We start from the raw sequence: 72,089 nt of genomic DNA, 5'->3' as shown, positions 1-72,089 counted from the left end.
CCAGGAATCTGGATGGAAAAGTGGCTATAAAAGTCCATGGTAAAAAAGAACTTTCATGCTAGTTAACAGAATGGCTGAGAATTGGGACTGTGTTAGTTTCTGGTGATCAGACCATTCCAGATCTTCCTTCATTAGAAACAAACTATTTTCCCATAGTCTTTGTCAGGTAAGGCTAAAAGTCCTCAGTATTACTGGCTTGCTGTTGTCCCTTAATCTTTTAAAAATTGGCTAATATTCCCCAGCACTTAGTATGGAGAGTTTTATACTGCTCCCAATCTCTAACCCTATTTTAGCACTTAAACCCCAGAGAGCAACAATATAAAAGGACACAGAGAAATACTTCTAAGGTATCTATCTGTGAGGCAAAAATTAAACCTCTATTCAGAAAGTAAAGTTTACTAGGAAAAGAGTTACCTCCAAACACTAGGAAACCTGGCCTTCAGTCTCAACATTCCTGGAGTAAGTCCTTTGTCCTCTCTGGCCTGTTATTTCACCCACCAGACAGAGAGACACATACTCATCTGGAGGTAGAGAAGGTCATGTTTTACAGTCCTTTCCACATCTCCTTAGCAAGGCCCATATAGTAGGCTACATGCTTCACCTTCCTAATCACTCTTTTTTTTTTTTTTTTCCCTTTTTTGAGGGCCGCACCCATGGCATATGGAAGTTCCCAGGCTAGGGGTCAAATCAGAGTTGCAGCTGCCAGTCTGTGCCACTGCCACAGCAACATGGGGTCAGAGCTGCATCTGCAACCTACCCTGCAGCTTGTGGCAATGCCAGATCCTTAACCCACTGAGCAAGGCCTGGGATCACATCCACATCTTCATGGATACTAGTCAGGTTCTTAACCCACTGAGCCATGATAGGAACTCCCACATTCATGCTTTAAGATGGTTTATCTATTGTGTTTCCATCATATCACTTACCATCCTCTGAAATGGTTCTATTTATTTGTTCATTTATTTATTGTCTATGTGGTCTTGTAGGAAGGAAAAAGGAGACTCTTCCTCTACCCTTATAGGTTCTGTACCCATGGTCCTGGAAATTAAACTGTCAAAAGATAGATTAACAGAACAAAAAGGTTTACTTCATACACATATGAGAAGGCCTCAGGAAATAAAGTGAAAATCCCAAAAAAGCAGTTAGATCCAGGGGCATATATGCCGTTTTAACAAAAGCAATAACTGTGTGAAACAGTGACAAAACAAAGGAAAGGGAGTTTAGGGGTTTAGGAGCAGTAAATTATGAGAAAGCAGATATATGGGGGAAACTAATGGACGATTAGAATTATTTCAGTAAAGTTTGTGCAGGTTCTTTTTTTTTTTCATATATCATTAGGGAGTTGCATTTTATTTTTTTTTTTTTTATTTTCCCACTGTACAGCAAGGGGGTCAGGTTATCCTTACATGTATACATTACAATTACATTTTTTCCCCAGCCTTTCTTCTGTTGCAACATGAGTATCTAGACAAAGTTCTCAATGCTATTCAGCAGGATGTGCAGGTTCATTTTGGTGCTATCTCCATCTCAGGTTATAAAGGCTGTTTTACTCCTCCTGGTACAGAAGAGGGGAGAGGGGACATCTTACAAAGGGAGTTTATACCCTGCCTTTAGACATATGGGGAAAGATAAAGAGCTTTTTACCTGTATCTGCTGTTTCTTAATTCAGTACAAAATGATCTTTATGCCAGACTGGCATATTTTGGGTAGCTTATTCTGAACCCCTTCACCTTTTAGAATACAAGTTCTGGAACATCTAGAATACACTCAGGAGCCCTCCTTTTTCACTGCTGTATTGGGAGGACCTAGAATAGAGGCTGGTGCATGGGAGGACTCAGTAAGTGGTGTAGAATACATGAATAAATGAATTTCCTCAATAAATAATGTTGAGTACATGAAGGAATGAATATATGATTTATGAACTTTTTCTCTTTTAAACAAGTTTATTCCAATGTCTCTTGTTAGCAGATAGGTTTACAAACGAGATCAAAACTGCTCAATGAGTTTGTGCTCTACAATATAGACATTAATTTTGTTCTGATTTCTAGTAACTTCCTTTCTTCTGCCTCATGTGAAACCAGTTCAGTGTAGTTTTCTGGATAGGTGACATCATTTCCTGAATTTAGTGTTTGCCCTGCTTTTTGACATTCTTGATGGCTCCATTCCATTGGCTTCAGAACTTGTTAATATATCGGAAAGAAAATTTAAAGAGGCTCTTGAGCTATATAAACTTTAGGGTGAATAAATTGATCAGGCACTTCCTGATAGTAGGTGGTAATTTAGAGCCAGAGCAACATGCAGTCCTTGAGTATCTAAGGTTGTGTCCCCAAAACATCTTTTTATGCTTTATAATTTAGAGGCAGACTAGCCCCACCAATACCTTTTCTACCTACAACCTATCTTGATTTCGTTTTTCATTTGACCCTTACCTCCCCAGTTTTGAGGGAGTTTTTTGTTTGTTGGTTTGTTTTTAAAAAGATTTGGTGTTTTGAAAGATCATTTGAACAATCTTAGAGCTGAAAGATCTCTTACTGATCATCTAGTACAGTGTTTCCCTAATTTTTCTAAATATAAGAATCACCTTAGGTGCTGGTTAAAAAGTTAATTCTCAGGCCTCGCCCTACTGTTTGGGGTTCAATAGGCTTGGGTGAGGTGAGGGAGTATCTGTAGTTTTAAGAAGTGCCCTAGGTGATCCTCACGTTCACGCATGTGTGGGAAACACCGATCTAACACACCCTTTCATTTATCAGATGAAGAAACTGAGGCTTAGAAAGGCCTGGATGTTCATCTGGGTCATATGGCCCAAGAATCTTCATGTTCCTTGACCTGGATTCTTTCTCTTAGGCCAACCTGCCTCCACTAAATTACATGCTCCTAGAAGACAAAAACCAAACCAACCAAACAAACAAACAAAAAAAACCCACCACCAAAACACTGCTATTAAAACACAAGCGACAAGAGAACTGAGAACCCAAAAATTCTTCCTCAGTATTTCCAATGAAAATTAGCTGATTTCTTTCAAATTCCTTCATCGTGAAACATCTTTTTTCACTGAATAGAAGTATGAGTAGGAAAGTTCTCTACTCAGTGTGTGTGGGTTCCAGATTAACATTCAGACTTTAAAAGCAAACCCTGCAAATGACATCTCAAGATGTCCCCTGGAACCAGTTTTATGGCTCTGTGGAGTCAGCTGTCTAGTCTCTTAAATTCTTATCTACATTCTCACCAAGTATCACTTCGTTTATCTGGTGAGTAAAGAATCCAGTGAGGTAAATGTTCAGAGCAGGTTTTTGTTTTGTTTTGTTTTTTATTGTCAGGAACTAAAACAATTACTAATCCGCTTTCATTAATGCAGTCCATCTGTACATGAGCAATATGTGTTTTTTTCCTAAGGACATCATATTTTCCATATATTTAAATGCTTACCATTTGCAATCAAAGAGACAGAAATACGCAACCAGCCCCAATTCTTATAAAACAGATTTGAAAGCAGGTAATTCGGCTGACTTTAGATGACTCAGCCTGCCTCAGTGGCCAGAATTGCTAAGTCATCTATCTACTGTCTGAGGGAATTCATTTCAGAAACTCAAATTCCAGGGAACTCCAAAAGCTAATTAAACTCGTTAGTAACTCATTGGTTCTCTTTGAATTCTCCTAGCCTTTTCCTTCACCCTCAGTGTTTAATCCCACCTCAAAGAGGTTTAAGATGAACTTAGCAATATCAAACAGTAGGTCCTACAAGGAACATCCCACATATTGGGTGAACTTGTACTTCCTTTTGGTTTGATTGCCCTGGTAATCCAGACTTTCAGGGGAAACCCAATGGAATGGTTTTGCTGGGGACAGATCTTTAGATTTGCTAAATCTCATGGAGAATGAAAAGTAGGTAGAAATAAATGCCCTTTTTGGAGGTACTGGAAGAGGTCTCAGTGTGAATTTAGAACTTACAATAAAATATTTTGGGAACAGATTTTTTTAATACTATTTGAGATAAATAAGTTGTGTTTCCTGTTTATATTCTCTTCAGTCTTACTGATATAGTTGAAAGCCTTTAGGCTCTGAACTGTATCTTGATTTGCTACTGCAAAATTGCTTACCTTCTTTCATTATAATAGTAATAGGTGCTATTGTTTTTTGAGCATTCAACAAATAATAGCAATACCCAACATCGCATGAAATTGAAAATATGGAAGTACCAATTTTACTCACAATGGTCTAAAAGGTTTTGTAAGGAATTTTACAATATAAATTATTTGTTTAAGTGAGGGATTTAGAAAGAAAATCCAGAAAATGTCAGTGGTCAATCTTTCTGTGCTAGATTTGTGAATACCAAGGTACCCATTCAGTGAAATACTTTCTAGATATCAGACTCCAAGATGGAAAAGACCAAAGTTATTCAAAGCATAGGAGCAGTATTGACGTTCTGTCATCACTAAGACTGTTCCTTGATAGGAAGATTCTGAGGGTTAAGTCAAGTAGAGCATTGGCTCAAATTCCTCTTGGAGCTGATGAACATACATCAGGGGCCAAATCACAAAGACAACATGGGGAACATGAAAAATGTCCTCCTAAAACATATTTGTCCCTCAGTATTAAGCAGTGCTAATCTGGGCAAAGGCCGAACTCCCCAACAGAGCCCATGTTCAAAAGGCCATGACTTCCAGGTTTGATCAGCATCTGCTCATGAACATAACTACTAGAAGCCTTGGTGGTAGCAAATCCCATATATAACCATTCTAAAAGATAAAGATTTTCCAACAGTTTGTTTTTACGGACAGAGGGCTAAGATCTCAACAGGTGATTTGTCTAAGCTCACAATGTATGTTTGTGACCAACTATATGATAGGACTCCGGATCTGTTCTTTATTCTACATCAAATCTCCTTTCTTCAGTATCATTTTTTAAATTTTTTTGAGTTGTTTTTTCTTTTTAGGACTACACCTGTGGCATGTGGAAATTCCCAGGCTAGGTGTTGAATCAGAGATGTAGCTGTCAGCCCACGCCATAACCACGGCAATGCCAGATCCAAGCCACATCTATGGCTTACATCTCAGCTTACAGCAACACTGGATCCTTAACCCACTGAGCAAGGTCAGGGATCAAACCCGCATCCTCATGGATAATAGTTGGGTTCTTAACCTGCTGAGCCACAACAGAAACTCCTTAAGTATCATTTTTGGATGTTGATATCATTATTGGAGTCTCTGTTTCCACTGAGTACTAGGAAGGAAGGAAGGAAGGAGAGAGAGAGAGAAAGAAAAGGAAAGAAGGAAGGAAGGGAGGAAGGAAGGAAGGAAGGAAGGAAGGAAGGAAAGGAAGAAGAAAGAAAGAAAGAAAGAAAGAAAGAAAGAAAGAAAGAAAGAAAGAAAGAAAGAAAGAAAGAAAGAAAGAAAGAAGAGAGAGAGAGAGAGAGAGAGAGAGAGAAAGAAAGAAAGACAGACAGACAGAAAGAAAGAAGGAAAGAAAGAAAGAAAGAGGAGTTCTCCTGGCTCAGTGGTTAATGAATCTGACTAGGAACCATGAGATTGCAGGTTCAGTCCCTGGCTTTGCTCAGTGGATTAAGGATCCGGCAATGCCGTGAGCTGCAGTGTAGGTCACAGTTGCGGCTTGGATCTCGCGTTGCTGTGGCTCTGGGGTAGGCCAGTAGCTATAGCTCCAATTAGACCCCTAACCTGGGAACCTCCATATGCTGAGGAAGCGGCCCTTTGTACAAAAGGCAAAAAAGACAAAAAAAAAAGAAAGAAAGAAAGAGGAAAACATTGAAAATCAACTATAATTTTAGAAAATAGATTTTAAAAGTTTTAAGAAGCAACCACAAAAAAAAAAAAAAAAAGAACAAATGAATTCATGTAAGCCTCCCCAGTTAAAATGGCAAAATGTAGAATGGAAGATTTATCAGATTTTTTTTATGAAACTCTCCTTAAAATGTTACCCATTCTTACTTCATTTTTAATCCAGAATCACATTCTCTGTTTTGTCTTGTCCTTATTTTTGAAAGATTACTTAATTGCACATACTCTTAGATCTAGAAATTCATCATAAACATACGCTCCCAAAGAATCCTTGGATGTACAGTTACGGCAATAATTGAACCCATAAAAAGCAGAATATATTCATCAATAGGAGACTGGTTTAAAAAAAGTCAACATGGTATATATAGACTATATTGCTATTAAAAGGAGAGAGAGAAGAAAAGAGATTTTAGGACATATTATAAAGAGAACTAAGAACAGTATGCATGTATGTAGACTGCTCTATGTGAGTTTGTTTTTTGAGAGTTCATATACACATATATATCCTTTTGCATAGAAGAAAATCCTGGAAGGATACTTAAGAGCAGGACTATTTTCACTATTAGCATTATTACTTTAAAATAATTTCATAAGTAATAAGAAAGAGCAAGTAGGGGGGTGGGAAGCCATTGTGTTTTTCAGGATCTGGGGTTGTTGGCCAAAATCAGTAGGTTTGTTGACCTATTGGTAAAAATTAATCCACCCAAGCAGGGCTGCTGGAACTGCAACCAGGGAATGTGATAGAGACAGATGGTGAAACACTTGACTTATACCAACTGCTTTGGTTTTCCCCTTTGGCCAAACACATTAAGAAACATTTAAAAGGGAAACACTATAATTATGCCCTACATGATAAATAAAAACAGCAGCAAAATTATAGGATTAGACTCTTAATCCTTATTACCACCTACTTAGAAGACGGGTGTGACAGCCATTCATTCAGGAATACACCTGAGGCCACACCTTATTTGTCATATTACATCTTGTTTGTCAGATACCTTATGCTTAGTATTAGAGCAGAAAGAAAAATAACCACAGAAATTCCACCCAACAAGCTATCCAAATTAGCTGAGTGTTTGCATAGCCCTAGAAACTTTGCCAACGTCTCTTTCTCCTTCCTATTTGGCAGCTTGCACTTTGGTAATGAGTGATGAGAGATTGTTTATAAAGTGTCATCAAGCTAGCATTTCCTGTTCTCTCGAGAGTTTTAGTTTTGTGGCTTGTAAAGCTTAAGGTAAAAACTTCATAGGGGTATATTCCACTCTATTTATATTATGTTATACTATATATCTTAAAATAAAGAGGGCCTTCACCATCTTTTTGTTTTTAGGGAAAAAAAAAGAAAATTTCATGGATATATATAGTTCTGTTAAAGCCTTTCTCAAAAGCAATTTGAGGTCTATAAAACAAGAGCCTTAAAAATGTCTTTACTTTTTGAACTGGAAATTTTACATTTATAATTCCATCTTAATCCAAGAAGTAAACAAGATTTAGATACAAGGTTGTTCAAATTATTACTGTCATAGTGGAATCATTCTTCTGTTGAATAATAGAGTTAAATCAGCTACAGTGATTCACATGATAGAATGGTACAGTGTCATTAAGAATATTAGTGACAAGGTTCATATAAACTATGCACATACAATATCAATTTTATTATTTATAATGTTAATTGTAGCTCTTTCTGAGATTTGGGATGATTTTATGATTCCCCGTACATTCTAAGTTTCCTACAATGAATCTTTTCTCTTATTACCAGAAAAACACAAATGTAAAAATGTACTGGTTTTCATGAAAGTTTGCTCAGTAACTACCACTTACCCATTGAGAACTGGTGATTGGTTCCAGTCAGCCCTCACCTAGGAGTTGGCCCTTACTCACAGTAACCTCAGCAGCATCACCATCATTCTATACATGCCAGCAGAATGGGGCTGGAACTAAGTAAGCCTCTATGGCAAGCAATTCTAGTGCAAAAACATCAGAACTTTAATTTTTCCCCAGTTCTAATTATGATTCCCAGTGGTAGGCATAACATCCAGCTTCACACTGTCTTAGTCTCTGATAGGCAAAAGAGAGACACCCCCCCAAACCATCAATACAAAGGAACCTCATTTCTCCCCCTGACATTATAAGCCAGTTATTGAAACTTGCTGAGAAGTTAGAAGAATGGCATGTTATAATGTCCCTAATAAATTGAACCGTGGATAGATATTCAGGGAGTTACCCCACCAACACATACCCACACACAAATGCACACATGCACATGCACACAGAGTTTAAGAGTAATAAACTGACTCCCAACTTGTTACTAACAGATAAATTTTTTCATCTTGTAGTTTATTTAAAAAGTCATAATCTGATTCTATTTGTTGTTTACAGTAATCCCCACTTAAGCATTTTGTGAAAGGATATCAGAAGGCTCAGCAATCTTAAGGAAGTTTATCTTAAACAACTTCTTTAAATGGCAGATATGCTTATGATAAATCAGTTTTTAACAAAAGCCACTTTGAGATTTTTAAGGCTAGGTGTGGGAGGATCAGTACTTAATACCATTCAGTATCTATTTAGTCAACACTAGCCATGTGTGAAACAGTATTTCTCAAATGGATCAGGGCTGAAATTAGGGCATAACCGGACATGCACAATAGGCAACAGTGATGACAAGCACTCCCACTTTTCAAGTGTATACCCACTGGTTTGCATGGAGGCTGGGGAGCTTCCTGAGAGAATTCAGTGTCCATGACTAGAATTGACGCACAGTTATTTCTGGTTGGAGACAGAATCAATTGCAGAAGGAGACAGAACGCAGAAGTGTGCTAAATCCAGTTCCTGTCAGTTAAAGAGAGCCCGAGGTGGGCCTCTCTTCCCAGCACCCTGTTTAGGGTCCACACATTCATAGCTTGAAATTGACCATCATGTGAGCATTTATATCTTAAAATGGCAAATGATATAAATCAGGGCCTTCTTCACCCTACCCTGCCCCAAGCCAGTTTGTTATAAAACATTTACTAACACACCACTGGGAAAGCTTCTGAAAGAGGACACATCTAGGGAATGAGGTGTCTGGAGTGACAAACCATATTCAGTGTTACTCAAATGAGTTTCACCCCACCAATCCTGGAGGCCTGTGTGCCCTGGGAATGCCCACACTATGGGGCCCTCTAATGTTGGGCTGGAAGGAAAGGCCATGAGATCTAGCATGTAACTTTGAGTACATGTCTACTTCCAATGAGTCTTTAAAAAAATCAAATATTTCCGATCTCGCAATAGGCACAGTGTTCTTGCTCAAGAGCTAGGGTAAGGAGTTCCCTGGTGGACTAGTGATTAAGGATTCAGCATTGTCACTTTCATGGCTTGGGTTTGATTCCAGGCCCAGAATGCTGCAAGTGCAACCAAAAAAAAAAAAAATAGAGCTGGGATAGAAGAGGCCACATGAGGTGAATATCATAACATCTACATCCTGACACGTTTCCTGCTAGGTCCTGTCTCCAGAAAGACCAAAAGAATTAATCTCATAGGATCAATCATAAAGCAAGCTAGGTGAAGGATGATGTAAAAACTGGTTTTCTGAAACTACAATTCAAAAATATTCATGCAAGAGTTCTCTCTGTGACACAGTGGGTTAAGAATCTGACTGCAGCAGCTCAGGTAGCTGCGGAGGAGCAGGTTTGACCGCTGGCCTGGCACAGTGGGTTAAAGGATCTGGTGTTGCCACAGCTGTGGCATTGGTTGCAGCTGTAGCTCAGAATCAGTCCCTGGCCTGGGAACTTCCATATGCCACAGTGCAGCCATAAAATTAAAAAGAAAAGATACATGCACCCCAGTGTTCATAGCAGCACTATTTACAATAGCCTATAGTACATGGAAGCAACCTAGATGTTCATGGAAAGATGAGTGGATAAAGAAGATGTGGTACATATACCCAGTGGAATACTACTCAGTCATTAAAAAGAATGAAATAATACCATTTACAGCAACATAGATGGACCTAGAGATTATCATCCTAAGTGAAGTAGGTCGGGCAGAGAAAGACAAATACCGTGTTATCACTTACATGTGGAATCTAAAATATGACTTATCTATGAAACAGAAACAGACTTACAGACATGGAAAACAAACTTATGGTTACCAAAAGAGAAGGGGAAGGAGGGGTAAATTAGGAGTTTGGGATTTGCAGATACAAACTACTATATATAAAAAAGATAACCAACAAGGACCTACTGTATAGCATAGCGAACATACTGTATAGCGTATTACGATATCTTGTAATAAACTATGATGGAAAACAATAGGAAAAGGAATATGTATGTACATGTATAACTAAATCGCTTTGCTGTACACAAGAAACTAACATTGTAAATCAACGATACATTTAAAAAAAAAGAAAAAATTGATTTTCTGCCTTAACCTGTGGTCGAAGCTGCAGAGTTCCTATACCACTCTTGTTTTTCCATCATACCGGCCTCTGTGATGTTCAGATTAAGTGAGTGTGGAAATTTCTCGTACGTTTTAAGTCTCCCATGGCTGATTTTTCAGCAACTCTGAAGATTGTTCAGCAACTCTGAAGAAGGAGGCTCTGATCTGTAGCACCCCAGCAACAGAACCAAGGAGCTGCCTTCAGCATCTATAGAGTGTTATTTAACAGAGAGGAACAGAGGCCATTTCTATCCTCATTTCAGAGGCTGAACATGAGCAAATGCAGCATGATTAGCAGGGGTCAGCACACGGGTAACACTGTGAAGTGAAATAACGCAAGTACACAGATTACCAAGGGAAGATGTAAATGGAAAATTATAAAGTGTTTTGGGAGCACAGGGGGAAATAGTGTTTCCTGCTGGGAGAAATCAGAAAACTTACCAGGGGAAACTAATATTTGAGTGTTTTTTAAAGGCTAAGAAGACTTTAAATAATAAATATGGAGGAAAGGGAATGTTTGGCAAAAGGTTTTGTAAGTTGTGAAAACAGCATCGGCAGAAGTATTATATTGTTTATTTTCTGTATGTTACAATGTTTTTACATTTTACAAACCTTTCTGGCTGGATAGAAACTGCCCCTCCTGGGGGTAACCAATTGTTAGAGAGCAAAGGACCCAGCTGGGAGCAGGCCTTTGACATGCAGATTTACCAATGCAGAGCCCACCTCCTCCTAAGGGTCCCTACACGCTAGGAGGCAACATTCCTCTGCCTTAATCATCCCAGGACCAGATGCCAGGCAACTAGGGACCACCATGAAGGCAGAGAACCCGCCAAAATAATTCTACCTAGCTAGTCCCAAACTCTTTCCCCTGCCCTGCCTGCCTTTCCCAGGGGAACCCCTTAAAGGCTCTAGTTTTGGCTTTCCCTTGGCTTGTGTCTTCAGCTTGCTGACCAAAACTTGGTGTTCCTCACATGACTCTGCCTGGTGTGACACGCCTTCTGTGTCTAGGATCAGTCATTATAATACACCTTATATTCCTAAGCTTTTCCTGTGCCCCTCTTGTAGCCCACACCTAACTGACCATCTCATGAAGGAACACAAAACAACTAACTACAAAGGAAGAAAGTTCTAGGTATGTTCAGAAGACTGGAACTTGGGTTGTGCAGAAGGGTAGACTCTAGGGCTGTTGACCAGCTCATGGAGGGTACGGATTGCTGTGGCAAGCAACAGACTGCATAGGCGTCCAAACAAGGGAGCGGGTCCACAGCTGTGTTTCTGACTAGTGCAGCACTGGACGAGGCTGGAGATGGGAAAGCAAAAGCGGTTGAAGTCATCTGGATGAGAGGTAATACTGAGAGTGGGGAGGAATCAAGAGCTAGACATCAGTGACATCATTAATAAAGAATGTGAACTACATAATTAGGATTAGAGACAAACATGAAGAGTTTAGTTCTTGAGTTATAAGAATAAAACCCCTGTATAGACTTTAGCGTCAAGGGAGGGATTCATACATTTTGACTGTTTGTTGACAAGTTGCCATTATAGAGTCAAAATGAAAACCTGATTGTTTTGACTTACATTTCTCTTATTACAGACTTGAGTGTATTTTTATTCATGCATTAATTCAACAAATAATTAATTCTCACTATGTGGTAGCTACCAGCCTAGAGTGAGGGGATATAACAGTAAAAACAAGGACAAAATTTCCTGAACTTATGGATTTTGCCTTCTAATAAGGAGAAATGAACAATAACCAAATAAATAGAAGAATATATAGTATATCCAATAGTGATAAGTTCCAGAGGAAAAGTAAGGTGAGGAAGGGGAATAGGAAATGCTGGCAGTGGGGGTGCAGTTTTACACAGGGGATACCTCATAATAAAGTGACATTTGAGCAAAAGCTTCACAGGGTGTGAGCATAAAGGATATCTAGGGAAAGAATGATTTAGGCAGATGGCACAGTAGGCATAAAGACCTTTGGCTGGACCATATTTAGCTCCCCCTTTCAAATATTCATTGGGAATTTGTAGTTAGGACTCTCTGAACTGCCTGTTCACATACACGTTTTCTTCTATTTGCCTTTTTTCTTATTAAATTATGAGTTTTTTGCATGTTAAAAAAAATAGCCATTGCCCAGCATGTGTATTACCAATATTTTCCTCATTTATGTTGTGAGTATGTAGCCATATATATACATATATGAGTATATGTTATATGGAGACACAATTTCTGCACAGAAGAATTAAATTTCATGTAATGAAATTTATCAACCCTCTCTTTATTGCTTTTAAGAAGGCCATCCTGACTAAAGAATTTAAAATTTTTTTTCCTTTTAATGTTATGGGTTAAAAAAAAATTAGAACTTTGATCCATTTGGAACTTAATTTGTAGTAAATAAGATAGGGTTTTGCCAATGATGGTTAAGAATTTCTTTACCTGAATAAACCATGTGGTCATATTGTATCTGAGGCAAAAGAAAAAAAAAAGGAAAGAAAAAATTAATAAGATAGAGTTTACTGTTTAAAAAATAAAGTACTCTTGAAATTGAGAAACTTCCCAAGGCCCCAAAGAATGAACATCTAAATGTAATAGCAATCAAGGTTGGGTTGAAATGAGTTGGAAAAGATTCTACTAAAGTTGACTTTCATAGGTGCCACCAGCTATTCTCTAGAGTCTCACCTCCCAAAGTGCTTCTGTGGCACCTTAGTTCCATTAAGATGACTACAGATATTCAAGTAAAAAAGTTTTCCATGCTAAAATAAGCTTGATAAACTTGGGATAATTATTTTTTAACTATAAACAGGAGCAGTTTGGGCCATGGAGCCCTTGTTTCATAAGGCATCTTAGTAACCAACACTTGTATCTACGGCAGTGGCTCCTGGACTTGGTTACATCAGAAATACCTAGAGAAATATTTATAAAACATACCTTTGAATCTCATTGTTGATCAACTGAACTAGATAGAATATGTAGGAATTTTTAAAGATTTCATTGACTGGTGTTTTGGAATCAGTAGTCTAGAGCAGCCCCTATCCAATACTGTTCCACTAGAGAATTAGCCCTAAGGAATATTATTGGACAATTTTCTCAATCCTCCCAAGGGTAGGACATAGTTAGCTGTGTTCTTCATGCTCTTGTTGCATAGGAGGGAGGTTAATTCATTGTGCACAATGGATTCCTCAGTGCAATATAGTTTAAATCTCTTAAAAAATGCAGATTGGGAAGAGCCGGTCTATAATCGTATGTATTAGCTGCAACAGAGCTAGATATGGTACTTGGAAATACAAAAACAAAAACAAAAACGAGCTACACCTGTATGCTTTACCACCTCTTCATCTCATATCCCTTACAAACAGAACATTAAATGCTGGATTTGGTAGTAAGGATGGGTAATCGGATAAAATTAAAATAAGTTTGATTGATAGGCACACTCACTCCTGGGCTTCTCAAATTAATAGAGTTCTCAGAAGTTTGGCCTGGTTAATCATTTTTTGTTCTTTCTACATATAACATGTTGATATGGTCTGTTAAGAGTTTTCTTGTAGTGCAGTGGGTTAAGCAATGTCACTGAAGTGGCTTGGGTGGGTTCGCTCTCTGGCCTGGGAATTTTTCTGTCCTGTGGGTGTGGCCAAAAAAAAAAAAAAGGAAAAGAAAAAGCTCATTAATAACAAAAAATCATTTATAATTAGATCTCATTTTTCTTTATCCTAACCTCAAGTCCTTATCTTGTTTACAATTCTTTTCTCCCACTAGTGTCTCAAAAGAAAGTAAAATATTCTGCCATGAACTTCAATGCATTGTGCAACATTAGGTACGTTCAGTTTTGAAATTAAGAATGATTTTTTTTCTTTTTTTTTTTAGGGCCGCATACGCAGCATATGGAGGTTCCCAGGCTAGGGGTCGAATGGGAGCTATAGCCACCAGCCTACACCACAGCCACAGCAACGCCAGATCTGAGCCACATCTGCGACCTACACCATGGCTTGCAGCAACGCCAGATCCTTAACCCACGAGCGAGGCCAGGAATCAAACCTGCTTCCTCATGGATGCTAGTCAGATTCATTTACGCTGAGCCATGATGGGAACTCCAAGAACGATTTTAATAATCTAAATAACCAAATGTGTAATCATAGTGCCAGATATCAGGCTTATTATAATATTTTTCTCTTTCTAAATCAATTGGTTTGTAAGCTCTATGAGTGCATTTCATTATATCATAATTGAATTCACAGAGCTGTGATCTTATAACCCTAATCCCTATTACACAATGGAAAAATCATTACTAAATTTGATTTACATGCTCCTTTTGGGTAGTGTCACCTACATTACCTTCATGCCAAGGATTTTCTATTAAAATTCCTTTCTTAACTAGGAGTTGTAATCCTTTAGAATAACCAAGATGAGCATATCTTACATTTCAGTCAATATAAAAATTTAACACATTCATTCCTGGCTATCAAAACAAATATTCTATCAAAGCCTAAATTATTGAAAAACCACAATCCCCAAGGCATATTTTGAAAAGCACTACTCCTTTGAAATTCTCTGCAAAGAAGGGGGTCTTAAGGTCATATAAGTTTAGGAAATGCTGAAATTCAGAATATATCTTGGTATCTTATCTCCTTTAGAATGCCTGCAGGTTTTTTTTTTTTTTTAAGTTTCTACTCAAAAATTTTCAAGCTTATTAGACTAGAATTTTTTTTTTTTTAAGTATCTTATTTAGTGATACCCTATAGGACAAAGTTTGGAAACTGCTGAGCTATACTAATGGTTTATGGAATATCAAATACATATGCTCACAGTGATTTCATTTAACATTGTAAGTCTTCCTAGATGGTGCTAACATATTGTGGGAAACCCTCTATGACCCAGGCCGAGATAAATAGTTGTAGGGAATGCCTTCCTCAGATAACCAGTCATAGGGAACTCTCTAAGAAGACCAGAAGTGTGAATTGAGAGAGAGATGGCAGCAACAGGATCAGGTGCCCTGGGGGCTTGAACCAGCTGTTCACTCAGCTCAGTTTAGTCTTGACCATATGCTGGACTTCAGCCTCATAGATAGTTCTTTCTCTTTGTTGTGATCTTAGAGTACGCTATCAACATCCAGTCTTACAGTGTGGTGGGTGAGCTAATACCCAAGTTATGATGGACTGCTTAGGTTGTATGTTCACATGGTGATCTATTTCAGCAGTCAGTCTCTTCAAGGTCCTAGCAGAAAGTTAAGAATCATTTCATAAGTGAAAAATGATTATATTCAGAAGTGGGTGTGGCTTAGCTCTCAAATCCTAAGGATCTGTACTCTGATTCTCCTAGCGCTTATGTCAGAGCTCCCTGCATCATCTCCAGCTGCCAGCTCTGCTGGGTCATAAGGTTCAAAGAGCAAAGCAGCTTGCACAGCACTCTGGACCACCTGCAAAGCTTCTTTTATTCTAGGCCCATTGAAAACTGGCGATCTTATAGGTCATCACCTGTAAGTGATGTGTCAGAACGGCACACTCAGTTGTGCTGTATGTTGCTTTTAAAATTCAAAGAAACTTACCAAGCCTTTCTAGTGATAAGGATGAAAGGTATAGAAATTTATCTTCTATTTTTTAAGAGTTAGCATATTTCCCAGACCACTCATGTCACAAAGAGGACATGCCTTCAGTTTCCCCTCCAGCATCAGGTATTTTACCAAGGCATCCAAAGTACCTGTTACTTCCTATTCACGTGGTCCAGTCAGCATGAGTCATCCATATAATGGACTAAATGCTCTCCTCTAGAGTTGTGAGACAACTTTGGTTTCTATGGACCAGTTTATTGCCAAAAACCAGAATGTTGACACAGCTCTGAATGAAGATGATGAATATACAGAGCTGTCTCTGATAGATAAAAGCCAACTGCTTCTGTATTTTTGCCATTTAGAATAGAGGGGACGAACATTATCCAAACCAATAGCTAATACCAACTATTATTCCAGCAAAGAGTTCACATGGATAACATCTCCAGTAGTAATGCAGTAATCCACTGTCTTTATTCCAGATTAATCTGTATTCTGCCTGGACACAGCAGATGAGTTAATGTTGATGTGAAATAATCAATGGCCCTGTAGCTTTTGAGCTTCAAGAGTGGCACTGATCTTTGCAATTATCTCAGGGATGTAGTATTAATTATTGTTTACTCTTTGGGGGAAGCAAATCTAAGGACTTCTACTGGGCCTTTCCTAGCATAAAAGCTTTACTCCAGAGGTAAGGATGCCAATGTGGGGATATTGCCAGTAGCTGATTGATTCTATTTCAATCAGGAGTTCCCTTGTGATGCAGTGCATTAAGGATCCACCATTGTCACTGCAGTAGCTGGGGTCACTGCTGTGGTGCAGGTTCAGCCCCTGACCCAAGAACTTCAACATGCTGTGGGCATGGCTGAAAGGAAAAAGAAAAAAAAAAAAAACTATTTCAATCTTACTTTTAAAGATTAGTACAGGAGTTCCTGTTGTGGCTCAGTGGTTAATGAATACGCCTAGGAACCATGAGGTTGCAGGTTCAATCCCTGGCCTTGCTCAGGGGGTTAAGGGTCTGGCGTTGCCATGACCTGTGGTGTAGGTTGCAGACACAGCTTGGATCCCGAGTTGCTGTGGCTGTGGCATAGGTGGGTGGCTACAGCTCCGATTAGACCCCTAGCCTGGGAACCTCCATGTGCCGAGGGAACAGCCCTAGAAAAGGCAAAAAGACAATATATATATATATATTAGTACAGTATGGTTTTGCAGACCTCCTAGGCCAACTGTGATATGGATTTAAGTTAAAATTCCACTTTTCACTTAAACTCCAAAGCTGCTACTCTAACTGATATACTTCAAGAGCTTTTTGAGTCCTTAGGGATGTGAATTGGCTCAGGGCCAGTGAGAAGTAAGTCCTGAATATTTGGGTATTTTACTTTACCTACTGTGTAGTAACTCTGATAAATAGTCACAGATTCCTGTGAGGAAGCCTAGTAGCAGATTTACAGGACTTAATTGTGCCAGCGTTGCAGGATCCTTCATCAAATTAACTAGATTTCCCTCCACTCTCAGGGCCCTGTGAGCTGGCTCAGGTTGGAAATTGGGAATGAGAACATGATTGTTGATAGCTTAGATCTCTGTTATCAAACAACATGGCTACCTGTCTGTTACAGTCCAGAGGTGCGTATCGGTAAGGTGCCACCAGAGATGTTTGGGTAAAACCATTCTGATTACTACGCTGGCCCTACCAGCCACTGCTGTAACAACACATACTTTGTCTCTGGGAGTTAAGTGCTGCCACTTGACTACTACCACTTCAGGATCCTGTTATCCTCACAACAATTAGAGGACCCTCTTCAGTGATAACATTTCCCAACATCATCTCAGAATTGAAGAGGACAGCTACTGGAGAACTTTCTGAGCATAGAAAGAAATATTTTTCTCATTGCCTGTTTGCCATGTCCAACAATTCTTCTGAGAGTATAGTGAAAGAGGCGCACATATAACCTCTCCGATATTCCTATCCTCTTAAGCCTATAGATTCCTTCCTCTATGTTATATCAAGACTATTCTAGAAACTTAACTTTATTAATGTAGACCACCATTGATTCCAGTTTCAACCAGCTAAATAAAGTCACTCCCATTTGCTTGAGTTAATGCAATGGATCCAGAATTTCTGTTAAGTACCTCATGAGAAAATGTTGGCCTATATCTAACCTTCTAATCCTTTCCCACACATTTTCTTCAATTCTCTGTCAGTATTAAATCATCTGCATCATGCAGTTCTCTTGCTATTTAAGCTACTCTCTATGGGTTGCACTTTGTAGTTGTTGCCCTATAGCGTGTTGAAGACCCCACACTGGTTACCTATCTAGAGACAATGTGGAGTGGGGGTGAGTCTTAAAAAAAAATCAGCATCACCTTTCAAAGTTTTCAAAGTGATTGCCTAAGGTAAAGTAATGAAGTCTTCAAACAAGGGGAAATCAGACTCTTCCAACAGGGAAGAAGGAAGGAAGCTTCAGTGGTATTTGAGGGCTTAAATTTATCCATGCTTACCCAGATTTCCCTATTCCAATTCTCAGAGTCTCAATCAAAGCTTTAATTTTCACAAAAGATATCTACAATCAACTGTGAGTCAGTAGCCGGCAGAATCAAACTTTGTAGTTTTAAGATATATTAACACCATAATTACAAGAGATAATGTATTTTCTAACACAGTCATAATTATGATTTTCAACCATGTCTAAACCCAGGACTTTAAAACCCCAGGCTAGTAAATTCAGTTAAAATTTGTCATAGTCCTTTTTGTTATATTTATATTAATTTATGTTTATTTTATAGTCCTACCATTAACAATCAATTGTAGAAGCCACTTGGTTTCCCAAAGACTTCCTCTCAATTAACATTCCATTCCAAGCAAAAATAAACGAAACTAGATAAATACTTATTTTGTCATTGTACTCCATGAATTACTACTAATAGTTGTCAATCCCTTTAAACCTAAGTAGGCCAGATTCCCATCTTTGAGACTTTATTTACCAGAACTGCTTCTGGTACAAAATGCTTTATCTGTCAAGGTTCAGTGAAAAACAGAAACCACTTTAGAAGAGACTAGGTGCTGATAAGTCCTAATTAGGGAGTTAGGTTCTTATAAAAACCAGACAGGGTGAAAGAAAGTCAGAGAAGTCTTGTTTTCAAGTTCATTGCCCACTTAAAGAAAATCAGGATATTATTTCTGAAGCCTAAGCCGAAAAAGCTGTTGGAGACAGAAAAAGATTACTAAGTGTTCTATTTGCTTTCCTTTATATCCAGAAGTATACAGGTTTCAGTCTGTGTAGTTACAAAGATAATGGAAGCACCATCAGCCTGGATCCTTAAATTACTGTATGTAGTAGAGTATGCTATCACCCTGTGGTAGACACAAAGTATTCAAAAGAAAAAAAACTTTTCCTGTGTTAAGCCACTTAGATTTCAGGGTTAATTTATTGCTGAAGAAGAACCTAGGTGTACTGACTAATATGAATGCTAGATGCTGAAGTAATAGACTTCAGAGAATCTAGAGATATATATATCTCCCATTTCTCAAACTCAGGAAGCCCAGTGAACCCCCAAATGAACATAACACAAGAAAATCCATACCTAGCCCCATTATGGTAAAATTGCAAAAAGCTGTACCAAAAACAAACAAAAAGTTCTAAAAACAGAAAGAGTGATTACCTACAAAGGAAGAAAAATTAGACAACTGACTCTCAATAACAAGGTAAACCAGAAGAGAATGGGATGATATCTTCCATATACAATACTCATACCTGCTGGAGTGATGATCAATTAGTATAACCACTTCAGAAAACAATGTGAAATTACCCAGTAGGGTTAAATGTGCATCTCATAACATAGCAATTCCACTCCTAGGGATATGTGCTAGAGAAATTCTTGTGCATTTATACCTAGAAAAATGTATAAGAATGTTCATATCAACATTGCTAATGATAGAGTTAATTTGTGTATCTAGACCCATAAAATGGAGACTGCCCGTGTGGTCTGACCCACATCACAAACCTCAGCCTAAATCAGCTACATACACCAGTCTCAATTCTCCAGCTCCACTTTAGCTAGGTTATCCTCCCCTAGCCTCATAAGGAAATCCCAGACCTCCCTAGTCAATTGTGCTGCACTTCTGCATTGCCACTTCTAAAAGCTCATCTCTTTCAGGAAGTGTTCCTCCTGCTTGTGAGGCCCTGTACTCTCCCAGTCCATGCATTGCTTCCCTTTGAATGAGAGACATCACGCCCATTAATAAATTGTATTATCTTTGTCATTTGACACTAGTAATAGCAAAGTATTGAAATAAATCCAAATACTCATCAATAGTAGGGTGGATTTTTAAATAACCGTGATGCTTTCATATAATAGAGCACCTGACAACCGTGAAATTGAGTTAAACACAGATAGTAAGTATGAGTCCCAAATAAAGAGATGTTAAGAAAAAAAAATAATAAAAAAATGCATACAGTAAAATCTCAATTTTTAAAATTTCTAAAACAAAACTAAAGAGAGGATTGTTTGCAGGGACTTAAAAGTCTTTATAAATGTTCTGAATAGGTAGAAGTACCTGAGTGTTCATTTTATTACTTTAAAAAAATAAACGTATATAATCTTTTATGTGTATAATGTAGTTCACATTTTTAACATAAAAATAGATCTATTACTTTTAATTTTTTATTTATTTTTACTTAAATACTGTTTGCTTAAATAATTGCTAAAATTTATTGACTTCTATATACCTGAGAATGTGCTAAACTCCTTATGTGGATTATCTGTATTAATCCTCACAGAAGTCCTTAAGGTAGGAATTATTTGCTATTACTATTTGCACTTTATATGTATGCAGATGGAAACACAGAGAAGTAATTTGCCTAAGGTGCCAAGAGAAGTAAATAGTGGATCTGAAATTAATCTGACTGTACAGCTCAAATTAGAACGAGTACAAACCATTTTTAAGAATGGTCTGAGACTGGCCATGAAACATATGCTACCCAGTCTTTGAGAATAAATGGACTGCATCAAAGCAGAGTATATACATTTGCTGAAGGCTTTCCTTTCATTAGAAATATTGATCAGATTTGAGTCTTTCATTGTCGTATTTGACTAGCACCATGGGAAGGTAGACTACTAAAAAATCATTCCTGTCTATAGTCATGCTGGCTTCTGTTTTTTTATTCCTTTAGTTATTTGTGCTATTTTGTTACTGTCTTTAACTTTTACACACTTAAATTGTGCAAAAGATTTACATGATTCCAAAATCACAATTTTAAAACAAAGTAATTCAGAGAAGTCTTCACCGTATCCCTCTCTCCTCCTTCCTATTCTCTCCCTAATTTTTTTAGTTTTTAGTTTAACTCTCCATTGTTTCATTTTACAAATATATATTTCATATTCTTTTTTTTTTTTACACAAAGGTAGCATGCAGTACATAATATACATACTGAATCTGATTTAGGTAGGTTTTTTGTGTGTTTTTTTTTTTTCCTTTTCTTTTTAGGGCCACATCTGTGGCATATGGAAGTTCCTAGGCTAGAGATCGAACTGGAGCCATAGCCTCTGGTCTCCACCACAGCCACAGCAACGCCAGATCCGAGCCACATCTGTGATCTACACCACAGCTCAAGGCAATGCCAGATCCTCTAACCCACTGAGTAAGGCCAGGGATCTAACCCACATCCTCATGGATGGTAGTAATGTACTTAATCTCCTGAACCACAACGGGAACTCCAATTTAAGTATATTCTTTATAGATGGATGCAGTGTAAGAGAAAAGTAAGTTTCTGAAGAAAAGTAAATTTGTTACTTGCTCTCAAGGAGCTTCCAGTTAAAGAAAATTAAGTGACTCAGACTGTCCTTCTTTCTCTGTTACTAACTCTCTAACTGAATCTCAGAAAGTCACGCTATCAATCCATGTCTCAATTTCTCCAAATATAAAACAGGAAGGAGACTAAAGATCTCTAAAGTCCTGTCCATCTTTAAGGCAGAAATGCCACAACAGTGTCTGGAATGTGGATGATGAGAACATTTAGCTTGAGTTAGATAAATAGTGTAGGGGTTCAGAATATGTCACCCCAAACTATGTGCCACTTTGACACATTGATTTTTTTTTTTTCTTTTTGGGCCCCATATGGAAGTTCCCAGGCTAGGGATTGAGTTGGAGCTTCAGCTGCTGGCCACAGCCACAGCAACATCAGATCCGAGCCGTGTCTGTGATCTACACCACAGCTTGCAGCAATGCTGGATCCCTAACCCACTGAGCAGGGCCAGGGATCAAACCCACATCCTCATGGATACAAGTTGGATTGGTTTCCACTGTGCCACAACAGGAACTCCATAGCGATTATTTTGAATAAAGGTACTTGAGAAACGGCTTGTTGCAGAAAGAATCCTCTGACCTTCTTTTGTCTCCCTTAAATCAGGAGAGAAATCTTCCATGTGAAAAGTACCCTCCTTCTCAGGAAGGTAAAAAGCATCCTTGTCACCAGTCAGGGAATTTAGGGCCAACAAGATCCTAAACCTTGCTACTTCACCATTTCACTAGACATAGCCCGAACCCCATTGTCTTCTCAGTTCTTCACAAACTTACTGTTTTTTGGTGAGGTTTGATCACTTCTTTTAAGTCTCATATCTTCATGGAGCCCTCAATATCTCTACATAGGTGCATATATATTTTAAATAGTTTTTTTCTTGTTAATCTATCTTTTAGGACAGGGGAGTCTCAGCCAAGAACCTAGAAGGGTAGAGGGAAAATTATTTTTCCTTCCCTGTGATAGCTCTGAGGAATATTAGCAAATGTCCCACGTTTTTTACTAAAATGAGCTGATTTTTCATATTGTCTTACTTTCTATGGCAACACTTTAGAGGTAAAAGCTACAGAAAATAACTCTAGTTGAATAAAACAGGGCATTGGCAATGAAATGAGAATGGACATTTTGTTCATGTTTAGAGCAAGTTCTATTTATGAAAGACTTGAGTGTTTTATCCACTGGAATCATTACTGGTATTTTTTTAAATGACTGCTATGGCAAAAAGCACTAAAATAATCTACTCCAAGCACTCCAGAGAGGATGCATAGTAATAATCAGCATTAGGCTAATGTATGAATAAACACTATAATGACGCAAAATGAGGAGAAAGAATGGTATGTTTACATCAAGTAGATTTAAGGAGTTGATGACTAGTATTGGAAATTTTTAGGAATAATATAAGCTGTCATTTGGTAAACTAAGTACACTTATTGAGGTTAATTCTCTTGAATAGAAATATGTATTTTAATGTTATTTCAAATAACTCTTCTGCTAACAAAATAGGTCTGTTAGATCTCAGATCATCTGAAATTCTCTGGGTTACAGAGCTACAGAGGGACCTTGCCTTCAAAGGATCATATAATTGGTTTGAAGAAGCACATCAAATTACAGTAGTAACCTCATGCTGTATGATTACATGTCTGTTCAACTTCCCCCTCTCCCTCTCTCTCTCATAAGATTTCAGTGTGAATAGGAAAAGTTTATTTTGAGCAGTAAGTTGCCACCTAATATTTCAGGATCCCTGGCCTCTTGAAAATCTTTAATCCTTTATTTTTCCTATTTTCTGTCATCAAAGCATTGGAAGCAATAGGCTTTATCTTCAAGAAATCAGACATATGCTTTTTGGATTCAGTATTAGGAAAACATGGGAATATTTCAGATGAAAAGCATTTTTCAAATAAGGAACATCTAGAGAAAATTCTTCCTTTTCTTTTGTTAAACATTACTTATGAGTGCAAAGAATCACTCTTCCGCCAAATGTGATTCCTTGCGTTTGGGTCACTCTGTGTTCAGCTTATACAAATTTCATAGTAGTTTTTTTCTGGTAATCTTGCATCTGGTCAGGTGGAAAACTAAAACACTTGATCTGTGTAGAGAACCTGCACTGGAGGTGGGACTAAAAGATCTGCGTGGCTCAGAGCTGAGGGTGATCTGAGAAATAGCATCCAGAGTGAAGCCAAAGTGAAAAACCAGAGAAATTATGTGATCAAAGTGTCAATCTACAATGCAAGATAAGAATATCCAGCTCTGGGTAGAATGGTATAATTCGAAGTTGACCAATGCTTCCTTAAAGAACACCTAGAAACTCTGGATAAGATATAGTTTCACTTCTTTAAAGACATCAGACAGCTGCTGAATCAAAGGAGGCAGGAATGGCTAAATTTCTTAAGAGGAGAGAACTTCAACGGTCTGACACTTTTTCCCTTGGGGAATATGCAAATTCTAAGAGATTGGCAATCAGATTTTTTTCAGACTTCTGGGAGGAAGAAAAGCCAGCAAAGATTTTAATGGTCTTGTGGGACTATAGAGATATAATTACAGGCTTAAGGGACCTTAAACACAAAACTCTCAAGACATTTGACATTTGCAAATTTCTGAAGTGGTGAGGCCAGGTGATTGAAAGCTAAGCGGAAAAACTTCTGAAACACTAACATTTTTCTCATAGACTTATGGTACTGGGGAAACAAACTCTAGGACTTGCAAGCTCTGTCAAAAACTTCTGAAAATCAGAAAGTAATTTGCCACTTTCATAATGCTGAAGAGACAGAAATTAAGTTCTGCCAGGAGGAGGGAGACCAGTGAACACATCAGACATTCAGTGGAGAAAATCCTGAAGGACAGCATCTTGGTAACAGAAACAACTCAGAGGCAGACTGAATCTTAGCAAAACTAAAAGTTGGCTTTGACTCAGTTCATTCCTTGATTGGTTTAAGAGAATCAGTTTCAGTTTCATTGCCTAGCAGAGGAAAGGCTAAACCCACTGTGAAGGAATAAAAAGTCATTTGGAGCTATCTAATTTTTATACACAATGAGCAGCATTCAACAAACAAAATTTTAGGCATGTGATTCAGGACCATATTACTAAAAACCACAAGAGAAAAACATTCAATAGGAATAGAACCACAGGTGACATAGATATTGGCATTAACAAACAAGGACTTTAAAATAACTTTGATTAATATGTTCAAGAAAATAGAACTTTAAAATATCTATGCCTGGAGTTTCCATCGTGGCGCAGTGGTTAACGAATCCAACTAGGAACCATGAGGTTGCAGGTTCGGTCCCTGACCTTGCTCAGTAGGTTAAGGATCTGGCATTGCCGTGAGCTGTGGTGTAGGTTGCAGACGCGGCTCGGATCTCGTGTTGCTGTGGCTCTGGCGTAGGCCAGCGGTTACAGCTCCAGTTCGACCACTAGCCTGGGAACCTCCATATGCCATGGGAGTGGCCCAAAGAAATAGTAAAAAGACAAAAAAATAAAATAAAATAAAATAAAATATCTATGTCTAATATGCTTAAGAAAATAGAATCAATTTTAAAATGGAGAATTTTTTATAGTCTCTAAAAAGAATCAAATGGAAATATTTAGAATTTAAAAATATAATATCTGATATTATGTGTTTAATAGAGATTAGAAACAGAAGGCAAGATTAATGAACGTTAAGAATGATCAACAGAAAAATGCCCACGCACAGGGACAGGAGAGAATGATGTAAAAATAATATTTGAAGATATAATGGCCAAGAAATTCCCAAAGAATGATATCAACACACAAATTCTTGAAACTCTGCCACAGATTCAAGAAACAACCATAAGCAAAATAAATACAAAGAAAGCCATAGCCAGGCGCGTCAAGATAAAACTGATGAAAATCGAAAGGCACAAAGGAGAAAATCTCAGCACCTAGCAAAGAGCCAGAAACTGGAGAAAGACCAAATGAACAGGAAAAAAAAAAAAAAAAAGAAGAAGCTGGATTACCTGTATGATCCACAGGGTGGTACACTTGGCAAAGGATTTCAGAGACAGATGTGAGAGCTCTTAAGAATAAAGACAGAATAACTTGGAGCTTTCCTTTTAGTTCACTTGTGCTAAGAAGCCTAAGAACAATAACAAAATCCCAAGCAATTTTTACTCTATGTAATTTGACTCACAACCAGTTTTTTTTCTCTATTCTATCCAAACAAATTAATTTATATAAGGTATTGCCTGATCAACACTTTAAGTTTCAGGAAGGGTTTTCTTCTCACTGGGTTTCCTGAATCTGTGAGGACTGCTATCCCTGATTGTCTGTCAGGAGCCCAGCCTTGGAAAAAGTGAGCAAAAGAAGGAAGGGTCCAGAGAGTATATCAGTATTACACTGTTTGCCCTTCTCTCTCTTTCCAAGAGTGAATCATAAATTCTGATAAGTGATGATGAGGAGAGGGCCAGTAATTTCATATTGAATGGCTCCCCCTGTATTTTGGTCTCCCCTCCCCCCATTCTCTATATCGGTACAAACCAATCACCCAGGGATCCTATTAAAATGCACACTCCAGAGTTCCCGTTGTGGCTCAGCAGAAACAAATCTGACTAGCATCCATGAAGACACAGGTTCGATCCCTGGCCTCGTTCAGTGGGTTAAGGATCTGACATTGCTGTAAGCTATAGTGTAGGTCGCAGATGAGGCTTGGATCTGGTTGCTGTGGCTGTGGTGCAGGCCAGTAGCTACAGCTCCAATTCACCTCCTAGCCTGGGAAATCTCCATATGCCATGAGTGTGGCCCTAAAAAGAAAAAAAGAAAGAAAGAAATGAAATAAAATGCAGACTCCAGTTCAGTAGCTCTGAGGTGGGACCTGGGATTCTACATATCTAACCAACTCCCAAGTGATGCTGGAAATTGCTGGTTCATAGGCCACTTTGAGAAGCAAGGTTTTAGGTGACCACAGAATCATGTAATTGGCCACACTGGCTGTTAAATGTTCACTTGCCAAGACCAGCTCAGCAGGATGGGGCTGAAGAACAGGTGCTGTGAAACTTAAGGAAAATAGCATAAAACAAGACACAGAGACATTTATCTTAAGTAAAGGTTGGAACCGGGGGACTCAAGGTCTCAGGGACCAAGAGCTCCGCCTCAAGAAACCACACTGCTTTTATTGTGTTTTTTAGGATTACGTCAATTGAGAAGGGGGTTATAGGTGCAGGATATAGGTTTCTTAAAGTTATTTTAAAAGTCACATAGCCGGTTGCTGATTAAGCTTTTACTCTGACCTTTAGGCATTTAACAATCATTAGCATTTGAGGAAGTTTGGCATCAGCTATCTATGCATAGCATCTAGAGAATCACCATTGTGCTTCTGCAGACAGCATGCCTATCTGCAGCAACTGGCTGCCTAGGTTTGCACCTCGGTTCTCCTTGCCAATGCATATCCTGCTAACGACTCCTCATAAACCCCTTGGGGCCATGAGGCTCCTCTTTCTTTTATTCTTAAGAGGACATATCATGCTGTACAAACTGCGTGCCAATCTGCACAGGTCCTGCATGGCTAGACCAACGCATTATGTCCTCATTCAGCTGACCCTATGAATAACTTATGCCTTTAGGTCTTTGTTCTTAAGCTTAAGTCATCTACCAGCGCTGAGCCTGTTTTTCAAGCAGGAAGATGGGATAAAGTAAAGCAGGACAAGATGGAGTTTTCAGCAAAGAGGCTAAGGAAATATTGTAGAAACAGGTCTCGTGACATTCACTGCCTTAAGACAGAAACTCTGAAGCTCTCCTAAGAAGCAGGAGGGCAGTGATTGCAGTTTTGATATGTTTTCCTAAGTATATTATGAACACTAACTGTATAGTAGTTACAGATGATGTTAATGCATGTTCCCTGGAAGAAGTAGTTCAGGGCCAAATAAGTTTAGGAAGCATTGTACACTTTTCTCTCCTCTGGGAGATTCAAGATTCACATTTGCATTTTAATGATTCTGAACCACCTGCAGCAGGGAAATTTATTTAATCTGATAGTTTATTTAAGTAACTATTAACACTCTGAGAACTATCACTCCATGGAACAAACTTGGGAAAAATGCACAGAGAAGAGCAGCAGTAGTAATCAAACTTTGGTGGAATATAAAAGCAAATGTGTATATATATGTATAGCTGAGTCACTTTGCTGTACAGCAGAAATTGACACAACATTGTAAATCAACTATACTTTAATAAAACTATTTTAAATAAAAACCTAAAAACTAAAAATAAATATTTTTAAAAAAGAAGATTTAGCTAGATAGCTAATAGAGAACACAGATGCTGTTACCAAACCACTCACCAGTACAGCAAAGACAATCTACTGACATGGGATTGTGGTGAAGGAAAGTACAGCATTTATTGCAGGCACCAAGCAAAGAAAACAGGCAGCTCATGCCTAAAAGATGTAAGCTCTCCAGTGACTTTCAAGGAGGGGTTTTTAAAGGTAATATTTGGGATGAAGGCTGCAGGGTCTATGATGCTCTCCTGATTGGTTGGTGGTGAGGTAATAGGATACTGTTTTAGGAATCTTAATCATCAACTTTCTGGTTCCAGGCAGTCTGGGGGCTGGGTGCTTGTGGTGCCCATGTAGTCACCATCCTCCACCAGGGTAAGGGTCTTAGTTTCTACAGAACAATTCAAGGATATGGAACAGATTGCACTTTGAGGAAGAAGTAGGATTCTGTTTTATTACTCAACTCTTATCATTTCTTTTCTTGCTTTGTTTCTGCATTCCCTCACTTCCCTAACTTGTAACTGTGTCTGTTCTTTGGAATTCAGGGAAGGCCTAGGAAACGAAAACCTTTAAGAAACAGGGGACAAGGAGGAACTTTTACACCTAGGAGGGCCCCTCAGGGTCCTGCTCAACTTCAGTGCTCGCTAAAGTAGGATAGATCCTGCCTTTGCATTTTCACCAAATTCCCCCTTTGATTATGGTTCCAACCAAGGCTTGAGAATGACTGCTCTAGGCATCTTAGAGGAGTTTCTGTTACTATCTGGAGATGCAGGGTTGCAGAAGCCTCAGAACCCTTTTGCAGAAGCCTATGTTATCCCAGAAGGACCAGCGTTGGCTACAAACTGCCCTCATCTAAGGAAGAACATTGGGACCAAATGGGGCACCCTAAAATTTCCTCCATATAGTCTACATACTGCAGGGATTCCCCTAGGTCTTTTCCCTGTAACGGCCCAGTCATCAATGCCTAGCCATTAAACTTGCTTCAAATAAGAGGTCAGGACAAGGATTTTCTCTCTAGATCCAATTCATTGACTCACTGAACAAATCTGCATCAATCAGGATTTTGGCAGTATTCAATTAAGATGGACAAGGCACTCCCATGAGTCAGGGGTAGGGAACTGGTAATAAATGAATAATTTCAGACAGTAATCAATGCTGTGAAGAAAATAAAGTGTCATATGTTGAGAGGTGGAGATACTGAATAATATCTTCTGAACTGAGAAGGAACTTTGAGACAGAAAAATGAAGCAGGCAACTCCATAAAGTACAATTATGAAGTTTATTGTGGGTAACTTACAAACAGGTGGAAAGGATCAGGCTCACTGATGGTCCAGGGGCATTCACAGCTTCATTCCCCAACAACAAAAGGTAAACTTTTTAGCTAAAAATAGAATCTGACTACCACGTGAGAAGCATGTTTACACTGACTGGAACTGGGAGCTTTTCCTCCCACTGGGGAGGGGTGTAGGGGTCTCATGACCATTAACCATATGCGTCAGCAAAAGACACTCTTCAAGTTTTCCTGTCAGATGAGGGTAGGGATAAAGCTTGATAGGGAGCTCATCTGGTTTGAGGCATTCCTTTTGAGTTAGGCTAAAGCTTAGTCATTCAGAAGAGGGGAAGGGGTAGGACTTGCTGGCCTAAGATGGAGCTGACAAAATGGAGTCAGGGTGGTTCAGCCACATATCATGGCACAGAGAATAACTGAGTCAGGAATTCCCTTTAGTTACTGCAGTCTTCCCGGAAGACTGCAAAAGACCCAGGGCCAGTTAGGGTAATGTAGACTCCACTCCAGAAAGGCCAACAGTGACTAGGATGGGCCTTAATGGGTCAGAAAACTTCACCTGCTCCTCCAAATATATCTTGTCAGGGGGCCGCCTATATTCCTTGTGCCTACTACAGTGACTGGCCCATCCAGGGCCCCCAGTGAGTATTAGTGAATAGGTGGTTGGATGGATCGATGAGTGGACTGTTAGATGTGCAGTTAATTCCAGTGACTTTGACAAGAGCCATCTGGTGAGACCTTAAAGTAGGCCTATTTAAGCTACTGGGCTAAAGTGAGCATTCACTCTGTTGAACAGCTACCTTCTAAATGATAAGGCAAATGGTGAAATACTATATATATGACCCTGAAGGTGTGTGGTGCTATAAGAGTTATGAGGCTGCCTTGAGGAAGTGACAATTGACCTGAAATCTGAAAGCTGAATAGAAGTGAACCAGGTGGAGAAGAAAAAGAAGGGCATTTCAGGCAGAAGGCATAACCGAGCATAACTGTGGTATGGGGGAGAGCAGGGTACTGGTAAGGCTCTGAAAGGAAACCAGTCTGGAGAGGGGTGAGTCAGAGGGGTGAGGCTGACCAGGTGAGAGAGGTCAGCTCAGGCAGGCAGGCTTCGGACTTTGTTCTGCATCCTAGTAACTAACTGTGTGTCCTCTCATTTGCCCTAGCCCCTGCTAAGCTCCTTTATGTTTATGCTAGGATGTCCCTCAGCTAATAAGAATCCTAGTGCCTCCCTCCAGCCCTCTGTGTTTAGGATGATAGTATAATAAATTTTAGCTATGGTGTCAAGTTACAGGCAGACTCAAATAGGAGTAAAAATAAAGCGGTGCATTCGTGAGAATTAAGGAAATGGATGCTCCCTCTGCACAAAGAGGAGGGACTGAGCTATATAATCAGCTGTTTCTCTATGACACATCTGACCAAGGTAAATGCAATGCCCTTCTCATTGGTCGGGAAACTCCCAATCTGTTGTGCCCAAAAATGTGTGCACTAAACTCTAACAGACCTAGAGCTAAAACTTTGGAATTCCTTGGCAAGTTGAGGTGGCTCTGTTACAAGGCAAGGGTTGTGTAGAGATTACAGAGTGATGACAGTTATATCCCCCACAGTGGCTTGCATTAAGTAGGTTCAATAATTTGTAATAAACACGAAGCTGAATTTCAGGACATTGAGAACCACTGTATAATCAAAAAATGCATATATTTAGGGCCATTTTCTGGGACTCTTTGTCAAGGAAGTGGCACAATGTTGTGAAACAGCACTGACCAAGATTCAGGAAGACAATATTCTGGTTCTTGCTCTGGTTTTATCATGAACCCTGGGTCCCTGGAACACTTTTCAAACCACTGTAAACCTCACCTTCATTGCAAAATATGGTGGAGTCACATTCTTAAGTATTGTTAGAAGAAAGGCAAAATTTAAGTATCATCAAAACTACCTAAAAAATGCCTGAGGAAAGCATAATACTAGAGCCTGACACACCGCACACCATCTGTAAGTCCAGCATTGCTAATTTCTCCCCCTGTGTTGGACAGAATTGCTGTTGACTCAACCAAACGCCAGATGAAGTGGTCAGCTTGCACTCAGGAGCCATGTTGTAGGAAAAACTGTACCTTCTCTTTAAACATGAAACCACATTCAGTGAAGTGAGATGCTTCCTGGGACGCACCTGGATCTGACCAAGGTAGCTGTGCCACTTGTGTATCTTTCGTTTCCCCCAACTGCTGTCACTGCATCTGCTGAGAGAAGAAAATGATACCTCTTCACCACTACCTACCTCAGAAGCTTTCTATGAGGGTAACTGTGGATGCATGTTACAGGAAATTTTACAAAGTCCAAATCAGTGGGGAAAATCTCCAAAATCAATTTGTCATGTCAACACTAAGTTTTATGCAGCCAACCTTTACAATAAAGCAGTTTCACAATGACAGAATCCCAGGGACTACCAGCATTCTTTGAAGAAACCAGTCCAATTCTTTATCTGAAAGTAGAGCCCCAGTCTTCCAAAAGGAAAGATCATCTACCAAAAGGACTGGGAGCTCACTTTTCAGTAAGGTGACCTATTCTGTGTTACACTGAGACATTTTTCCTTCAGTGACTTAATATCTACTTCTTTAGAATGTTCACTCACTGTCTCAGTAATGTCTTTTGCAGTCACAAAAAAATAGTATACTTGCCTGTGACAGCACTTCACATATGCAAGGACACTACCTATATATCCTCTTCTCATAGGACATGGGTACCAAAGCTCTCATTCACCATCACATACATCTGCCCCCACAGACGGAATTTGCTTACTAGTGTCCCCACTGCAGGCAAGCAGGAGAGCCAGGCTTTCCTGTCTCAGAAATTCCTTGAAAGGAAGAGACTCATTTCTGGTTTGGCATAATGGCTGCAAACCATTAGAAAGAAAGGGTGAAGATCCCTTTCTTAAATGAAAATTTGAGACATCTGCATTTTACTGATATAGTTCATGGACACCCCCCCCCCCCAAAAAAAAGAGAGAGAAAGAAAAAAAATCACATTAATTTACCAAAAGGAATCCAATTCCTAAAGTTCCCCACCCTTTTAAATATTTGAAATAGTTCCAGGGCTTGTGTGTGGTTCTTGCATGTCTGCCATCTCTGGAATTCACTTTTCAAGGATCCAGACTGAACAGAATTGAGATATGGGGATTTATTTATGTTTTCTAATACCCAGAGACAATCAAGAATGTCGCAGTTATTTCTCAAGAACATTATGACCTGATGAACCCATTAACTTTAACACAAGTAGGTGTAAAAACAGACTGAGGTCATCTCCCTAACAGCTCTAACAGCTTCTGAACAAATGGAATCCTTAAATGTTCCTAATCCCGTGGTTCTTAAGAGACCAATGGCTAAGTGATTCTACCAGTGATATAATCCTCTCTGTTAACTATCCTGATCACTTTCTGGGCCTTGCAATGACTAGGATGTATGGCACATATAGTTTGGGATATATACTGTGAAATCTGTTCATGGGTTTTGTTAAGAGTTGACAAGTTTAAAAATACAGTGTAGGAAAATTACTCATAGTTGTGGAGAAAGATGGGAGAAAAGTTCCAAATGAGCTTTTAATGAGGACTTCTCAGTGTGAACATATGTACAAGGAACCTTTAACTAGAGGCATTGTGATAAACAGAAACGATCAAGCTAAGTTCTCAAGAAAACATAGAGGTACAAGATCACAGTGTCTCTATGTACAATGAACAGCTTATTCATGAAGAACCATTTTGTTCAGTTAATGGACCAGCATACTTGGTTCTCCAGAAAGACTTCAAGTAGACAAAACATACCAACGCATTAGTCAGAAATAGAGCTTTATTATTATAATATTTCATAATCTAAAAACTTTTCTTAAATTCTGGGAACAGAATATTCCAACTTCCATACAACTGACTGACCCTGCAGAATACGGGAAAACAGTATCTAAGTAATCTGAACTTTTCAGTTAAGAATCTACAACCTGGTTTGACAAAAGAGAATGAGAGAAGAGTTGAAATAAAGACTTCTTCATTACAAAACAAGTAATAAAGCTAGATCCATTCTTCAGTTAAAACTTGAACATGTTTTCCTAGAAACTTTGGTGATTTCTTCAAAAAAGCAACTCTAAGGTTGACTGCTTATTAGGACAAAGAATATATTTAAAAATGAGACCCAAGTGGGATACAGCTCAAGGCTTAGGCCATGGCATGAAAGTGGGAGATCCCTTAGAATGAATGAATTGCCTCCATAAAAAAGCAAATTTATGTCTCTAAGGAAGCACAACATACATAATGCATCTTGTTATATAAGGGTCAAAATTTACTTAGAACTTTAAAAAGAATTTTTAAATATAATAAACCTTAAAATCATTTGTGTTGTGTAATGTACATAGAGTAGATATGACATTATGGTGCTTTCTGAAGAGCACTGGGTATCACTGTCAAACAGAGCTGTCATACTCTCTAGGCATATTAAACGAAAACTGATAATGTAAGTTACCTTAAATAAAATGGGGGGAAAATCTGGCTCATACAACCTTTAAAAACAAACTGTTGTCATTGCACACACACATCATGGGGCCAAGAGCATGCAATACAACGAACGAGTCAATTTTTTAGTACGTAAAAGGTTAAAGTGCAATCATGGTATAAACACTAATAATAAATAACCTTAGAGAATGTTAATTCTCCAAATAAATAATTATTGTAACATTACAGTTTTTACAGTGTTAGCCTAAATAGTGATATTCACAGCAGTTTTTACCCCCTTGATAGTTACCTATACACCATGTGAATGGCCCACTGCCATGAGCCAAAAGGCAAAGTAAAGACTCAGAAATCAACATTTTCACTATGATAGGTTCAAAATATTTGTATAATATACATTACACTTTTCAATTTACTGGCATTGTAAGTATTTGTTTTGTTACCTATTTTTAATGCACTGCTAATCTGATGCTTATTGCAATAACAATCATAATTCTACTAATGTTAATTAGGTTATAGCTTTAGTTTTTAAAATCAATTTACATGAACATATATAGTTTAAAAATCACCCACTACAAACACACACCTTTTTCATGGATATTTTAAAATAATTATTAAATACTTGACATATATATTTCATATATTATATATATGTATATATTTGTGGATGTAATTACTCTTGTTTCCATAAGAATGTCAGCACTGTAAACTGTGCAGGAAATCCGATGATATTGCTAAATTAAAAAAAAAAGTAACATGAAAATTCATTCATGAGTAAAACTGTAAAGCAGGAGGTTTGCAGCAGATGGTTCTTTAAAGAAACAAAGGCCATTTAGGGAGGCAGCGAGGGAGGACAGCCTCAGATTCTGGATCCCACATGCATTATTCATTTCAGAAATTACTTTAGAAGGCTGCCTACAACAAATACCTCATATACTTGCTTGAAAGGTAAGAACAGAAGTTTTTGTTGAAAGGACACAAAAGCAGCAGGAGATGGAAAAGTTAGGCCCAGCCCAGCCAGGAGAATATAGTCTATTATCTATAGGACAGCTAACAGAGAGGCTGCTGACACTCCCCAGGAGGCAGGTCTTAGGAAAGGGCTGAGTAACATCTGCAGTCTCCGGGATGGCTCACAGGCACTAAATGTGCAATCCACTGGTATCCAACTGTTCAGACCCTGAAAAGATGATGGCTGCTGATCAAAAGGGTTTTACTGTCCTCTCCAGCCACAGTAGTAGAAGCAGCTATTAAGATAGAGGCTAGCAGCTGGTCTTAGGGTGGAGAACACTCAGCCAAAGAAGAGAGTGGAGGCGCACCCAAATCGGGATAAACATGCATCCAGGGAAACAAAAAACCTTACTCAAATAAACTGGAATATAGTCCATCAAAAGGAGTCCCTGAAGCAACCCAAACACTGAAATCTTCCTAACCAGGATACTCCGAGAAACAAGAAGCCTTATTTTGGAGGCTCCCAAGTTAATTGAGGTAAAATTAAAAGCAAACAAAAATGTTTTTATTTCACTGATATTAACAGAACTTTACATTCCCATTCCTTGCCACACAATTCAGAAAGCAGTGGGCGCAGGTGCATTTTCCCCTAGTGCCTGACATCTTGGGTGACCTTGGGGCTGAGAATTAATGACCACTGCACAGAACCCTAGATGTGGATACTACTGGAGACTGAGCTAATTATTTTAGATGCTGGAGCTTCATTTTACTAAAAGTTTAAGATTGCTTTCGTTTTTTAAAATTCCTCCTGTAATTTGCCTCTTTCTTCCAAAAGGGCCTTATAAAATATTCTGGTTCACCAGGATTCTTGTTTTTTAATTATAGTTAATCCAGGTGCTTTTATATGGATATGAAATATGTTTTATGATGGGATGTGTCCAAAAGGCATTATTATTTTTTTCCAGCTATTTTTTTTTCTTTTTTTCCTTTTTTGGCCGCAGCATGGGAAATTCCCAGGTCAAGGACTGAACCCATGCCACGACAGTGATCAGAGCCTCAGCAGTAACAACGCCAGATCCTTAACCTGCTGTATACCAGGAAACTCCCAAAAGGACATTATTGATGGCCTCTAGAACAGTATTCCCAAAGCCCTGTGATGGTGTTCCAGAGTCACCCACCCTTTTAGATGATGTTCACAATTGCTGTTGGCTTTTTTTTGGCCATTTTGGGCCTGATGTTGCCCTTCCGGCCAAACCCAAGAGGCTCCCCTTTCTTTGCTGGTCTGCAGAGATCTCTTGGGGACTCGGCCTGTTCGTGCATGCACTTGGCAGGCTGCATGCTGGCTCTGTCATCCTTGGCTTTTTTCAGGTAGCTCCTTCCCTTTGGATGGAAATGGATCTTGAGATCAGGGTGGTTACACATAGAATGTGGGTGCCCTCGGCTTCTACAGATGGTAGGACAGGAGGGAGGTGAGCAGAAAGAAAGATTTCTTTAGATCCTTAAAAGAATAAAAGCTACTCATGGCACAATCATTCCTGCATGCAAAGGTGGCAGTAATGCTGCCAATAAAACAAATCATATATCTTGATATTTTTCTTCCAAAAATTTCTATGGCCTTCATGAAATGATCTCATGACACTAAATTCTCAGGGAATATTACTAATCCTATTTCTCAGTGATAAAAACTGAGGCATAGAAAACTTAAGTGACTCTCCAGGGTCTGTGGAAAAGATGGGACCAGAACCATTATCTCTTGACTCTTTAAGTGACTGCTGGGGGATTCAGACAAATCTGCAGTAGATCTGTCATAAGGCATATGATTGATGGTATAAATTTATATATATTATGTATTAGTGTGCACATTACATTAATAGTACTATAGAGCATTATGGCTACATTCTACCACAATAAGGGAAAGTTATACTATGTAATACTTCAAAAAGATTCCTGGAATACTACCATATTGCCATATACTACTCACAGGCTATTAGCATAGTTAAAAGTCACATCCACATTTTAGAAAATTAGGTACATAAGCAGGTACATTTTTCACCTGAAACTCTCAAATCCATTTATATTATAGATATCATATAAAGTGCAACAGGAAAACATATTATGCAAACATTATTAAATGGCCCAAGTATAAAAAAAATATACATACAGGCATTTGGGTTTCCTATTTGAGGCGATATCTGTGAGCTGAAGGAAAACAAACAAAACATTACTTCACTTAAACAGTGGATTTGGTTTTTAAAATCCTCCTTGCTTATGTTTTTAAGAAACTGTATTCCCATTAAGGAAGTCTGGAGCACTGCCCATAATACCATCCATCACAGCAGTGAACAAGAATGTCTTGTGATCAGCCTCTACTTACTCAGGAAGCCTTTGTGGCTCCCTGTTCTGAGAGTTCCAAAAAGCCAGTATCAGCCGATCTCAAAAATTTCAAAAAGTCAAAGAGCCCCTCAAGAGAGCAACATTTGAAGAGACATGTTTTTAAAAACTGGAATGATGTGCCATTATTTCTTGATTGAGTCAGGCTGTATTTGCAGCAAATTTACTACAGCTGTGTATGATCACAGTGTATCAACTAAGGGGAAAATTGGCATAGAATGTTTATTGCCTGAAATACATCATTTCTAAAATGAGAGCATATGAAGACCAACTCCACAACTGTCCTGAGGCCATCTATCACTGAGATTATTTTCCACTCTCAATAAAATATCTGCATGCACTTTTGTGGCTGGGCTCAGAATATCATTTGCAGAATAAATTGATAATGATCACTTTGTGATCCAGATGTCACCACTTTATAGGCAAGCCCAGTAAATTCCCAACCTCCCTCATGCAGCCGTCACTAAAAGAGGTGGTGTCTTGTCAGCAGGCAGACTGACAGAAGAAGAGAATGACAAAGAGAATGTGGAGAAAAGGCCATCTTGGTCCAGTGCAGCTAAGACATGCATCCCTACTATACTCAGATCTCTTAAAAACCCAAGCTCAGCATAAAAGGACCTTCCTCCAGTTCTTGTGCAGCTTCAGCTTTAGTCAGGAACAAATCACAAAGGTTCTTAAACTGATCTCTGAGGGCCGTGTGCCCAAGGAGGCTCGGATTCCTGCCCTCTGCCCTGGGACACAATTGAAAGTCGGCATTACAGCTAACCCTGTCCACGCTAGCTGCGTTTGGCATGAGTTCAGTAAATGCAAACAGAAAAAGTCCCCTTCCTTGCATGGGGTCGTGAGGTCTTGTGATACACAAAGAAGGGGGAACAGATGGTGCAGGCAAACACCAGACTGGCAGCTTCTGGGAACCCTGAAGGTATCAGCATTTCCATCCTCTCTCCCTCACCCCCACCCCCGCCCCAGTCCTCCTCGCCCCCCATCAGCTGGGCTCCTTGAATGGATTTTAGTGTATGTGTAAATTATAGAAAACTTCTAGGGGGTTTTCTTCCTTTAAAAACTTTCCTACTTGAAAAAAATTACTACTATTGAGGCATAACAAAATGTTTTCAACTTTATGTATGTATATAAGCATATAGTATGATGACTTGTTGCATATAGGTACAAAATTCCCTTTGGAATTTTATGCAAATACGTGAGTGTGTGTGTGTGCATGCGTGCATGCTTCCCTCACCAGGGGAAAAAGCCAACAGTGATCCCATAGATTAGGAGGTGGGGGGTGGAGGCAGGGCCATTGTCACAGGTACCAAAGCATTTCGTATACTCTCCGCCCTGTGAACACAAGAGGCCACTGTTCCTTCTGGCCTCCACAGTCTGAGGTAGATGGAAACTTCCTACGCAGGCCCCATCTACCTACCTTCATTTTCTCCTAGTCCAACTACTTTGCCTTATGAAGATGGGGATCAAAAGAGTCCTCGGTCGAGGTTTCATGTTGGTAAAATATAAATAAGCTCACACTGAGATCCAATCTAAGTACTTCTTTTTTTTTGTCTTTTTTTTTTCTTTTCTTATCTTTCTAGGGCCGCTCCCGTGGCATATGGAGGTTCCCAGGCTAGGCATCCAATCGGAGCTGTAGCCGCCGGCCTACGCCAGAGCCACAGCAAGGCCAGATCCAAGCCACGTCTGCAACCTACACCACAGCTCATGGCAACGCGGAATCCTTGAGCAAGTCCAGGGATTGAACCCAAAACCCCATGATTCCTAGTCGGATTTGTTTCCACTGTGCCATGATGGGAACTCCCCTGAGTACTTCTAAGATACAAATATGATGCCTCAGATTATTATAGGTTTTGGGAAACTGGACACCTAGTCCTCCTCCAGCTTCCCTTCTGTATACACCCAAGTATTTAGGCCAAAACCTTGGATTCATTTTGATTCTTCACTTTCCCTTGCCACCTAAATCTAAACCTTCAGCAAGGCCAGCTGGTCTTGTCAATTCTACTCCATGAATGTATCCTCTGCCCTTCACGTCTCTATACTTTGGCTCTAAGCTGCTGTCCCCTCTCACCTGCCACAACATAGCCTTCTAACTAACCTGTCTCTCATCCGGCATCCCTCCAGAGCAGCAGAGCAGTTTTGCTAAAACACAGGTTGCCTACTTAAATGGCCTCCCCATGTGCAATGGAATATATCCCAACTCCTTATGTGACCTAGAAGCCCCAGCATGATCTGGCTCCTTTCTACCTCACTGACTTACTCTCCACTCAAACATGCCAAGCTTGTTCCCTCCCGAAGCAGCTGTATTTCTATTTCTTTGCCTAGAATGTTCCACCTCCAAATTTCAGAGCTGCCTCCTTCTTTTTATTCAGGTCACAGTGCAAATGTTGCCACCGCAGCAAGGCTTTTCCTGAAATCTTTTCACTAAAGTTGAAGTGACCATCTCAAATACATCATCTTATTTTTTATAGCAGTTATCACTATACAAGATTATCTTTGTTATGTGTTTGCTTATCATGTGCCCCTCCTGAGACCAGGGACCTCATCCATCTCATTCACAGCACTTTCCTCAGCACCCAGGAATCACAGCATCCTCAATAAGTATGTTAAATGAATTACTGCTAGTCCTAATTTAGCAACCTGCAGGAAATAAACGCAATGTTTAAAATACCATTATCCAAGCTGTTTCATGACCTTCCATTTGAGCAGTTCTGTGAGTGATTTTGGCAGATGGGATATTAGGTCACTTTGTATCTAATTTGACAGCATGTTTCAGAGGACACAAACAAATTATCTGAGTTAAGCATATTACATTTTTATAGATCAGCCAGGTGAAAAAGAACATACACACAAGGGAATTAAGGGAAAGATACAGACGCCAAAACATTATTTCAGAAAAGGCATAAATGTAAGGGGGAAGGAAATTCTTCTAGAACACAAAAGAACCTTAAAGCTAGAAGACATCTCGGAAATAAGCAACTCACACATCAATCTAGAAATGTCACTACTCTCCGGAGGTGATAATGGGAAAAAGAGGGAAGAGGAGGGAGGGATGGAAGCTCTGGGGGAGGGAAGAGAAGCAGAGAAGCGGCTGTGCCGGTTCTATGGAGCAGCCAGGCTCAGGGGCAGCGCTCCCCACTGTTCCCCACTGTTCAGGAGGAGGAAGCAGAGCTGTGGAGTCATTTAGGAAGGGGGAGGGGGGGAGGGTGGGGGGTGTGCCTGGGGCAAGGAGCTCTCCTGGGAGGGGCTGAGGCTCCTAAGGCCTAGGCTTCTTGGTGTTGTTCAGCTTTGCTTAGGTGAGCCAAAGAGGTTACTAAAGATATGTTTCAAAGCTTTTCCTGCTAAAAGCATCTAAGATCTTCTGTGTATCTATAACCATAGATGCTCAGAGAGGCCAGACTGAGTACTTTATTTTTTTATTTTGGGGGGTTTTTTTTGGTTGGCGGGGGGGGGGGGGGGCGCACCCACGGCATATGGAGTTTCCCAGGCTAAGGGTTGAATCGGAGCTACAACTGCCAGCCTACACCACAGCCACAGCAACTTAGGATCTGGCCACATCTGCAACCTACACCACAGATTATGGTAATGCTGGGTCCCTGACCCACTGAGCAAGGCCAGGGATGGAACCTGCATCCTCATGGATACTAGTAAGATTTGTTTTTGCTGCACCACTACAGGAACTCCAAGACTGAGTACTTCAGTTACACCAAAGCCATGGTTAATATGTTTGTTATGAAATAGATTAAGTAAAAAGGAGAAATAGTCTTAGGTCTGTAGACTGTCTCATAATGTGGCACATTATGGTCTAGAGTTTAAAGGACTATAATGAAAACAGGAAAAACCACACCTGCCCATCCTTTTAGAAATCAAACATCTCATTCTTGGTCATCTCTGGGTGATGTGTCCTGCTGCCAAAAGTCAGCTCACCTTACTACAGCCTGATCGTACCCTACTCACAGACAGCTTTCCCTCCTAAATTCCCTGTTACAGTCTTAACTGTGCTTTATTTTATTTGATTTACTCAGTTCTTCCCCGTATAGATCAAATCTGAAGAGGATGCCATGTCTGGGACATAAAGAACATAAACATAGGTATTTATTGAGTAAATTTCCTACCCATATTTGTATGTACATATGTGTATACATATGTGTATGTATACACATGTACTTACATGTATATGTGTGCATATATATGTTATATGTAATTCTGTATCTATACATCTGACTAGAAGAGCTAAGAAGCTGCTCAACTTTTGATCACATGATACTGCAGGATGAGAGGTAATGATAGACTATCTTTTAAAAGGTTTTCAGAGTGTTCTCTCTGTGGCACAGTGGGTTGGGAATCCAACTGCAGAGGCTCAGGTTGCTGCTGAGGTGTAGGTTTGGTCCCTGGCCAGGACCAGTGGGTTGAAGGATCCAGCACTGCCACAAGTGTGGCTCAGATTCAGTCCCTGGCCCAAGAATTTCCATATGCCATGGGTGTGTTTTTAAAAAAAAGTGTTCAGTTTCCAAGCTAGAAAAGTATAGCAAGCAGAGGAAATGAGCACAGAAATATAAATAAAGGTGCAAACTAATGGGCCTCCTTTCCTTCTCCTTGCCTTCCATTATTTTCTCTTTACGAACTTCTGAACTTGGTATAGTAAAAATTTACACATTTCTTAGCTTTGGGTTACTTATAAGTCTAAATACTGAAAATATTATAGTTACACTTTAATTTTAGAATTCTTAACCACCAAAGTCAGGTGATAGTTAGAGAATTTAAGAGGCATCTAGTCCAACTGCTTTATTTTATGGAAGAAAGAACAGGCCCAGGAAGACAAACTGTCCACCCAGTCAGAAGCAGGGTGAGAATGATCCAGAAGCCAGGCCTTCACACCTCACTTCTGGGTTCCATGACCTCACACCACAGCCACCTCTTGAGAGACAGTCAGATGGACACAGGAGGCAGGAAAGGGCTGAGAGAGTGCCCCCGGCCAGTTAGTTATGACTGGACTCAGGCAGTTTCCCAAAGAGGTGACAGGAGAATCGAGAAGGGGAACAAAGGTTCCTATTCAAGAGGCCACAGACATGCAATAAGAAAATAATAAATACGTCAGGTAGATGAAACTGCTTTGATGACAGTCACTGAAACCCCACAGCAATAAATTTATTTCCTTCCGGTCTACTTTGTTCCTGACTGGGAAGTTCTAGAGCTTGCATAACTGTACTGTTCTAAGGCTGAGTGTACACTACTGCAGCCAGCACTATGTAGGATTTCTTCATTTCTCTCCTTCCTCCTTGTCTCTGTTCCTTCCTGCTGTCTGTCTCACTCCCTCCAGTCTTCTTTCTTTTATCCATCTGTCTTTCATTCCACTCCTTTTTTTGATTACTTAATCATGTTTCCTGTTAATCTTGGCTTCCAGACTGCTTGACATAAACTTTTCCATCAACCAATAGCAACGTTACTAATCCTTTGCTTGCCATAAATGTTTCCTATTTTTCTTTTCCTTAGATACATAGTCCATTAGGGGAGAAGTAAAAGAATCATTTTTAAATCTTCTGGGAGGGAAATAAGCATAAATAAAGTTCAATTGATAATGAAAATGTTATAAACAAAAAATTTTAGGTTTTCAAAAATCCATTCTTTGGTTTTGTTGTTTATACTTCAAGGATAGTATAGAGGGCCACCCTCCGTCTCCTAGAATGTGGTTATTTGTAACCTCCCCTCCCACTCCCTTCAAAGAGAATCCTGATGAAGCCACTGAGGAGAGTCTGGACCTTCAATCCATATCTAGGGTTCTCATGGGCTGTGGGGGTTTTAAAGTCCCTACAACTGCATGTAAAATTGCATACAAAAATTTGTTACAGATTATCACCTGTCAATTTTTGTCTTTTTTGAAAATCTACTTAAAGAATGTTTCACCTATAGCTACTCTCAAACAGTGATTTACTTCCTATTAAGGAAAAAAAATTATGTGGTTAAATCTTGCTAAGAAGCATGAAAGTTTTCAGAAGATTCCTTGAAGAGCTCCAAAACAGGAATAATAACTTCCGATCTACTTGACACCAAGGTTGGGACACATGATTTCTTTGGATACTTCAAAACTGTTATTCTACAATATTAAAATATTCCTACCAACTCAGCTTGGAATGGAGGTGGAGGGTAAAGAACTGGCGACCGTGCCTCCAGGATTTCACTTCCTTCCAGGTGTCTTGGACTCATCTGTATCATTTCCACAACACGTGGCCAGGGGAATGCTTCTAGCTGCTGCCAAAAAGTTCTCACAAATCACTCCCCAACTCCCCTTTCTTCTGCCCTTGCCCCCCACCTCACACACCTGGCACCCTCACACCTGGCGCTTGATCTGCATGCTTACCCCGTGCTCACTGGTGTCCCAGTGGAGGCCAGCAGCGTGCTGGCCATGATAGTACTCCAACTGCTTTTCTGCCATCTCCACCCGGTGCAGCAGGTTCTCAATAAAGTCCTGGAGCCGAGCCTTCCCTTGAACCTCCTTCTCAGCAGCTGCTTCAAGGAAATGGTTGAATGTCACCACTTCTCTGCAAGGCAAACATGTCAGAACACAATATGGGCAAGTGAGACAGGAATTCATTTATTCAACACATATTTATTGACTGCCTACTATGTGTCAGGTACTGCCCTAGGCAGCATGGCCACAGCCATGATGAAAGAGATAAACTTACATTTTAGTGTTTACATTTAGGGATCACATTTTAGTAAAAGAACACAGTCACTGTAAAATATACAAATAAATGTATATGTCAGGTGGAGATAAATGCTAAGGAGAAAACAGAAACAGGGTACAAGGGACAGAGAGTAACAGAGGAAGGGAAAGGGTAAGTGATACTATAGAAAACAAAGTCCAGACAACCTGGATGGGGCAGCATCTGAACAGGTATCAGGAAGGGAGGAGCAAACCAGGTCCCCAACGGTAACATGCAGAAAGGACTGAGGTACAGCAAGAAGGCCTGCAAGGCAGAGCAGAGTCGGAAAAGGGGAGCAAGAGCTGGAGCAGGGGGCCAGGTAGGGCCTCATAGATCACAGGTCACTGTGATGACTCCGATTTTATTATAAATGAGGTGGGAAACCACTGGCTCCTTTTGAGAAAAGTTCTGACTTATTTTAAGTCTGGCTGTTGTGGAAGAAAATGCTACAGGGAGGGAAGTATGGAAGCAAGAGGCCACAGTGAGCACCAAAGCATATAAAAGGAGTCACTTTGTCCAACAGTGTATTTTTGAGCTAAGAATGAAACAATGTAAGGAATGTCATCTTGAAGTAGATCCAAGGTCTGCTGGGGAAACTATTTTAGCTGACATAGAAGAAGCAATGTGTAGACTGCCCTTCGCTAAAAGGTTGAGCAAAACACCTTTACCTATGTAATTCATCATGGTTGGCAAATTCATAAAAATTTTAGTAACTACGTTCTATTTTTATCTCTTTATTTCTAATGCAATGTTATTTCCTGAATTATAACTAAATAAGTTCCTTATTAAAAAATTCAAACACATTAAAAATAGAATGAAAATATCACCTGAAACCCATTATCCTACGACTATCACCATGTGCATTCTGGGAACCACCCTTACAAACCTTTCTACAAACACACATACATATAGACACACACCAATAAGAACTACCAACAGGTATACAGTATCACAATTCTCTCACTTGATTTACCACACTTAATAGGAAATCATGAAGAGCCTTTGGGCCATCCCCATTGTATGTTCTGCCACACCCATTGGAGATAATGAATTCCATAATTTCACTACCTACTAGACGTACTACTTCTTTTATGTGTCTTTGAACTCATTCTCAACCTTCAAGAAGGGGTCCCTCATTTTTCTGGCCATGGTCTATCCACACAGAACCAAGATTCTAAGGATTCTGATTCATTGTTCTCCTAAACCTCTTTCACTTCAGATTAACAAATCCTATTTTTTAAATCTAAACTCATGCAATTGTTCTAGATAGTCGATTAAATTCATTGCCTTTTCTGCCATCTTCTCAACCTCCACTTGATTTTTATTTTCTGCTGAGCTCCATAATTTCTTGATAGTAGAACTTTAGGGATGTCCATCTCAGGGAAGTCACAATTCCACAGAAGGTCTTTGCAAAATAGTTGGTGGTGGCTTCCACATCCTTTATTTTGTACAGCTAATCAGAGCTAGCCACTTTTACAACTAGTCATGCTTTTTCTCTCAAAAATATATTACATCATACTTGGAGTTCCCATCGTGGCTCAGCAGAAACAAATCTAACTAGCATCCATGAGGACGCAGGTTTAATCCCTGGCCTTGGTCAGTGGGTTAAGGATCCGGTGTTGCTGTGAGCTGTGGTATAGGTCGCAGAAGAGGCTTGGATCTGGAATTGCTGTAGCTGTGGCGTAGGCCAGCGGCTACAACTCTGATTCAGCCCCTAGCCTGGGAACCTCCATAGGCTGTGGGTGCAGCCCTAAAAAGGAAAAATATATATATATACACACATACATACACACACACACACACACAGATATATATGTTATATCACACTTGTCCATACTGAAGCTTTTCTGACACTTCCTACAGAGTCAAACGTCTCTGCAAAACCTTGGGAATTATGTATTTATAAAAATAGAAAAGAGACTGTTTCTAACAATGATTCACTCCAAAAATTGCTCATCATACCAGCCCCGTTGTTGCTAGTCTCCTACCCACATCAAACATAATAATTCCAATATCTTTCAGTAGCTAAGAAGTATTCACATACAAGAAATGAGTCCTTTCGGAAAGGAGTTCTCTTTTGTCATTAAGTTTCAAGTTTATTTCCAGATGTTTCTGTATGAGCCCTGAATTGAAGACATGCACTTTCTAAGCTGCTCAGGCCACAGACACAAGCCAGTTTTCAAGTTCTGTCATCATTTGCCTTTGATCTGCCTCCAAGGTAAGTCACAAACCCTAACTAGCGGCATAATAGTGAGAGGGTCCATCCAGGTGCCACATCCAGCCCTGTCATGGCTCTCAGTTGTAGTTGAGAACCTTTGCCAGGGGAAATATAGCCCAGGAAATGCCTACTTCTTCCTCTTTCCAATACCAAGGCTTCAGTTCACTTGGAGTCAAGCCTATTGCAGAGACTCTTTGGTGATATTTAGGATAACTGACTCATGAAATACTCTCCAAATTGGTACTAAAATCCCACAACTCTCTCCCCCACCAAGACCAGAAACATAGAAAAAGAGCCACTGTATTTTTTCAATTCATTTTGGTTTATAATATCTACTATATTTATCTCATTATAGAAATATTTGATATTTATATGGGAAATTAAAAACTGGTCTATGGAAGATCTAACAGCTTTTTTTGTCCTCTGCTCTAAGCACACCACTCAATACATGACACATAATAATATACAATAAATATTTGTTCTAATCAATGTTTTAAAAAGCACAAAGAAGAAATTAAAAAGTGACCCATAATCCCACCACCCAGAGGTAACCACTGTCAGCATCCTGGTATACTGTTTCTAGCCTTTTATTTTCTGTGCATATTTACTATTCTTGGGCTCTCAGGCTGTACAGTTTAGAATATAAGACAGCAATATTTGACAGCTTAATCCCACAGGATTAACATCTCAAAAGCAAGAAAACAAATCTGAATGTAATATAGCTTATGACTGTGGCTGTATTTTTAAATCATGTGATGTTTTATTACCAGTTCCATATAACATTTTTTGGAAACAATAATGCCACTAGTTGATTGTGGAGTGTTAGGTCATGTTGTAAAAAGGATGCAGTTTCTTCTAACCTTCCTCATCAAATTATCTTGTGCCCTAAAGCTGATAAATTAATACCGTTTGTTTCCAACCAACCTGGTACCAATGCCAACCTAATTTCAGTTTATGAATGTTTCACATCAACTCAGACACACACACACACACAAAAAGACAGTTAAAACATGCCTGATGATTTAATTTAAAAAAGGAAAGGCTACATGAGACAAGGGCTGGAGAAGTTCATCACATTGAGACTGTGTTTGGGTATCTCTATTAGATAAAAACAAGAACAAAATCAGTAATTAACTGTGAAATAGCATGTGTGTGCAGCTTCAACCCCCCCCCCCTTCACATCCTGTTCAGTCTGGATTAACAATATCCAGAAACACCTCTTATTTTCCCAAGGAATGTTGTGAATTTCCTGAATGAAAAAGCGATTTAACTACTTTGCATTTGTACTTTCTTTAATAATTATACTCCAAAAAGTAAAACATCCATTCAAAGTGCAAGACAGACCAATGGATTTCAATGGAGGGAAGAAGGAAATGTTCACTGATGTGGTTTCAGATTCCACACTGCAATTAACCTTTATGAAACTACCAATTGTCAAGCTCTGGCAGAGTATCAAAGCAGAATATCCACTAATTCTCTGCAAAGGCTATTAACACACCTCTCCATTTTCCTACTACCTATCTGTGTGACTGGATTTCCTTCATCTACTTCAACCAAAACAACAAATTTGCAGCAGATTAAAGGCAGAACTGTCGGGGTCCAGCTGCCTCCTATTAAGCCAGACATTAAAAATATTTGCAAAACCCAGAAAACAATACCAGTCTTTCCACTAAATTGTTTTTGGAACCTGCCTCCTTAGCGCAGTAGGCTGCATGTCAGTCTCATAAACTGCTTTTGGGAAAGGTGTTCCTTTTCACAGTAATATTTTACTTTTGTTAACAAGTAATAGATTTACTGTCATTATGTTTATATGAATAAGGTGTTTTAAATTTCTCAGTTTTAATTTCTCATACAGTAAATATTGAGATATAAAATCAACACAGAGAAAAGCTTCTTGGGGTCTTTAGGTTGTTTTTCTTTTTTTAGGAGTGTAAGGGGAAGTGAGGCCAAAAGTTTAAGAACTGCTGCCATATTGTGTACTGAGTGATTGGAAACCTCAGAACTCCAGTGAGGGTGGACAACATGGACTAGAACTCTAGGACGATGCAGCCACAGTGCACACATTTATTTACTCCATTATTCAGTAACTCAACAAACATTGACTGAATGCTTCCAGGTATTAGGCTTAGTGCTTAGGCATGAACCGGTGGCTATCCTCATGAAGCTTCCTGTCTAACCCAGGAGTCAGCCAGCTGTTCCTGTAAAGGGCCAGGCAGTAAATTCCTTAGGCTCTGCAGGCCATATGGTCTCTGTTGCAACTACTCAATTCTACCTAGAGACAGAGCCACAGAGGCTGTGTAACAATAAAATTTTATATATAGACACTGAAATTTGAATTTCATATACTTTTCTTATGTCATGAATTATTATCTGTCCTTTGAATTTTTTCTAAACATTTAAAACAAGTAAAAACCATTCTTAGTTCAGGGTTTTCACAAAAACCAGTGGCAGGTGGATCCGGTTATGTTCCCCAGATATTAAAAGAAACAAACAGTGAGATAAATACAGAATTACAAAGCTGAGCAGAATGTGGCTAAGAAAAAGAATAACAAGACAGCAGAGAAAAAGACTTGTGTGATTTTATTTTAAGTTCTCAACCCTGTAACTCAGAATACAGTATGAAAGCTGGAAGCCAGATGAGAAGATAAGAGCAAACCTGAAATTCAATCTAGGTGTGGTGCAGGCCAGCTCTGGGGAAATGAACTGATTCTAGGCTGCTTGCAGCCCTGTTTTTGACTTATTTATTTTTTTAAAAAAGAAATAAATGCTTATTTTTAAAAACAATATCTGATACTAAAGCAAAAAGTACCAGCAACAGGCATGAAGTTTGTTGTTATGCTGAATGATCTGCAGACTTAGAAATCTGTCAGTATCCCGAGACTCACATGCATTTAGAAACAGACACAGTGGAAGGAGGCACTGAGTGAAGAAGCCCCTTTGGCACAATCCAAGTTTTTTTTTGTTTGTTTGTTTGTTTGTTTTCTTTTTGTCTTTTTCTAGGGCCGTACCTGCAGCATATGGAGGTTCCCAGGCTAGGGGTCTTATCAGAGCTGTAGCTGCCAGGCACAGCCACAGCCACAGCAATGCCAGATCCAAGCCTCCACTGCGACCTATACCACAGCTCACAGCAACACTGGATCCTTAACCCACTGAGCAAGGCCAGGGATCAAACCTGCAACCTCATGGTTCCTAGTTGGATTCGTTAACCACTGAGCCACGATGGGAACTCCACAATCCAAGTTTTATTAAAAGAAAAAAAAAAAGGTTTATTCATTCATGCACTCATTCATTTATAGGATGGCCATAAGGTCTGAAACATAGATATTTCTTTTTTTTCTTTTTTTTTCTTTTTTTTTTTTAACACAGATTGAACCCCTTCAATGACTTCTTCTGAGGTGGGTTAATTTCAGAAAAATCAAAGACATACCAACATGTGAACGACACCCTCTAGAAGCAGGTGTGAAGACAGAGGGAAATGCACATTAATGCTCCATGGTGTTCACGATTTTACATTGGCATTGAATTATGCACTGTTAATGAGGGACAACACATTGATCACATCTCCCACTGTAATCTACTATCAATAAACCATTTGTCAGGTCTCCCTACATTTCCAGCTTTCATGGCCATCCTGCAGCCTTACATTCCCCTCAGGTCTCATCACTGCATGTCACCTCCTCCCTGCTCCTGCATCAGTGAACTCCACTCAGTCGCCAAGCCAGATTCTCACTTCTGCACAAGTTGCCCTCCATCAGAGTCCCTTCCCAAGCTCCCACTCTTAGTGGTCCCTCTAACCTCAGGGCTCCCCTGCTGGACACATGCGTAGGTGACCTGTGACCTGCTCTATTCTCCCTCAAAACCCTGCAGCCTATCACAGCGCACACTGCAGCAGACACCAACCACAGAATTGGGGGTTCAGGGCCCTCACCTTCTCCTTCACTGTGATTCCTGCAGCATCTAATGAGGAGCCCAGCACACAACAGGGTCCACAAATTTCTGCTGAATGCATGAAATCTGCAACTACATCTCTAGTCAAAAATCTTTAACTGACTAGAAGATCCTTAGGTTTCCTTGCCCCTTTTTCCAGATAAGTATTGGGGCGTAAGACCAGTAAGTCACCTACCACACAGGTACCTGCCACAGGAATGGAGTGGGATCTAGAATTGATGCCTCTCCTCTGTTCTTAAACACCTGAACATCAGCTTCTCATTGCAAGCACAAAACTCTATAAAGTTATTTAAATTTCATTTTGCATTACTGATTTATGAACCTCTTCAGAGGTATATGAAACAGTAAAAATACCTCTGGCTAAAAATAGTCTAGCTATTGATCACAGAGTACCTCAGACAGACTGTAATGTCAGCCATGAGGTGAATCCTGAAGCTGGAGCCACCCTCCACCAAGCACCAGAAGCCTGGCTGCACACTCAGAGCTCAGGGTGGGCTCTTGTATCCCTGGTGGGGCCCTCAAGGTGGATTCTGCACCAGCCCCACCACACCAGGAGCCACATCACACTTCTACTCGTGGTGGTGCTTTGCCTCATCTTTCTTTTTTTTCTTTTTTTTTTTTGTCTTTTTGTCCTTTTAGGGCCACACCCATGGCATATGGAGGTTCCCAGGCTAGGGGTCTAATCAGAGCTACAGCTGCCAGCCTATGCCAAAGCCATAGCAACGACAGATCCAAGCCGAATCTGATACCTACACCACAGCTCATGGCAACGCCAGTTCCTTACCCAATGAACAAGGCCAGGGATCAAACCTGTGACCTCATGGTTCCTAGTCAGATTTGTTTCTGCCGTGCCATGACAGGAACTCATCTCTCCTTATTGACTTTCTGGAGTACACCAAAGAGTATCTGGTTCTAATTAAGAACTTAAAAAGTGGAGATCCTGTTGTGGCGCAGTGGTTAACGAATCCGACTAGGAACCATGAGGTGGCGGGTTCGGTCCCTGCCCTTGCTCAGTGGGTTAACGATCCAGCGTTGCCGTGAGCTGTGGTGTAGGTTGAAGATGCGGCTCGGATCCCGAGTTGCTGTGGCTCTGGCGTAGGCCGGTGGCTGCAGCTCTGATTAGACCCCTAGCCTGGGAACCTCCATATGCCGCGGGTGTGGCCCAAGAAATAGCAACAACAACAACAACAACAACAACAACAAAAAAGACAAAAAAAAAAAGAACTTAAAAAGTAACTCTAGGAGTTCCCATTGTGGCTCAGTGGATTGAGAACTCACTAGTATCCATGAGGATGTGGGCTTGATCCCTGGCCTCACCTAGTGGGTTAAGGATCTGGCATTGCCACAAGCTGTGGTATAGGTCACAGATGCAGCTCAGATCCCACATTGCTATGGCTGTGGTATAGGCCTGAAGCTGCAGCTCCGATTCAATCCCTACCCTGGAAACTTCCATATGCCACAGGTATGACCCTAAAAAGAAGAAAGGAAGGAAGGAAGGACGGAGGGAAGGAAGGAAGGAAGGAAAGAAAGAAAGAAAGAAAGAACTCTAATGAGAAAGTCAAATTATTCTTATTGGTTCTAAATGGATCAACACCACATTCTAAGCCCCTCGGTCCAGATAGAAAAGAGAGTTGGGGGAGGGAGAGATGGACATGAAAGAGACAAACAGAAAATTTGGTAGGGGTCTCCAAATTTTACCAGATAACATGTTTGACATCCAGTTTTTCCTACATTAGTCTGTAAATCTGTGTGGTACACAGCCTGGACAGAGAGGACCTATTGATATAAATGTAGAGCAAACAGGCACCTCCCTGTCCACTGAACTCTGTATCTAACATGATTTTTCTGGGCCTGCTTCCTAGCTATGGATCAGCCTGGAGACCAAGTTGTCCACTCACTGCTTTAGCTGATCAAAAATGGGAAAGATGGAGTTCCCACTGTGGCTCAGTGGTTAACAAATCCGACTAGGAGACATGAGGCTGAAGGTTTGATCCCTGGCCTCGCTCAGTGGGTTAAGGATCTGGCGTTGCCGTGAGCTGTGGTGTAGGTCACAGATGTGGCCTGGATCCCATGTTGCTGTGGCTCTGGCATAGGCTGGCAGCTTCAGCTCCAATTAGACCCCTAGCCTGGGAACCTCCTTATGCCGAGAGTACGGCCCCAGAAAAAGACAAAAAAAAAAAAATAGGAAAGATGTTATTAAGTAGCAAGAGAGTTTAGTTGTGCAAAGCAAGTTGGCAAGTTTGTTATTAAGTAGCAAGAGAGTTTAGTTGTGCAAAGCAAGTTACCAAGTCAAACTTGCCTTTTAAAGGTCAGCATTCCACGGCCAGCTCTGGATAGACACTTAAATGGACATTCTTGGCTCAAGATGTCTCTTTAACCTACCCCTAATGATGTTCAGTGTCCAGTTTACCTGCTGATCTGTTCCTGTCCTGAAGCTGGAAGTGAACTCATGTGGTTACCACTATATGACCAGAACCTAGAACAGAACCTAGCACTCAGCAAGCACTCAATACAGCTTTGTCTTCTGACTGGCTCCAGGCTGGGAACAGGGCAGATGAAGAAGGAAGAAGGCAAGATCACACCTGTCATAAAAGTACCCTTGCTGCCATCGAAGGCTGGCAGTGCACATACTTTACCCTGATGGGGCTCAGACATCCAGAGAGTCAAGTTAAAAGCCCTCTTTGGAAGTTAGAAGCCTTGGGCTTCAGGGAGTTTAATATTATAACTATACTGATGAGGCCACCATTTCCTCATTTCCCAACACTGTTGGTACCAGCTGATATTTCCTTTAATCTCATCAGAAAAATAAATGATGTCACCATGGCAGTCCTCTCAGCAGAGCAGAGAAGCAAGCCCCTTCCAAAATGGGCCAAATTTGCTATTACCTAAGTCTTAATGCTTTGGGCAAATGTCAAATGTTCAAAAATCGGGCCGAGGCATAGTGAATTAATGGAAAAAAGCACTCAGCAGAGAAACAGGGCATCTGGCTTCCACTTTCAGCTTTGCTACTAAATTTCTGTCCTTGTCACTGCACTCTTCTGGGTCTTATTTTCCACATCTGTAAACTGGAGGTGGGTTCCTTCCAGAACTAAAACAACACAGCTCCTCAGGGGTCGTCTCTAATGATCATCCGATCACAACTGATGTCCTTCAGCGTCACTGTCTTCCAGCTACCAATGCAGATCCCATCCTTCCTCCTCACTCCTTCAGTGTGGCCACATGTAAAAACCCATGCTTTAACGTCCATCACCTTGAAACCATGGCTTGTATTTAAGAACTTGTTCAAACTACTCTGAGTTTGAACATGGGTATGTTTTATTCTTCCCATGTAGAATGTAAGCTCCTTACGGAAAAAGACCAAAAACTCTTGATTTTTCTATGTCCTCCACACACACCTAGCCCAGGGCCAGGCACACCACAGGTGCTCAGTCAGGGCTCTCCAACCTTACTAGCAGATGTGTGTAGAAGTAAACTTAGGATCACTGCTATCACACTGAGTTCCCCAAATGCCAGGTGACCAACTCAGCCACCAGCATTTTTAGCAACATGGATGGACCTAGAAATTATCATGCTAAGTGAAGTCAGCCATACAATGAGACACCAACATCCAATGCTTTCACTGACATGTGGAATCTGAAAAAAGGACAGACTGAACTTCTTTGCAGAACAGATGCTGACTCACAGACGTTGAAAAACTTATGGTCTCCAGACAGTTTGGGGGGTGGGGGATGTGCTTGGGTTATGGGATGGAAATCCTGTGAAACTGGATTGTGATGATCATTATACAACTACAGATGTGATAAATTCATTTGAGTAATTAAAAAAAAAAAAGAAAGAAAGAAAGAATCTGCTCTGATCCACATCCATCCTTTCTTGCTAAGCGATACCTTACTGCAAAGTTGGCCAGGATTGATTTACCTGATAATGAGCAGTGCTACCCTACTGAATACTCTTGAATAAGTAAGGACAGTACCTGTATACTCTTGAATAAGTAAATATAAAGTACCTGTTTCCACAGGACATTTCAACTTGCACAGGCTTTATGAAGTCAATGGACAGCTTTTTTTTTTTTTTTTTTTTCTTGAATTTGCACTACAGAAACATTGATACACCTCTCTGTTGGAGGTACAATGAAACAACACAAAAGTACTCAATACTGCCAATTCCAACAAGCTCTTCTGTTACAGAGCACATATACATAAAACTTCTATATTCCAAGTGTATTCAGCCTCTGGGCAGAATCAGCCCTCAGGTTTTTTATTGCAGTATGAAAAAAGGATTTTAAAGTTGAAGGGAAAATCCATAAGCAAGAGAGCCTCACATGAATGTCAAGTATTAGACATCTGAGAGTTCCCTGGTGGCCTAGCAGTTAAAGATTCAGTGTTGTCACTGCGGTGGCTTGAGTTCGATCTCTGGCTGGGGAACTTTCACATGCTGTGGGCCTAGCCAAAACAAAACAAAACAAAAACAAAAACAAAAACAAGTTAGCTTTAAAAAAAAAAAAATCTACCGTCTGTGTCTTAAAGGGTCCCCAAAGTTTAAGTCCATTTCAAATGGGACTGTAACAATTTACCTTTCCTCACATATGGGCCTTCAGAGCGCATGTGGAGGAGTTTAACAAGGGAGCACAGCTCCAGGAGCATTCATTGGCCAAGGCGGGTCTTTCACATCCAAAAGGTCACCTCTTTGGTGGAAGGCACAGCACTGTGAGGGAGTGGTGAGGAGGGAAGGGGCATGACCCAGCCAGGCAGACCTGGTCAAACCACCCTGGTTTCAACGGTGTGATAGATGGGCAGCTGGCCCACTCTGCTCATACTGAGGTGGGGGGGGGGCGGGGGCTATACACAGTTGCTCTCTCAGACCAAGAGCTCCACTGTTCTTCCTGGAAAGAAGACTCTTTCAGTCCTATTTTATGTACAGAAAGAGTGATTATTTGAGGCTTGAATACAGAAACTAATGGGACAGGCCAAATGAAGGCTTAAAAAAATAATGACCTTATTTTATGTTTTAAAGTCTAAGGCAGTTTCACTGAATTTTCATTTAAAGTGTTGTTTTTTTTTTTTTAAAAATGTCATTGCTTTTTTTCCTCCAGTAGTCCAAAAATGTCATATTAAAAATTAACTCATAATTTACCCTCAGGTATACACCCAAGAACATGAACGAAGACATATGTATAAGGATGTTAACTGAGACATTATTATTAATACAAGGAAAATGGAACAAAACCATGTACTCATCAATAGCAAATTGATTAGAAAGTATGTGTCATGACTCCACTTGGGAAAACATAGTAACTCTATATGTGCATATAGAATATATATAATTGTATGCATACAGGAAAGGTCCAGAAGGACATTCACTGAACTAAATAGTGGCTGTCTCTAGAGGATGGGGGGGTGGGGAGGATGCCTGGAGAGGAGTGAGGACTTTCAACACATACCGTTTTGACCCTGTTAAATGTTTTTGTTTTTTGACAAGTATGTTTAGTTTTTCAGTTGATCCTCAGATAACAGCACTGCATTAACTATAACATTATCACTACTGATCCATGCATGGTTCACTTTTGCTTAAGTTAGTTAACTAGTTCTGTTTTGTTTTGGCCACACCTGTGGCATGTGGAAGTTCCCAGGCCAGAGACGGAACCTGCACCACAGCAGCAACCCAAGCTGCTGCAGTGACAGCGCTAGACCTTTAACCCACTATGCCACAAGAGAACTCCTAAACAATAATTTTTAATAATAAAGCACCCTTGAACACACCACCCAAAGTAAAAGATCCTTGACAATAACCTGAATCTAACCATAAGATCCTCCCTGCCATCATACTGTTGTCCCTTACTCCAGGCAACCACCACCCCAAATCCCATGTCCATTATTACTTGAGTAATTAATAAAGTAGGACATATAAGTAAATGCACACAATTAACTTGGTTGTCTTTTAAATTCACTGCTCTTGAATCAAACAGAAATATCACTAAATTTTTTAAATGATTTTTATTTTTTCCATTATAGTTGGTTTATAGTGTTCTGTCTGAAATATCACTACTTTAACTCTAGGCTTTTCTCTGCACAGAGAGCAACCCCATCTGCCTTTTTTTTTCTAGTGGTGCAGTGTTAGCCACCCCCATGGCTCTAGCTGGTTAAGGCACTAACTTCCCACCAGGAAACACCAGCAGCCAAGAGAAACATTTTTCAATAGAGATCATTTCCCTAGGAGCTAAGTAAATCAGTAGCTAATTCAAATCCATCCTCACTACATGATTAAAAAAAGATCTAGTTGAGCAGAGCAGGCTTCCCCTATAGGTAAATGGTAAAGCATTTAGTAATAGCAAGTGGTGATCTTTTTAATATATAGAGTTTCTCACGCTCTTACCAAATGAAGGAAGCTTTAGTTACTACACTTTAAGAGACAACACAAGACAAAAAGAGTGCCAGAGGGCAAAGAAAGCATGAAATTATGTCAATCTCTATAAGAAAACTCAAATTATTTGAAACCCTTTCTTTTAGACTGTTTTTAGTCAATTTTTCTGTCTTTTGATTCTATGAATCCTGAACCTCCATTTAAAATTAAATCCAACATTCTGCATTTGGGAAATAACACTGTATTGTTACACACACTTTTCTAGTTTGGGTTGAATCCATACTGATTGATAAAGAAGTACTTTTCCAAGTATGATAATTGTTAAAATAATAACTTTTCTGATCACCTATAACTTGTGAAAACCAGTGTCAACTCTTTGCAAGCAGGCATGACTTAGTCTACTATTTTACAAAAAGAAAATTCTGAAACAAATCATAAAAGAATGGCAACCTCATGAGAAAAAGAATGTATATATATATGTATGACTGGGTCACTCTGCTATACAGCAGAAATTAGCACAACATAGCAAATCAACTATAAATTAAAAAAAAAAGAATGGCAAGCTCAGAAGCTTCCTCTAGGCTTCCTACTGTTTGGCTTCTTCCAAATAATAATTGAATAGATTCTCAGCCATCAACTTTAATTAACATGGACAAGTAATCCAGAATGGCAAAGAAGCCAATATTATTTGTATTTAGAGCATATTTCTATACTTAAGACAGCATCTCATGTACTTGATTTTATTACATGCAGACTGTCAACAAGATGAAAAGTGTCCCCCAGCACGCCCTTTCTGCCTTCCCATTCAATTCCTCCCCAAAATGGATCCCACCAAGGGCAGACTGCACTGCTCCTCTCTCTAAAAACATTATTGTAGTTTACAGTTTCTGAGGTGAGAAGGAATTCAACATTTCGACTTTCATGTTGCTGAGCTAGAGACCACAGCAGAGAGGGCAAACAGAATTCAAAGCCTTGTGCCTCCTACCTTCAACTATATCAACAAGAGATGCAGCCAAAGTACCTGCAAGTAAAACCACACCTTCTTTAACATTCAAGTGTAATTTGGGGAATGAGGGGTGGGAGGGTGCCTAAAACAAAGTGGTTAGCATCCTGTTTCAATGCCACTTACTCTTCTTTCCTAAGAAGCTCCTCCTCAGATTCCGTCAGGCGCTGCCTCAGTGCTGCGATCATCTCCACAGCCACATCCACCTGTCTATTCAGGGCCCGCTCCCGTCTCTGAACTTCCTGCTTCTTCTGAGTCAGTTGCACAAAGGCCGCCCGAACTTCCAATAGTTCAGCAGTTTTCTGGGCCAGCTCTTTGGTGAGTTTATCGATTCTCTTCTCAATGGTCCTATCCACGGCCTCAACCATCCGACTGAACTTTTCTCTGACATGTGCCTCAAAAGCTGCTTTGGTGTCTGAGGTGGGAAGTCCGGGGCTGGACCTTGGCCCATCCAGTGAGTCTGCACGCAGGTCCACCGCAGTGTAGGTCTGCACGTAGGACACAGGCCTCTCTGCCACCACCTCAAATGGCTTCCTGTCCTTGGAGTGCTCATGCGAAATGCTATATAAGTTAACATAGCTAGGTCTCTGCTTCACTATGTTGCCACAGCTTTGCAATTTTCCCTGTTTCAGGGGTTCTGAGGAAGTGACTAGGTCTGTGTCTTTGATGGAAGGAAAAATGCTGCATTTTGTCAAGAGAGTTCTTTCCTGGTAGCTGTGACTAAATTCCAGATGGGCCCTCAATGAGGACAGGCTTCTAAATCTGGTATGGTCCCCACACCTTGGGCAGCGGAATGGCAGGCACACGGCGACATTCTCAAAGGACTCCTGCCAGGGGTACCTGCTTTCCTCAAAAGCCTTCTGTTGCATTACTCTACAAGCCCTGGGCAGGGGAAAATAAAACAGGTAGTTTGCATGTCTTTTTAAAAAACGCTACTTAAATGATTGTTGCTGATCATTTCCATGAGGACAGACACTTTTAAAATCCAAATGACTTTTGCATATAATAATTATGTTAAAATTAAAACCTACAACCCATGGGTCAAATCCAGCCACATCCGCTCATTTCCATATTGCCTATTGCTGCTTCTGCACAAAACGATAGAGGTTGGTAGCTGAGACAGACGCTCCAAAGGCTAAGCCAAAACTACTTACTACTTGGCCTTTACAGAAAAAGTCTGCCAACCCCTGCCTAGGATAAAAAAAGGTGGATGACATTCCCTTTTCACAGATAAGAAAACTGGAACAAGGAGGTAATGTAATTAATCCAAGGCCAAATGGAAAGTGTCAGATTCCAAAGTGGAATTCAAGTTCCCTGCCCTCCTGAATTTAGTATACTAACTGCAAGACCATGCCCTACTTTACTGATGACCCTGATAAACATGAATACAAAAAAGTGAGAAAAACTCACAGGAATTGTCAAGAGAGCAAGTTCAGTGATCTTTTCTCCAGTATAGAAAAGATGCTACTCCAGCTAGGTGCAATGGCATTAAGGAGATAATCAGCTGAAAATTTTTCAACCTGAGATTTTTGCTCTTAATGTTGCTTTTTAATGATTGCTGTGATGATTTCAATCAGGGGTGTTACCATAATAACTATGTCCCTGCATACTTAGGATTTACTGAAATTTGGGAACCCAATCTGTCAAATACCATTTGACCTAAGTGGGGCGACAGACAAGATTTTATTAAAATAGAGTGTTCTGGATGGATCTAGTCTCTGATCCTGTTTTAACAGGACAACCTCTAGAGATGGCCGAAGTTTGAACCAGGTGGTTATCAGCATAACTCTTAATAACGGTAAATTCTTATTTCCTTGCAGCAATTTATTCTCTTAGCCCTAGCTAGGAGATGACCGCTAGCAACCCAGTTTTACAAACAGCCCATACCTATTACCTCCAGGAATGGTTTCTACTTAGTGATAACAGGCACTGGGCTCCAAAAAAGGGAGCCATTGGTCTAGGCTGATAGTGTTGTTATTGGGTCTTCAGTCTCTTCAAAAGCAGAGGTACCAATGGATCCCACACAGGTCGGCAAACCTTCCAGGTTAATAACCCTTCTGGCCCCCTAAAAGGGAAACCTCTTCCTGTGCTACACCGGGCTGTTTAACCGCGTGTTTTCTGGAGACAGGATGCCAGTCCTGGCCCTAAAGGCAGGCCAAAAGTGAAGGAAGGGTAACTCAGGATTCTAGGGAGCAATGGATGGGGGTGGCATCCCTCGCTAGGGAAATGGATAGTCACGCGCTCTGGGAGCGCAAGCTTTCAGGGGCCCAGCGGAAGCCCCAGTCCGCAGGGTTGGCAGACATGCCTTCATCTCCTCTGCCGGTGCAGGGCGGGCTGGCAATGATCCTGACTCCGGGGTCCCGGCTCTCCCCGCCCCCGCTCCGCTGCGTTCCAGCCCGCCAGTGCCAGAGTGGATACGTGCGCACACGAGTTCCTGCAGGCGGGGGCCGAGATGCCCAACTCGCCGCCGTGGTGCGGAAACTGGACCTCCTGCTCAGCCCGTCCGGACCCCTCCGCCGCGCCCCCTGGGCCGGGCCGCGGGCGCAGAAGCCCACTTACCCGACTTGTTGCTGCAGCTGCTGCCGCTGCTGCCGCGACGGTGCTACTGCTGCGGGAGCTAAGCGGTTTTCAGCAGAGCCGTAAATCAGGCTGAGCGGGGCCCCCTCCCACCCCCCGCGCACCCCCGCTCCGGGAAGAGTGCCGTTCAGGGCGGAGCATGGCGCGGGCCAGCGGGGGCGGTATGCGCGCCTGGCGGGACCCTGCGCGCTGAGAGAGCGAACGCTTCGGGGGTCCCGGGGGTGCCGGGTCGTAATGTCCCCGCGAAGGACACCCCTGCCTCTGTCCAGCTGCAGAGAGCACCGTCCGCCCTCCCCCTGCCATGGAGGGGGATCAGGCTCAGGATTCCACTGACATCACTGGGAGAGGTGCTGGGATCGCTCCTTGGGGGAGGGAGGGGGAAGCGTGCCAGCCTTTGAGGCGCTGCTCTTTCTTCAGGCCCTGACAGGTTTTTTGTTTTTGTTTTTGTTTTTTCCAGTTCACAGTTGTTGGGGAGCGGGGGAGTGTGCATGAGGATGAAGCATGGCTGGGCATCTTTGAAAATCTGCCAGCTGGAAGATCCGGCTATACATGTTAGGACCTCCTTATCCTAACATCCCAAAATAACTAGCCAGGAGAGTCTAACCTTGCCTTCCTAGCTGAGTGTCGTGGTACCAAGTGGCAGAACTACATCTAGAAAAGTGTATGGATTGTGAACAAATAAAGCAACAAGACCCCCATCACTGGCACCCCCATTTCCGAGGTGCACCGTCCCTGCAACAGATTTACCCTAAAGAGAGGATTCTTTCTTTCTTTCTGAAGACAATGATGACTCAGCTTTTTTTTAAAAACCCTCTATTGTGATAGTACTAGTCTGTTGAAATATGAAACCAGGATAAAAGTTACTATTGGGTTTTCTTGCCAAAAAAACAGGAGAGGTTTTGTTAATCTGCAGTTTTTCTTAAATGAATTTTCTTGACTCTTTAGGGTGTTTCTATTCTCAGAATTTATTCATTTCAATCTCGATTTTATTTTAACTGTATCTCAGTAATTATCTTAGATTTTTTGGGGGTGGGAGGGCAAATGAGTCATCACATCAGTGTAATTAAGAGTCCAAGCTCTAGCGTTTTAGGCTGGATTCAAATATTAGTTCTAGAATTCAAACGTGTTTTATTAAATATGATTACATTTACCAAAAATCAACCTTAGAAGGACTGAACACAGGCATTCTCAGAAGTGAATAAGGTCCTGCAAATAGAACCCAGGTCAGATTGATGTTACATTCTCCACTTCTGCAACAAGGTGTGTGTGCAATAAGAGCCCCCCTAGGTTGCAGAGCTCATAAGTGGCCTGAAGATCAGAAGCAGTCCTTTGGAATCAAATAAATCGTTTCACACACCAAGTGTCAGGTAATTATGAAATCCGGGGAGGTTATGAGTGAACGTGCTCCACACTGACTGTAAGGATTGATTTTAAGAATTGATCTGCTGCTACATTTCTTCATCTCCCTAATGCAACTAATTGGATTCATGTTTTCTGTTTTTTTAAGCAGTGTTATGGTGTACCTACTATGTACCAGTAGTCATCACTTGCATCATTTAAGTTTCATATTCAGAACTATAATCTGGCTTTAAAGCTTCCACCAGAATAATCTACTAGACAACTCTATTTCTGTTAAAATTCTGTTGGCATGGCAACCACCAAGCAACACCATGGAAAGTGCCTTAAGTCCCACAGCAGTCTGTTAGAGTGAGTCTTCAGAGAGGAGGCCATATATAGAGGCTAAAAATAGACAATTTACAGCAAGGAACTAGGAGGAGTGTGACTTAGTTCCCCCCCTTTGGTGGGATCCAATCTGAGCCAGATGAGAGAATAGGCTAATCTTCCAGTTTATGGATTTCTCCAGCCAGTGCCTGGTTTAGGAATGTGGACAGCCAGCTTCACTCCCTAATTAGCTGTATGAGATTGAATCTGAGGGGAGCAATATCTCTGAGCTTTAGGGCCATCATTTGTAAAAAGTAGGAGCTGGAATGGATGAAGGACTTTTCATTACGACCGTCCTAGTTGCTAGTTCAGTTCCTGTGTCTCTCATTTCCTTGCTAGCATGGATGGGGTGTCTAGTGGAGAGGACATGGCAGGCAGTGGTGGTGAAGTTTGTCATTTGTCAACAGGTGATTTGGCAAAAATCATTCATTAGGTGTCATCTTTTCTGGTAATAATAGCTGGCATATCCTGAGTGCTTATCATATGCCACGGATGGTTCTAAGTGATTTTCACATAAAATGATATTTAATCTTCCTAACAAGGCCAGGAGAGAGAAATCAATAGTATCTTTATTTCATAAATAAGTAAACTAAGTCATAAAAATAATAGTATTAATAGATCATTTTTATACAAGCAGTAAATTACACAGCTGGGATTTGAACCCAGTCTACCTAAAGTCAGAACCTGCATGCCTGACCATTATTCCATTGTAGTTCCAGTGTCCAGATCATTGCCTGGCCCCCTAAGTGCCCAGTGAATGATTACTGTGCTAGAAGGTTCTCAGTGCCTATTATTCACAAAGCTTCAAAGCCTTTTCCTTTCTTAGTAGTTTAAAATATGAAGAGAAACCTTTGAGACATCTCACCTAAGCAGAAAAGGTGGGGGCAGCTAGAAAGCATGTTGCTATGGAGTCAAATACACAGAAAAAGATACAGTTAAATTATGGGGATTGTTAGGTAATGAGTTTGAATTACGTAATTATGTGAAAGATGAATTATGGAACCGACGTTTTGTCAAAATAGGGCCTGTTTCCTAGGACCTAGAATATGTAGGCAATTTTCTTCTACTATTTTAGGTGAAAATTATATTTGCTTTTAGAAACAGTAATGAAAAAGAGAGCACATAACCATAAGCAAGAGAGAACTGAACTTGAGCCTAAAACATAGGCTATAGAAATAAATCTTGTGATTGGCAAGAACGATTTTCCCCCACGTCCCCTCTCTCAGTTTCCCACAACAGTACAAGAGTGATTTCCTAGGTTGTGCTAGGAGATGTGTTTTACTAGGTGGCTAGGTGGCTCATGGCTAAGATCATAAAGTAAGTTAAAAAAGTAGCTTCCTTAAAATGTTATTAATCATAAGGTGAAAATCAGTGGTGTTCTTTAGTCTCTACCTTCTAGTCTAATTCCTCTCTGGGAGTTCCTGTCGTGGCTCAGCAGAAACGAATCTGACTAGCATCCATGAGGACGTAGGTTCAATCCCTGGCCTCACTCAGTGGGTTAAAGATCCGGCGTTGCTGCCAGCTGTGGTGTAGGTTGCAGATCCCGAGTTGCTGTGGCTGTGGCATAGGCCAGTGGCTACAGCTCCAGTTGGGCCCCTAGCCTGGGAACCTCTATGTGTCACGGGTGTGGCCCTAAAAAGACAAATAATAATAATAACAATAATAGTAATAATAATAAAAAAATAAATTCCTCTCTAAAAATGAGTTGTTAGATTATTTTAAACTTAATATTGGAGGCGAATATACATATAATAATCAGTGTAAATCCTAATGAATTTCCACAAGATTACTTTTATATGACCAGCTTGCAGATCAAGAAACAGCGATGCCCTGCTTCTCGGAACATTCCTTCATATTCCTGTCAAGTGTTTTTGCCTTCCTCCACAAGGGTAATTCTCATCGTGACTTCTAACTGCAGGGATTAGCTCTATCTCTTCGTGCTTCATATAAATGAAGTCTTGTCGTATGTATCCTTTTTAGTTTGGGTAGGTATTCCCTGAAAATATTCAAAAACATTATACCAGTTTACAAACCTCTCAGTAGTGTATAAGAATTCCAGGAGTTCTCTTTGTGGCTCAGCAGGTTAAGAACACAATGTAATCTCCATGAGGATGTGGGTTTGATCCCTGGCGTTGCTAAGTGTGTTAAGGATCCCTCATCGCCACAGACAGCAGTGTATGTTGAAGATGCAGCTCTGATTTGACCCCTAGCCTGAGAACTTCCATATGCCAAGGGTGTGTCAGTAAAAAAAGGATTCCAAATTCTGCATACACATCCTCTTCAACTCTTGGAATTTTCTGACTTTAATTTAGTTGTTCTACATAGAGATAATCTCACTGTAGTTTAATTTTTAAGTCCCTGATGGCTAATGAGGTTGAAGGACCTTTTCATGTGGTTTTAGGATAATTGGATATCCTATGAAAGGTCCTTTCAGATCTTCTTTTTCAGTTTCCTCTTGGGTTGTCTATCATACTATTATGGATTGGTAAAGTCTGTATGTATTCTAGGTATCAGCCCTTTGTTAGATATGCATGTGGGGATTTTTTTCCTCCATGTTTGTGCCCTTTATGTCTTATTTAAGAAATTGCTACCTCCTCCAAGGTCATGATGTCCTCCTGTGGTCTCCTCCAAAAGCTTTATTGCTTTATTCTCACAGTTATATTAGCAGTCCATCTGGAGTTAATTTTTGAGTAATAGTATATAGGAAGGAGTGCATATATATGTATATATATGTATTTTTCACACATCCAACTAATCCAGCAACACTGAAAACACTATTCTTTCACCATTTGCATTGTTGCCTTTGTCATGAATCAGGTGATCATCCATGTAGAGGCCTAATCCAGGTCACTGGTTTGTTTATATAACCTTATGTCCCTCCTGTGACGTCCTCATTACTATAGCTTCAAAAAAAATGACTTTTGTTCTCAGAATGAATCTTTCAGCTTTGCCTTAGATATCCTTGGCCCATTGCATTTCCATATGAATTTTAGAACCAGCCTTGTCAACTTCTCAAAAAAAAAAAAAAGTCCTGTTCCGATTTTGATTGGGATAGTGCTAATTTAAAATTAATTTGAGGAGTTCCCGTCGTGGCGCAGTGGTTAACGAATTTGACTAGGAACCATGAGGTTGCGGATTCGATCCCTGCCCTTGCTCAGTGGGTTAACGATCCGGCGTTGCCATGAGCTGTGGTGTAGGTCGCAGACGGATCCTGCGTTGCTGTGGCTCTGGTGTAAGCTGGCGGCCACAGCTCCAATTGGACCCCTAGCCTGGGAACCTCCATATGCCGCGGGAGTGGCCCAAGAAATGGCAAAAAGACAAAATAAATAAATAAATTAATTAAATTAAATTAATTTGAGAAGAGTTGACATCCTCACAATATTGAACTTCCCAAATATTAAAAGTATATTTCTAAGTTTATTTAGATATATCATTTCTCTCAAGGATGTTTATAGTTTTCAGTGTTGGGGCATTGCAAACATTTTGTGATATTTATTTTGTGAGAATTATTTTTATATAGTTTACATTCTGATACTATTATAAGTAGTATAGTTTAAAATGTAATTTTCTATTTGTGATTCATATGTAGAAATACAAATGATTTTTGAATTGAGAACTATGTCTAGATACTCACATTGCAACAGAACAAAGGGTGGGGGAAAAATGTATACATGTAAGGATAACTTGATCCCCTTGCTGATCAGTGGGAAAAAAAAATAAATTATAAAAAAAGAAAAAAAGAAAAAAAAATACCATGAGATACCACCTCACACCAGTCAGGATGGCCATCATTAATAAGCCCACAAATAACAAATGCTGGAGGAGGTGTGGAGAAAATGGAACCCTCCTGCACTGTTGGTGGGAATGTAAGCTGGTACAACCACTGTGGAGAAGAGTATGGAGGCACCTTAGAAATATACACATGGAACCACCATATGACCCAGCAATCCCACTCTTGGGCATATATCCAGATAAAAATGTTCCTTAAAAAAGACACATGCACCTGCATGTTCATTGCAGCTCTATTCACAATAGCCAAGACATGGAAACAACCCAAATGTCCATCACTAGATGATTGGATTAGGAAGAAGTGGTATATATATACAATGGAATACTACTCAGCCATAAAAAGAACAAAATAATGACATTTGCAGCAACATGGTTGGAACTATGAGACTCTCATCCTGAGTGAAGTAAGTCAGAAAGAGAAAGACAAATACCATATGATATCACTTATATGTGGAATCTAATATACAGCACAAAAGAACCTTTCCACAGACAAGAACATCATGGACTTGGAGAATAGTCCTGTGGTTGCCAAGGGGGAGGGAGTGGGAAGAATTGGGAGCTTGGGGTTAATGCATGCAAACTATTGCTGTTGGAATGGATTAGCAATGAGATCCTGCTGTGTAGCACTGAGAGCTATGTCTATTTACTTATGATGGAGAATGATAATGGTAGAAAAAAGAATGTATACATGTATGTATAACTGGGTCACTATGTTGTACAGTAGAAAAAAAATTGTATTGGGGAGATAACAATAAAAAAAGAAGGAAAGAAAAAAATACATAAAACAAACCTTCAAAAAAAAATACAAATGATTTTTAAATAATGATCTTTTACGGGAGTTCCCGTTGTGGCTCAGTGGGTTATGAACCCATGAGGATGCAGGTTCATTCCCTGGCCTTGCTCTGTGTGTAAGGATCCCGGGCTGATGTGAGCTATGGTGTAGGTCCCAGGTTGCTGTGGCTATGGTGGTGTAGACCGGCAGCTGCAAGTCCAAACCTCCACATGCCGCAGGTGCAGCTCTGAAAATCAAAAAAAAAAAGAAATTTTAACCAGCAACATTGCAGATTTAGTTATTAGTTCACATACCTTATAGATTCTTTTGGGTTTTCTGGCATGCTGTCCACAAATAATGACAATTTTTCTTCTTCCATTGAAATCCATGTATGTATTTAATATATTGCAGTGTCCAGGGCCTCCAATAAAATGTTAGTTATAAGTAGTGAGAGCTGGCATCCTTGTCTATTCCCAATTCAGTATTCACCATTGGGTTATGATGTTTGCTGTTGGGTTTGGGGGTTATTTTTGGTAATGTTCTTTTTTTAAGTTGTTTAGGTAAGTTGCCTTTTATTCCCAGTTTGTGAAGGTTTTGTTTAACCCCACACACACATATACATGTATGTGTGTATAGATATATATATATATCCATACACACACACATATATGTAAAATAAATGAAGGAGGAATGTTTTCTCAAATTGTTTTGCTGAATCTATCAAGATGTTTGTATAATTTTTTTCCATTTTTAATGATAATTCAATTGGGTTAATTTTTATTTTTATTATTTTTTAAATGATTTTTATTTTTTTTGTTATAGCTGGTTACAGTGTTCTGTCAATTTTCTACTGTACAGTGGGGTGACCTAGTCACACATACATCTATAAATTCTTTTTCTCACATTATCCTCCATCATGCTCCATCATAAGTGACTAGATATAGTTCCCAGTGCTATACAGCAGGGTCTCATTGGTTATCCATTCCAGAGGCAATAGTTTGCATCTATTAACTCCAAATTCCCAGTCCATCCCACTCCCTCCCCCTCCCCCTTGTAATCACAAGTCTATTCTCCAGGTCCATGAGTTTCTTTTCTGTGGAAAGGTTCATTTGTGCTCCATTTTAGATTCCAGATGGAAGTGATATCATATGGTATTTGTCTTTCTCTTTCTGACTTACTTCACTTAGTATGAGTCTCTAGTTCCATCCCTGTTGCTGCCAAAGGCATTATTTTCTTCTTTTTATGGCTGAGTAGTATTCCATTGTGTGTATACACCACTTCTTCTTAATCCATTCATCTGTTGATGAACATTTAGGTTGTTTCTGTGTCTTGGCTATTGTGAAATAGTGTTGCAGTGAACATGTGGGTGCATGTTTCTATTTCAAGGAAAGTTTTGTCTGGATATTTGCCCAAGAGTGGGATTGCTGGGTCATATGGTAGTTCTATATTTAGTTTTCTAAGATACCTCCATACTATTTTCCACAGTGGTTAGGTTAATTTTTAAATGTTAAGCCAATCCTGAATTCTTAGAATAAATTCAATTTATATATCACTAGATTCAATTATTTAATATTTTGTTAAAGACCTTTGCTCTGTGTTTATAAGAGATTGATCTGTTACTTCTCTTTCTTCTAATGTCCTTGTCAGATTTTGGGATTGCGGCTATACTGCCCTAATGAAAGTTGCATTAGAAAAACAGTTTTCTCTTTATTTTCTGAAATAATTTGTGCATTATTCGTGTTTTGGGATTTTTTTCCCCCCTTAAATGTATGTATGAATTTACCAGTGAAACGATGTGAGCCTGGAGTTTTCTTTAAGGAGATTTTTTTTTGAGATTTTTAAATAATAGGTTAAATATGTTTAATAGATACTGATGTATTCTGACAGTTTTAGTAAGTTTTTTTTTAAAGGAATTTATACATTTGGCTTAAAGTGTTAAATTAATTGGTGTTAAAGTACTTAATTACCAAGAAATTATATTTTTGTTATTGATTTCTATCTTGATTCTATTGTGAAAAGATAGCACACTGTGACTGACTTTAACTTTTTCAAATTTCTTGAGACCTTCTTCATGATTTAGGTAAAAGATCCATGTGCACTTGAAAAAAGGGTAAATTCTGTCATTGCTTGATGCAGTTGTTCTATATAAGCCAGTTAGATCAAGATAGTCAATTGTGTTATGTTTTTACAGGCTTTTTATTAAGACTCTCTTATGAACTATTAGATGAAGTATGCTGAAGTTTTTCATTAAGAGTGTGGATTTGTCCATTGCTTCATTTAATTCTGTTCAATATTTGAAGCTCTGTTATGAGTACATACAAATTTAGGATTATAAATTTATTAGCTTCCTACTGAATTGGCCCTTTTACAATTATGAAATTTCATAATTATAATTATTTTTGCATTAAATCTACTTTGATTTTACTGTAGTTAAACTACCTTTGTTTTATTTAGTGTCTGCATGACATATTTTCTGTTGTTTTTTTCACTGTCAACACTCCTCTGTATCTCTATATTTAAAGTGCAACACTTTAAGCGAAATGTTGTTCAATCCATAAACCTTTACTTAGTGTATTTAGGTCATTTTTAGTTAAGGATCCAGTATTGCCATGAACTGTGGTGTAGACGGGCAGCTGCAGCTCTGATTTGACCCCTAGCCTGGGAGCCTGGGAACTTCCATGTGCCACAGGTAAGGTCCTAAAAAGCAAAAAAAAAAAAAAAAAAAAAAATCACTGAATGTAATTGTGGGTTGAAAGTAATTTTATTTTAGCTCTCTGAAGATTTCGTAAGTTATCTTCCAACTTTCATTATGCAGGGGCTAGTGGGGTGTACTACCAAGACTCTTCTTTCAAATGGAGATAGTTTTCCTCTTGCCAACAGTATTGCATGCTAACAGAACATAGCTTAGTCCCTTCCCAAGAATCACCTTTGGATGAAGACAGTGCCTTTCTCAAGGTTACAGCAAGTATCTTTATGTAGAAACCATCCTGTTCTTGAGATAAGACCTCTCCCCTGGCTGATGTTTTTTCCTCAAATATATAAAACTGTAGGAGATTTCACTTTGGTTTTTAGAAGCCTAACTTCCCAATGCCCCACTTAGAATTCACTCTGCTGTGGAGCTCCTCAAGTCTCCAATTTGTTACTCCAGCCCACATCATCACTAAAGGCTTACTGGTTTATCTTCTCCCTGAACAGAGGCTCTCCTTTTGGCCAAGCCAGACCATCATCCTGAATGCAGGATCAGCAAGTGCCTCCAAGTCAAGAACAGCTGGTGACTGACAGCTCATCTGAGAAAGTTCATCACTCTTGGTGAGTGCATCTTATTCATGTAGTCCTTGTTACTGAATCAATGTTTATATCCCCCACAAAATTCATGTTGACACCCTAAACCCCAGTATGGTAGTATCTGGAGATGGGGCTTTGGGGAGGTAGTTAGGCTTGGATGATTTCATGACAAGATTAGTGTCCTTATAGGAAGAGACACCAGGGAGCTTGCTCTCTCTCTCTTCACAAATATACACAAGGAAAGGCCATGTGAGCACACAGCAAAAGGCTGGCTATCTGTAGACAGAAAGGAAAATCTCCAATAAACTGACCATGACCTGACCAGTAACACCCTCATCTTGTACTTTCAGCCTCTAAAACTGTGAGAAAATACTTTTGTTGTTTAAGCCATCCTTCTAAGGTATTTTGTTGTGGCAGCCTGGGCAGACTAGCATCGTCTTCATTGCTTTTGTAGTTCGTGGAATTTTTAAAAATATAATTTTTTGAATTTATTTGGTCTTTTCTAGTTGTTGCTGTAGGAGCATTGTCCTGACAGGACAATGTGTCTTATTGGGAAATGGACTTCTGATTTGTTGAAGTTTTTAAACCATATTTTTATATTCCTCTCATGAAGTAAATTACTTCATTGGTTTCACTGCACTCCTACTGTAGTCTCCCAATTTCCTTTCTTCCTTTCATCCATTGTAGAAGGACTCTCAACTATTACCTGGGTACATGGCTGCCTAGAATATAGTCTATATTCTCCAGCCTCCTTTGCAGCTGGATGTGGATATTTTTTTCCCTTGGAATATGGGCAGAAATCATATGGACAACTTCTTGGTCATATCTTCAAAAGGGAGGTATCTGCTCTCTCCTTCCCTTTTCCAGAGGTTGGAACACACAAATGGTGGTATGCCATCTTGTCCTACAGAGACAAAGCCAGCTTAGGAAAAAGAGAGTGAGAAAGGGGTCTTCCCCGCCCCCCGCCACATTTTCAGGGAGCAGAGCCACCTTGACAGCTCAGCTTTTACTTAAGAGAGAAGTCTACTCTTTTTTTTTATGATTTGCATCTTTAATATTTTTTGTCTCTAACACATGCAGCTGAATTTATATCCTAATTAATACACTCAGAATATTTCTCATTGTTTAGGGTTAGAATGTTGGTATTTGTGAATACAGTAATCCATTCAGCAAAATATTTACTGTATGTTGTGCCAGGCATTGGTTTTGCAAACTTACAAGATTGTGGCCCAGAGACTAAGTATGAACCCCAGATATTATTTATTTGCCCTTCCCCTTTTTTTGTTTGCAATAACATGGCAGTAACTGCCAGGAGCTGAGTAGATGTTTCCCCCCTGAGATGATGCTTTCATTTTTTTCATCCATCTCACTTCACTCATCTAATTTACCTGCCTGGTCACTATTGGAATTAAAGTTAGAGACTCTTCAGTTAGCGATTCTAAGATATAAGACATAATCCTTGCTTTCAATATGCTTATGTAATAATCAGGGATGAGAATCTATTACATGGGTTGCCAATCTACACCCTATCTTGCTATCTGTTTTGGTAAATAATTTTTTACTAGAACACAGTCATGCCCATTTGTGTCCATATCGTCTGTGATTGTGTTCACACCACTGTGCAGAGTTGGAGAATTGTGACTGAGATTGTATAGCTTGCAACATAGGCTCCTGTGGCAGCTGTGCTGAGCAGGGTGGCTAAGATGATAGAAACTGATTCTGTCACATTGTGGAGGTCAGAAGTCCAAAGTCAAGGTGTTAACAGGGCCACACTCCCCACAGGGGTTCCAGAGAACAATCCATTTTTTTTGCCTTGTCCAGCTTTTGGTGGCTGTCAGCATTGCCTGATTCATGGCTGCATCTCTCCAACCTCTGTCTCTGTAGTCACAGTGCTTCCTCCTCTTCTACCTGTTTCCTCCCATGTATTTCTTTTATAAGGACTCTGGTCATTAATTTAGACCCCGCTTGGATGGTTCAGAGTGGTTTCCCTATCTCAAGATCCATTACATCTCAAAGATCCTTTTTGCAAATAAGGTAACATTCACAGTTTCCTGGCTTTAAGCCGTATCTTTTTAGGGTCCACCATGCAGCTCACTGTATGCTAAAAACCTAAAGTATTTGTTATTTGCCCTTAATAGAAAACAGTTGCCAACCTTCACTGTAGTGTAGTACCAAGAAGGCCATTTAATTTGGACTGACAGAGGTGGGAGATCAAGAGCACATTCCTGGAGAAGGCGACATTTGAGCAGAGTCTTTAAGATTGAATACAATTTAGTGAGATTTGGGGAGTGTTGGAAAGATATGAGAGTATAAAGAAGAGGGAAAATGCTTCAACAGAGGGAAATAGCAGCATGTGCAAAGGCCCAGAGGAATACAAGAGTGTGGTATGTAGGTAAATAGAGGTAGCTCAACATGGCTATTGTGTCAGGTATATGGGGGAGAGAGGCAAAGCTCAGGTCATGAAGAACTTTTTTTTCAACTTTTTATACCCATACCTGTGGCATATGGAAGTTCTCAGGCCAGGGATTGAATCTGAACTGCAGCTGTGGCAATGCTGGATCCTTTAACCCACTTTGCTGGGCCTGGGAACGAACCCATACCTCTGGAGCAATCCAGGCTGCTGCAGTTGGATTCTTAACCCACTGAACCACAGCGGGAACTCCTTGTGAAGAACTTTAGAGACTAAACTAAAAGTTCTGTGTTTAATCCAAAGTATCTTAGGGAACAATGTCAAATTTTAAACTGGGGAAAAATACAATGAGATTTGCATTTTATAAGGATCATTTGGAACCAATACATACCAAATAAATTGGAGAAGAACTAGGTTAAATCAGGTGA

At 40.0% G+C, this 72,089-nt stretch overlaps 1 protein-coding gene and 1 non-coding gene across 4 annotated transcripts; one reads left to right on the top strand and one right to left on the bottom strand.

Annotated features, from left to right (window-relative positions):
- The first annotated feature begins 12,615 nt into the window (after positions 1 to 12,615).
- LOC125117119 (small nucleolar RNA SNORD36) lies at positions 12,616 to 12,682 on the top strand. The gene has a single exon (XR_007132488.1). It is a non-coding gene; the product is annotated as a small nucleolar RNA SNORD36 (small nucleolar RNA).
- A 16,344-nt stretch (positions 12,683 to 29,026) lies between these two features.
- Positions 29,027 to 59,863, bottom strand: ZNF365 (zinc finger protein 365). 3 transcript variants are annotated; one of them, XM_047761633.1, is made up of 6 exons: positions 59,666 to 59,768; positions 57,233 to 57,988; positions 43,232 to 43,412; positions 36,644 to 36,681; positions 35,661 to 35,926; positions 31,222 to 31,282 (listed from the first exon to the last, which is right to left on the bottom strand). In XM_047761633.1, exons 2-5 carry the CDS (start codon positions 57,973 to 57,975, stop codon positions 35,665 to 35,667), a joined length of 1,224 nt encoding a protein of 407 aa, XP_047617589.1. In that variant the 5' UTR covers positions 57,976 to 57,988; positions 59,666 to 59,768; the 3' UTR covers positions 31,222 to 31,282; positions 35,661 to 35,664. The 3 variants fall into 3 exon arrangements, with proteins under 3 accessions (XP_047617587.1, XP_047617589.1, XP_047617588.1); XM_047761631.1 differs by lacking the exon at positions 35,661 to 35,926 and having other exon boundaries at positions 29,027 to 31,282; positions 59,666 to 59,728; XM_047761632.1 differs by lacking the exon at positions 31,222 to 31,282 and having other exon boundaries at positions 33,572 to 35,926; positions 59,666 to 59,863.
- Between the last annotated feature and the right edge of the window lie 12,226 nt (positions 59,864 to 72,089).

This window comes from Phacochoerus africanus, chromosome 15, assembly GCF_016906955.1.
Source record: "Phacochoerus africanus isolate WHEZ1 chromosome 15, ROS_Pafr_v1, whole genome shotgun sequence".
NCBI classification, from domain to species: Eukaryota; Metazoa; Chordata; class Mammalia; order Artiodactyla; family Suidae; genus Phacochoerus; species Phacochoerus africanus.
Note: the sequence above shows the minus strand (reverse complement) of the source record. Positions and strands in the feature narration are given on the sequence as shown.

Bases quoted from the DNA above. Each gene is read 5' to 3' on its own strand.
- ZNF365 (XM_047761631.1), bottom strand. From the start codon at position 57,975: ATGCAACAGAAGGCTTTTGAGGAAAGCAGGTACCCCTGGCAGGAGTCC. The intron at 36,682-43,231 runs GTAAGCATGCAG...GTTTTCCTTCAG, and splicing joins GGGACACCAGTGAGCACGGG to CTCACAGATATCGCCTCAAA. The intron at 31,283-36,643 runs GTATGTATATTT...TTCTTCTCTCAG, and splicing joins AATAGGAAACCCAAATGCCT to CAGATGCAGTGACAGCAGTT.